The 72,089-nt window shown below is 37.7% G+C and overlaps 1 protein-coding gene across 1 annotated transcript; it reads left to right on the plus strand.

The window, feature by feature from the left end:
* The first annotated feature begins 24,700 nt into the window (after nt 1-24,700).
* LOC132556251 (trichohyalin-like) lies at nt 24,701-42,530 on the plus strand. Its single transcript, XM_060220636.1, has 4 exons — nt 24,701-24,896; nt 39,631-40,756; nt 40,792-41,258; nt 41,491-42,530. The coding sequence occupies exons 1-4, from the start codon at nt 24,701-24,703 to the stop codon at nt 42,528-42,530; spliced, it is 2,829 nt and encodes a 942-aa protein (XP_060076619.1).
* Nucleotides 42,531-72,089: the final 29,559 nt, after the last annotated feature.

Raw genomic sequence — 72,089 nt, forward strand, 5'->3', positions numbered from 1 at the left:
AACTAAGGGTCATGTTAACATGTATTGTAGGTTAAAAAAGGAGAGGTTATGTACAAGCTATGAATAACGATGACATCACTACGATGAGGAGATAACATTTTATCATGATGGTCTAAATTTAGCATAATTCTTTCTACACCAAAGTTGATAATAATTGAAACTATTTGTAAATATATCTGAAGTGTTGTCTATTTTGGAGAATACTTTATTGATAATAATGATAACTATTTTTATGGACTAAGCTATGATGATTAGATCGCATACATACAACACAGTACTAAGAATTATCAAATTAGATAAGAACCACATATACGTTTCCTACGGACATGCTATGTCAGACAGGTATAAATGGCTCTGAATATTTTGATAAATTTTGCAATATTATTGGTTACGCATCGGTTTTTATTTCATTTTGTACTCCATAAATTATCGTATTAAACCAACAATAGTGCAATTATTATTTTATTACATTTAATCTGCATTGTTTAACCAGCCATCTCATATCTAAACAAGCATTACAGAAATCCGGCATATCCCATTGTCACTCGTCTGTCTCCATGTTTACAATCACCAATGATGGGCGTTGAAGCAATACTGTTTTTGATTAGTTGGTTTAAACAATATTTTATTTAGTTAAAAAATAGGAGTGACGTAATTAGAAATTCCCTTTTATTAAAAGTAGAAAAAGGTGGATCAATATGATAGATTACAACATCAAAGAGAATCGTAAAACACGTGGTTGTGTGTCGACACATGAAAATGAGTAATTAAAACAAAAATGTGAAAAAATAAGTCCAATGTGTATATATGTTACAACATACATTGTGTATGTATGTGAGAACGTCCTAACAGACATACATTGATTCCAAATGTTTCAGTAAGTGGTCATGAGCTTTAAATATTAAATATGGTATTTTGAAATACATCAATGGTTTCGAGTTTACTTTTCAATCAACTGCTATTTCTTATCTATATCCATATCTTGTAAACAAGCACTAAAATTATGCTCGTTTCTCAATAAATTATATGGAATATTGGCCTGCCGATGATTCCTAAATGAGATATGTTTGAACTGATTTCTTCAACGGACACGTGCTATCGATAGACGATGAGGTCTCCGATCCCGGGCGCCACTTTGTACACAAACGTATTTACATGACAAGGATAACACAATAGTGATGATATACACGATCCTTGTTGTAAAAATAAAAACAAAAGAAGGAAAAAATGGTCTGATAGATTTCTGTTTCTTTTTAACACGATCGGCGACCCCTATTTTGACGGATGGATAAAGAGTAAGATTCCTCGTGATAACTGACCAGTTTTGTATGTAAGATATCAACAGTGTGGCTTGGAACTAGTTATGTTGTTTGAACCACTGAAAGACCTGCATAAAATTTCGTGAAAAATTCGAGATTAGGATCTATAGGCATATGTAAATACATCGAGATTTTAGTCTTTCCCGCAGACATTTCGGTATTATGTAGTGATACGGCTGTGACCGCCTTATATTCCGAAGGCCCAATAGTCCGAAGGCCTTAAAGTCCGAAGGCCCAATAGTCCGAAGGCCTTAAAGTCCGATTGCACGAGCTTTTACAAACGGAATACATGCAAGACTATCGGTGCATTGGCACTTGTCCTAGATACAAGACAACCGATGTAATCTGTTGTGAAATCCTTGATGTATTTAGACAATTACTAGAAAACTGAGAAACGTTATCAGACAAGATATTAAAATGAAAGTTAAATATTCTTCAATTTTATCTGGTGTGAAGCACGTGCAAATATGGTCCGTTGTATTGCCTGATAACTGCGTCCACATGGGGTCAGACGACTTACAGGATCGGGCGACAATTTACAGGATCGGGCAGAATAGGAAAGGGAAAAAGACAGTTTTAAATTGTTTATTAATTCATTTTGACTGTACGCTACGGCGTATCCTGATGGCTTCCTAAACCAGTTTGTATTCTCTCATCTATCATAATATTTCTCGATGAGATCACTATGATGAAACTTAAAATTTTCAGAACTAACCCGTCGGCCCAAATACACACTCTGCTAGCTAAATACATACTGTGCAGGTATATGTAAAGTCTTTGAGTATTATTCAGTTCCACAGTGTCCTTGAATATATATTTTTGTCCTGGTTCATCTTACTATATTAATTTTGACATCAAGTTATTACCAAGACAGTATGGTAGGACATCATATTCTAAGTAATTGAAAGTTTAAATCTGACAAACCGGTCCTCCGCTGCTTCCATTGTATGATCATGATAGGCAACTAAACTTAAGATCTTTATCTTTTTTCAATGTTTTTTTTCCTGATGCCTCCCTTCAGACTGCCTCACTCTTGGCCTTAAGTGGAGCAATCGCCCTGTGAGGAGGTTTGTGTTCCTCTCGTCGAAATACGACAGTCAATAAAATGACCACACCTCACCTAATTTTCAGCATTATGGAAGTAACGTCTGTCGGTATATTGTTACTTTGTGCTGTTTCCTGCTGAAAGATTTTGGCAATACATTTCAGTGTGATAACACTATAAAGTTAACTTTAGTGCCGCATTATCACAAGGGGGCTTACATGTACATATCGTAACCATCCACGACGCACACATTGACCACATGCACTGATCTCACTCACACTAAGAGGTCGTCCTTAAAAGACAGTAGCTGTTGATAGGACGTAAATCAATATGAACCAAACTAACTGGCCCCCGCTGATAACTAATTTTAGCTGAAATTTTCAGATTAAACAAATGACAATTTAGAATTGGATACACTAGAACTTATCAATGACGTTGACTGCAACATACAGCTGTTTCATCCTTTTAGGATTCATCAGTGATGCTAAGGTCTTAAATAGTAAATGTTTGCTAACGACTGAGGGAACCCAGATTTGTCAACAAAACATGAAAGTTCTGATGACAAAAATATTTAAAAAATCAACTATATTTCATAGTTTCAAAACAACAAATACGTAAGTATATTGTGAAATGTGTAAACCGCGTGGATATAAAGTCCTCCTGTAGCGTGTATCATCTGCAAACTTATGGAAATAGATATATTAAAATGTTAAAGAAAGACACTGTCACTGTAAGAAATTAAAAAGAAACTTACCCCGAAGGAGAGAGGTGAACAACATTATCAGAACATAAACTTCCATCGGTACACACTGACGTGTTTCTGGCTGGGAAAGTGATGTTAGATTTTATCTGAAAAGAACAAATCGGCACGCAAAATACGGGTATGTGACATCTGTCCTATCCACGTGACAGTACAGATCGATGTTGGTGAAAACAGAGGCCCGTGTCACCACACTATGTTAATATCATACAGATAAGTCATCCTTGTCAGCGTTAGTAGCTTGTCACTGCCGTTTCTGAATTTGATTTGATCGAAACCAAACGTCACGTGTATATACCTATAATTGATCCCAAATTAGCTTATCCATCTGTATTCAATATAATGAGCTGATACACATTAGTGTGCTGTGCAATGTGAATCCCAAATAAAATTCCGTATAACCTGGAGATGACACCAGATATATATACTCGTTAACTCACTGCTTCAGACTTCATTTTCTAAACTTACAATCACAAATGTTCCTGAAGATGAATTTTGTTTAAAAATTTTAAATATTCTTTTTTAACTTTAAATGAAAAAAAAAACATTATAACAATAACAGCTGAACTGAAATGCCACATTCCCGCCGCAATATCAACTAAATTATAAAAAGCAAACATTTCCCAGGAATAAGCTTTCAATGCATATTGGTTTTCGGCATATATATTTATGTGGTTCTGATTTCTGTTCTTTCCCATATCAATGAGTTCACAAAAACATTTTACTTCCCTGATTACTATAAAGTAATTTACAGATATGGAACCTTAATCACAATCGGTATTTTGGTGCACATTGACAAAGAAGATAAAAAAATTCTAACATAACACAAAGTCGATGTGTTTTTTATTTTGAAGCATTGATAGGTATTAAAAACATTTGCACAAGTCCAACTAACTCTACCTGAAAGCGTCCCACTACCTCTACCTGAAGCGTCCAACCAACTCTACCTGAAAGCGTCCAACCAACTCTACCTGAAAGCGTCCAACCAACTCTACCTGAAAGCGTCCAACCAACTCTACCTGAAAGAGACCAACTAACTCTACCTGAAAGCGTCCAACCAACTCTACCTGAAAGCGTCCAACCAACTCTACCTGAAAGCGTCCAACCAACTCTACCTGAAAGAGACCAACCAACTCTACCTGAAAGCGTCCAACCAACTCTACCTGAAAGAGACCAACTAACTCTACCTGAAAGCGTCCAACCAACTCTACCTGAAAGCGTCCAACCAACTCTACCTGAAAGAGACCAACTAACTCTACCTGAAAGCGTCCAACCAACTCTACCTGAAAGCGTCCAACCAACTCTACCTGAAAGAGTCCAACCAACTCTACCTGAAAGCGTCCAACCAACTCTACCTGAAAGCGTCCAACCAACTCTACCTGAAAGCGTCCAACCAACTCTACCTGAAAGCGTCCAACCAACTCTACCTGAAAGCGTCCAACCAACTCTACCTGAAAGCCCCCAATATCTTGGTGACGAAACATGAAATGGACAACAGGCATAGCATATAACAGTCCTCTTCGTCAATAACAAACAAATTTACCTATATATCAAGCAAACAGACAGTAAACCATATTTTAATCAGATAACTCTGAGACCTGAAAGCGTCCAATCCAGGAAACTCCAACAAATACCTGAAAGGAGACACAACCATGTGTTAAAGTGTGTCCAACCAACTCTACCTGTAAATATGTTAAGATGATGTCTTAATGTATTCATAATAAGAAACTTTTCATACCAACCAACTCTAAAGCGTCCAACCAACTCTACCTGAAACATATTCCTTTAGAAACTGATCCTCACTCTAAGAAAGCGTCAACTCTGGTGAAAGCGTCCAACCAACTCTACCTGAAAGATGACCTAAAAGACCAACTAACTCTACCTGAAAGCAACCAACTCTACCTGAAAGAAACAACTAACTCTACCTGAAAGCGTCCAACCAACTCTACCTGAAAGACACCAACTAACTCTACCTGAAACGTAAAACAACTTATGAAAGCGTCCAACCAACTTAAAGAGACCAACTAACTCTACCTGAAAGCGTCCAACCAACTCTACCTGAAAGAAACCAACTAACTCTACCTGAAAGCGTCCAACCAACTCTACCTGAAAGAGACCAACTAACTCTACCTGAAAGCGTAAAACCAACTCACCTGAAAGCGTCCAACCAACTCTACCTGAAAGAGACCAACTAACTCTACCTGAAAGCGTCCAACCAACTCTACCTGAAAGAAACCAACTAACTCTACCTGATAGAGACCAACTAACTCTATCAGAAAGATTTCAACTTACTTTACTTGAAAGTCCGTACAGCTGTACTCTGCCCCATGCAATAAGTAATAACATTTGATTTGTCGCCATGTGGTATTTCTGTACTCATTCTATCAATTGTTGAAAGCTTTAACAATATTCTTCAGATTTACATGAAACATTCCCCGCCCGAAGGAACCCCCTCCCACACCCCCCCCCCCCCTCAACTAACATATCTTCAAGAAGTCACGTCAAATTCAGAAGTCCTGTTTAAAATCAATAAAAGGGAATTAAGCATTGTTAGAGTTCGGGTGATTTTGTTGTCAATATTTTGGTGACGAAACATGAAATGGACAACAGGCATAGCATATAACAGTCCTCTTCGTTCAATAACAAACAAATTTACCTATATATCAAGCAAACAGACAGTAAACCATATTTTATATCAGATAACACTGAGACTGAGACAATAGAATCCAGGATATAGTTCGGAACAAATAGATGAAAAAGGAGACACAACCATGTGTTATAGTGTGTGAAACATTATTTGTAAATATGTTAAGATGATGTCTTAATGTATTCATAATAAGACGGCAGTTTTGATATTTTCATACGTTCCAGCCAATCAGAGCCGAGGATTGACTGTGACATATTTCTTTAGAAACTGATCCTCATGCTGAAGATAGGTCTTCGTGGTGATGTTGATTTCATAAGATGACGTAACTAAAACTCTGATTGGCTCATAGCAAATCACAAATGTACGAGTCTTCCTATATTTTGCAGTCGCCCACCAGTCATTCCATATCGAAACACACCACTAAGTGTTAGTCCTAACACAAATTATCGCCTTAATGATGACTTGTCATTTTCTTCATGGCTGAAACTGTGGTGACCCAAAAGTCCATATATTGTTATAATTAATGTCACACTCAGTTGGACATTTACATCAGGCGCGAGACCAAAGTACATATAGAATAACAAACTCTGTATAAAGCATGATAACGATCGATATCGTCATTGTTCGGGAAGTTCCGCTAGCTTTCCGCTTTATGAACCTGATTAATTAATCATCATCGATAGATGAAAAAATGAACATAGATAAATAATAATAAAAACAGCGATAAAACATCAGTTTTGTTTTCTAAGTTCAATTATTAGATTCAGGATTTATCGTACAATCATCCGGGCTTAATGGAATAGTTCTTGATCCCAGTGAATTAATTGACCACATGTTTTATCGTCTCATCAACAGTCAGGGTTATGTTAGTGTGATAGTTCTTGATCCCAGTGAATTAATTGTCCACATGTTTTAACGTCTCATCAACAGTCAGGGTTATGTTAGTGTGATAGTTCTTGATCCCAGTGAATTAATTGTCCACATGTTTTAACGTCTCATCAACAGTCAGGGTTATGTTAATGTGATAGTTCTTGATCCCAGTGAATTAATTGTCCACATGTTTTAACGTCTCATCAACAGTCAGGGTAATGTTAGTGTGATAGTTCTCAAATCACCTCAAATCTTCACGTCATCACCTCAGATCTTCACGTCATCACTTCAGAACTTCACCTCATCATCTCGAATCTTCACCTCATCATCCCAGATCTTCATCTCAGACCTTCACCTCATCACATCAGATCTTTACATCAGATCTTCACCTCATCACCTCAGACCTTCACCTCACCACCTCAGATCTTCCCTACATATCTTCACCTCATCACCTCAGATCTTCACCTCATCACCTCAGATCTTCACTTCAGACCTTCACCTCATCACCTCAGATCTTCACCTCATCACCTCAGATCTTCACTTCAGACCTTCACCTCATCACCTCAGATCTTCACCTCATCACCTCAGATCTTCACCTCATCACCTCAGATCTTCACCTCAGACCTTCACCTCATCACCTCAGATCTTCACCTCATCACCTCAGATCTTCACCTCATCACCTCAGATCTTCACCTCATCACCTCAGACCTTCACCTCATCACCTCAGATCTTCACCTCATCACCTCAGATCTTCACCTCATCACCTCAGCTCTTCACCTCATCATCTTATATCTTCACCTCAGATCTTCACCTCATCACCTGAGATATTCACGTGGTCACCTCAGATCTTCTCTTCATCAACTCAGATCTTCACCTCAAATCTTCAACTCAGATCTTCACCTCAAATCTTAACCTCATATCTTCACCTCATCACCTCAGATCTTCACCTCAGATCTACACCTCATCACCTCAGATCTTCACCTCATCACCTCAGATCTTCACCTCATCACCTCAGATCTACACCTCAGATCTACACCTCATCACCTCAGATCTACACCTCAGATCTACACCTCATCACCTCAGATCTACACCTCAAATCTTAACCTCATATCTTCACCTCATCACCTCAGATCTACACCTCAGATCTACACCTCATCACCTCAGATCTACACCTCAGATCTACACCTCATCACCTCAGATCTTCACCTCATTACCTCAGATCTTCACCTCATCACCTCATCACCTCAGATCTTCACCTCAGATCTACACCTCATCACCTCAGATCTACACCTCACCACCTCAGATCTTCACCTCAGAATTTTCACACTGGTATTAAGTAAGTAGTATAGTCTTTATTACTCAAGCCTCTCTGACTTATTAACATGTGTCTCTCAGGCTGTGTATTTGTGTAAAAGACATACACCTGAATAGCACCATTTAATTAAAATTTAAAGATGTTATTAGAGAGCAAATTAATGACTTTAACCTCATCAAACACCTTCGTCCTTCTAGGATTAGTTTGTGATGCGAAGGGCCTAAAGCTTAACCTAGGAGACGACTGAGAGAAAAAACCCAACAGCTTTAATCATTCTCGTCCCTAATGTTACTCTAGTTTTTCTGTCAGCTCTGACAATTTTAACTCATTTGAGAACGTGACATTACTTACTTGGATTTACCAAGATTTACATGGTGTCGTCCATAAAGCAGAAGACGCTTATTCTCCCGGAACATCTGGTATCATTCTCTTTCCTTTGTTCATATTTTGCTATAGTTTTATTGAAATTGAGTTGGATTATGATTATCTAAAAATTGGTAATTTCTTGTTATTTTATGGTACAATATTTATGATATTTTTTACTGGAATTATTTCCCTATTTGCTAATAAATTGGGCTTCCGCACGAGACAATGATTTTTATACGCCCATCAGACATTTTACGGGACATTATGATTTGGCGTTGTCGTCCGTCGTAAACTTTTATTTGTCCAGAGACCCCCTCCCACTTTAGAGTACCGATCTTTATCAAACTTGGCAAATATAACCACCATGACATTTTCTTATGGTTTTCAAAAATAACGCGCTGATTAAACTGTATTTTGAAAAACTGCGGCCTCTTGATCATCTGTCTCAGATTTCAAACAGTTTTATTCAAACTTGGCAGGCGTTTATTTACTGTCTGTGATGTATCGGTATGGGGCGGGTTGTTACGTTGTTACGCCCCGCGGTACTCTGGTTTCTGGTTTCTTGTTTACTTACTGTCTGTGATGTATCGGTATGGTGCGGGTTGTTACGCCCCGCGGTACTGTGGTTTCTGGTTTCTTGTTTACTTACTGTCTGTGATGTATCGGTATGGGGCGGGTTGTTACGTTGTTACGCCCCGCGGTACTCTGGTTTCTGGTTTGCTTACTGTCTGTGATGTATCGGTATGGGGCGGGTTGTTACGTTGTTACGCCCCGCGGTACTCTGGTTTCTGGTTTCTTGTTTACTTACTGTCTGTGATGTATCGGTATGGGGCGGGTTGTTACGTTGTTACGCCCCGCGGTACTCTGGTTTCTGGTTTCTGGTTTACTTACTGTCTGTGATGTATCGGTATGGTGCGGGTTGTTACGTTGTTACGCCCCGCGGTACTCTGGTTTCTGGTTTCTTGTTTACTTACTGTCTGTGATGTATCGGTATGGGGCGGGTTGTTACGTTGTTACGCCCCGCGGTACTCTGGTTTCTGGTTTCTTGTTTACTTACTGTCTGTGATGTATCGGTATGGTGCGGGTTGTTACGTTGTTACGCCCCGCGGTACTCTGGTTTCTGGTTTCTGGTTTACTTACTGTCTGTGATGTATCGGTATGGTGCGGGTTGTTACGTTGTTACGCCCCGCGGTACTCTGGTTTCTGGTTTCTTGTTTACTTACTGTCTGTGATGTATCGGTATGGGGCGGGTTGTTACGTTGTTACGCCCCGCGGTACTCTGGTTTCTGGTTTGCTAACTGTCTGTGATGTATCGGTATGGTGCGGGTTGTTACGTTGTTACGCCCCGCGGTACTCTGGTTTCTGGTTTCTGGTTTACTTACTGTCTGTGATGTATCGGTATGGGGCGGGTTGTTACGTTGTTACGCCCCGCGGTACTCTGGTTTCTGGTTTGCTAACTGTCTGTGATGTATCGGTATGGTGCGGGTTGTTACGTTGTTACGCCCCGCGGTACTCTGGTTTCTGGTTTCTTGTTTACTTACTGTCTGTGATGTATCGGTATGGGGCGGGTTGTTACCTTGTTACGCCCCGCGGTACTCTGGTTTCTGGTTTGCTTACTGTCTGTGATGTATCGGTATGTGGCGGGTTGTTACCTTGTTACGCCCCGCGGTACTCTGGTTTCTGGTTTGCTTACTGTCTGTGATGTATCGGTATGTGGCGGGTTGTTACGTTGTTACGCCCCGCGGTACTCTGGTTTCTGGTTTCTGGTTTACTTACTGTCTGTGATGTATCGGTATGGGGCGGGTTGTTACGTTGTTACGCCCCGCGGTACTCTGGTTTCTGGTTTGCTAACTGTCTGTGATGTATCGGTATGGTGCGGGTTGTTACGTTGTTACGCCCCGCGGTACTCTGGTTTCTGGTTTCTTGTTTACTTACTGTCTGTGATGTATCGGTATGGTGCGGGTTGTTACGTTGTTACGCCCCGCGGTACTCTGGTTTCTGGTTTACTTACTGTCTGTGATGTATCGGTATGTGGCGGGTTGTTACCTTGTTTCGCCCCGCGGTACTCTGGTTTCTTGTTTACTTACTGTCCGTGATGTATCGGTATGGGACGGGTGGTTACGTTGTTACGCCCCGCGGTACTCTGGTTTCTGGTTTACTTACTGTCTGTGATGTATCGGTATGGGGCGGGTTGTTACCTTGTTTCGTCCCGCGGTACTCTGGTTTCTTGTTTACTTACTGTCCGTGATGTATCGGTATGGGACGGGTTGTTACCTTGTAACGCCCCGCGGTACTCTGGTTTCTTGTTTACTTAGTGTCTATGATGTATCGGTATGGGGCGGGTTGTTACGTTGTTACGCCCCGCGGTACTCTGGTTTCTTGTTTACTTACTGTCTGTGATGTATCGGTATGGGGCGGGTTGTTACGTTGTTACGCCCCGCGGTACTGTGGTTTCTGGTTTCTTGTTTACTTACTGTCTGTGATGTATCGGTATGGGGCGGGTTGTTACGTTGTTACGCCCCGCGGTACTCTGGTTTCTGGTTTACTTACTGTCTGTGATGTATCGGTATGGGGCGGGTTGTTACGTTGTTACGCCCCGCGGTACTCTGGTTTCTGGTTTACTTACTGTCTGTGATGTATCGGTATGGGGCGGGTTGTTACGTTGTTACGCCCCGCGGTACTCTGGTTTCTTGTTTACTTACTGTCTGTGATGTATCGGTATGTGGCGGGTTGTTACGTTGTTACGCCCCGCGGTACTCTGGTTTCTGGTTTCTGGTTTACTTACTGTCTGTGATGTATCGGTATGGTGCGGGTTGTTACGTTGTTACGCCCCGCGGTACTCTGGTTTCTGGTTTCTTGTTTACTTACTGTCTGTGATGTATCGGTATGGGGCGGGTTGTTACGTTGTTACGCCCCGCGGTACTCTGGTTTCTTGTTTCTGGTTTACTTACTGTCTGTGATGTATCGGTATGGGGCGGGTTGTTACGTTGTTACGCCCCGCGGTACTCTGGTTTCTGGTTTCTGGTTTACTTACTGTCTGTGATGTATCGGTATGGGGCGGGTTGTTACGTTGTTACGCCCCGCGGTACTCTGGTTTCTGGTTTCTTGTTTACTTACTGTCTGTGATGTATCGGTATGGGGCGGGTTGTTACGTTGTTACGCCCCGCGGTACTCTGGTTTCTTGTTTCTGGTTTACTTACTGTCTGTGATGTATCGGTATGGGGCGGGTTGTTACGTTGTTACGCCCCGCGGTACTCTGGTTTCTGGTTTCTGGTTTACTTACTGTCTGTGATGTATCGGTATGGGGCGGGTTGTTACGTTGTTACGCCCCGCGGTACTCTGGTTTCTGGTTTCTGGTTTACTTACTGTCTGTGATGTATCGGTATGGTGCGGGTTGTTACCTTGTTACGCCCCGCGGTACTCTGGTTTCTGGTTTCTGGTTTACTTACTGTCTGTGATGTATCGGTATGGGGCGGGTTGTTACCTTGCTACGCCCCGCGGTACTCTGGTTTCTGGTTTCTGGTTTACTTACTGTCTGTGATGTATCGGTATGGGGCGGGTTGTTACGTTGTTACGCCCCGCGGTACTCTGGTTTCTGGTTTCTGGTTTACTTACTGTCTGTGATGTATCGGTATGGTGCGGGTTGTTACCTTGTTACGCCCCGCGGTACTCTGGTTTCTGGTTTCTGGTTTACTTACTGTCTGTGATGTATCGGTATGGGGCGGGTTGTTACGTTGTTACGCCCCGCGGTACTCTGGTTTCTGGTTTCTGGTTTACTTACTGTCTGTGATGTATCGGTATGGGGCGGGTTGTTACCTTGTTACGCCCCGCGGTGCTCTGGTTTCTGGTTTCTTGTTTACTTACCGTCTGTGATGTATCGGTATGGGGCGGGTTGTTACATTGTTACGCCCCGCGGTACTGTGGTTTCTGGTTTCTTGTTTACTTACTGTCTGTGATGTATCGGTATGGGGCGGGTTGTTACCTTGTTACGCCCCGCGGTACTGTGGTTTCTGGTTTCTTGTTTACTTACTGTCTGTGATGTATCGGTATGGGGCGGGTTGTTACCTTGTTACGCCCCGCGGTACTGTGGTTTCTGGTTTCTTGTTTACTTACTGTCTGTGATGTATCGGTATGGGGCGGGTTGTTACGTTGTTACGCCCCGCGGTACTCTGGTTTCTGGTTTACTTACTGTCTGTGATGTATCGACTTTCGATTTGCCATCATTATCATTTGACTTGATCTAAATTTTCTTTGATTTAAGCTTATACTCGACTTTCTTTGTTTATCTTGTCTGATTATCAATGTATTTTTTCGGGTTCCTCAATGTTTATCTTCCTTTCGTTCATTGTTTGCCTTGTTTTAATGAATTTGAGTTACAATTCTGATGACATACCTGTGTTTATTTATTTATTTATTTATTTATTTATTTATTTATTTATTTATTTATGACATTGATTTTGACCGATTAGGATTGACGGCAGTCGGCCCCTATAATGTAGATTTCAGTGCTGACGAATTTTACAAGGATGAAACAGCTGTTTTTATCAAACAAGAAAATATCAACGTGTCAACACTACCATAATCGAACTTCAATCAAACTAAAACTGAAAAAGAAAAGAAAAACATCCTAATCCTAAAGAAAAAGAAAAAAATGTTTCAAATATGGGCCGACTATTCTTATATCGTATATAAGTACAATGGGTGTATGTGTATCTTAATGTTTTACACACTAGGCTAGTGATCATTGAGTCATGAGTTCGATTCCTGTCACGGACGCAATTTTGTACAGAGTACTTCTTTTTGTTCCAGCCGTCTCAACTTTCAATGTGTTTTGTATAGGCTGTTAGTGCCGAACAGAAGCCAATTGTATGGTTCCCGGGGAGTTGAAAGATTATGGCATGTAATAATTTATGATCACTTTTGAGACAAACTATATTTTTTTTTATTAAGTCGAACAAGGAAATGATTATATTTCCTTACCTTTGACAAAACTTTCTCAATTATTCATTACTCAAGTCTACCTTTTATGCTAATAGAACACCTCTCTGGCATGTATAACGATACAGACGTTAGTATGAATGTTGAAAGTCTCCCAGAAATATCAATAATTAATAATCATAAGAGTGCAACCGTAGTGACGTTGATAATTAAGGGTAGTTTGATCAATACAGAAATAAAAGCGTGCAGAGAGTTTATTCATCAAGACACTCAGCTGGTTAATTAATTTCAGAATAATAAGTACACGTCTTGTATATCAAGTTATCTCCCAATAATCAATAAACATCGATCGCATTCTCATTGGAAATAACTTAGGGGGACGAATTTACATTCACAATGCTCTCTAACCGCTTCGAAATGAAACGTCTGATATTCTATAAGCATCTGGATATGGAAATGTCTTAGCTGTTTATGTTGTTCGCTTTTCTACTTCGGGATAAATTTATCACTTAACTAAGATTATTCAGTTAAGCATTAAACTGCTTTCAGTTAGCACCTTTGGGCAATAATTGTCAATTGTCAATATTGAATTTCATTTTTACTTTTTCTCATTTTACTGGAATTATAGTACCTCTCGTAACTACGAAAATTTTCGCGCAGCTGATGTGTTTGGTTAATCAGCTGAGACCATGAAAGGAGAACCTCACGGTTTATGCAAGATGAATAGGTTGAGTGCTTGGGTTTTTTTTTTTTTTTACCAACATGGGCCTACTGCAGTTTCCAGTCTCGGTATTGACAATTTTTTCGATAAATTCGGATTTTCCGAAATTGCCAGATAGGTTTCAAAACTACCTAAAACTTGTAAGCCAGCTTTTGACAATGCTACTAGTGTTATCCCGTTTGATACCCCGACTACGTCACATTACACTGAGAACAGACCCTCGTTACACTACCACAATGCCTAGCGTTAAGCAGAACGTTTTTACGGCTCATTTCGTCCTCACAACAGTCGGGATAAAAGGCAGAAACGTATAGTAAATTAGTCAGGAAAGAATTAATTTCAAGTGTTTCAGTTACACAATGATCAAGTTTCTTCTCGTCAACTGAAGACTGGGAAGAAAACGTCCGATTCGGTAGGAAATCACGGACGAAGGAAGGGAGTTTTTCCAAATTTTGTCCAGAAGTATTTATGGGAGAAGGGGAACAATGATTGTGTAAAAAGATAGTCTCAGGTTCCTGGGGACTTTAGGATGGGATCCAAAATGGGTATATTTAGAAGATTCTTAAAAGTCCTTCTTCTGTAGAAATATAAGGATATTGTCTAAATTTGGTCCGAAGTATCCTTGGTTGAAGTGGATTCAAAACGGTGTCTGACCCACTGGCGAATTCCCCAAAGCCCAATGGGGAGAAACTGAGCTTACTCTGTAAAACTATGTAGGAATAACAACACTTTTTCCGAGTTCTGTCTGGGGCATCCTTGGGTGAAGAGGAATTACTTTTATTCAAACAGTGAATCCCCGCTTCCTGAGGCAAAAGTTTGGTGTCCAATAGAGTGAATTGTTTTGGGAAAGCAGATGTTTCTTTGCTGAATATTTTCTCTTTAGGCGCATTCGATCTGATGGCAAGGGCTTATTATTATCCAGCATAGAACTTTTTATTTTTAAATTTTTTTTATTCAGTTTTATCATCACACACACATAACAATACATTGTACATCATAATCTTCAAACTACAGTTTTGTTGACCTTATGTTCTTCACATACAAAGATAACTAATTTTTCACCACACACATACCAACAGACAACCCAAGTGCACACTGGTATTGAATATACCACAGATATGATACTAACCACACATACAGCAATATGCTTTCATGTACATACACACTTGTAGTCGACAAATGTCACACATACAACACAAACCACCACTAGTACTGATTAAAACAATAATGTATGTACTTGGTATGAGACCATGCATCCTCTGAACAGTATTGGGTTATTAATAAAACATATATATATAGATCTATAGGAGAATAGTGAATGTACATGTATAACGTACATCTTACATACCTATTGTGTCAAAAATCTATCACCTTGCACTCATACTTCAGTCATAATCAGAAGACATACATACCTTTTACATGTATACTTACTTACAGAAATAGTTTACAAACCTTTTCAATCAACTGTGTTGTGACTTATGAGAGAGATAGGGAGAGGGAGAGAGAGAGAGAAAGGGGAGGGGTGAGGAAAGATTAGCGAGATTGCAATAAATCTTTGTACGTTATAATAATATTTGATTGTGTTTACTAAGGCGTTAATATTAAGGGATATATATATATATATAATGCTTAATAACAATTAGTATTTCATTATCAATTTCATTATTCAATTTTTGTGTTAAGAAATCAAATAAGTAGGATTCTTTATTGAAGTTAAATGGGATAATAAGTGCATCTAATGGAACTTCCAAGCTACTAAGAAGATTTTAATCTCATTGCATTCCCATAAAATATGAGTTATAGTTTCAATCTCAGAGTTGCAAAGAATACATAGCGGCGATATAGCTAATCGAGTTTTAAAAAGAAAAGAATTAGTCGTAAGAATGTGGTGATTGATTCTAAACTGGAATCATTGGAACTTTGTATTTGTTGTTATCAGAAAGGGTAACTTAAAAATTTGGTGTCATGTAGAATCATCAAAATCAAAGACTTCATTCCATTTTTTCTGACCTGAAGGAATAACCTTGCTCTTTATTCAAATGCTATAGAAATATTTTGAATCATTGAGCTGTTTAAAGAAAGCTTCCAAGTTCAGGGGGATAAAAGGATATTCTAATTTTATTTTAGGAAACTCTGGCTCAGGGTTAAAATGCTTCACAGCCTTTAGAACACTATGATACTGAAGGAAACTAGTTTGTATATGGTATGTATGAGTGAATTCCTGAAAAGTATAGAATGTTCCAGAATTAATATCTTTTATCAGATCATTCACAACAACGACGCCCTTTCTAAACCAGTCTTTAATAAAGATTGATTTCTTGTCAACAGTTATTTGATTGTTGAACCATATTGAGGTTTTCAGGAAAACTTCATTTTTGTCTATTCTTAAGTTATTAGCATAGTGTAGTTTGTATATGCTTTAAAAGCATCAGACCAGAACATATTTTTACATTTATTTTGACAGCGTTGTATATAATCAGTACCACAATTGGCCATAAGGTCTAAGTTAACATATGTTTAAAGAATTACTTGCCACTTCGAAGTTGATTGAAAAAGTCTTCTGACCCACCCCAGCTTCAGAGAATCTATAAAAGCTCTAACATTCACCATTTGAACCACCATCAATGTAATCCTGGGTAACAACGTCTCTTCTTACTTTATCTGTTTTACTGTTCCAAAGAAATTCATATAGCAGTGAGTTTAATTTAGAGAGAAACTCGTCATCAGGGTTTGGCAATGAGATAAATAGATGGTTAAATTGTGAAACTAAAAGTGATTTAATTACATTTGATTTACCAATTGGGGTTAATAATCGTCTTTTCCAGGAATTAATTAGTGATTTAAGTTTTATAAGTTTTTTGTCAAAGTCAAGTTTAGGTATCCGATGTAAGTTAGAATGAAATTCAATTCCAAGAAGAGTGAAGTGATCCCTACCCCATTGTAAATTAAGTTCAGGAAGGAATTGGTCAAGTGTTTTCCCCTATATAACGTCCTGCTAAAAAGCCTGTTTGATCATTGTCAGTTATTTCGTTTAAAACATTTTTTATTCTGTGTGCGACGGTGCCAGAAGCAATTTTATATACAACGTTAAGTAATGAAATGGGTCTCCAATTTTTTATAAAATGTCTGGGTTTATTTCCCTTTGGTATACATGAAATAATGCCACGCCTTTGAGAAATAGATAGAAAATCATTTTGATATCCTAGACTAATAGATCTGACAACGAAGTTCCCTACATGTTTGTTCTACTGTTTATATTTGTAATGTCAACTCTTCGCAGAGAAACGTGGAATGCTTGAAGAATAATATACAATACTACTTACCTTTGCCAAAGGATGAAAGGTCTTGGCGTGGTGTTCCTCTGTGAGACTTGGTTATTGCCAGAGCACAATACGTACCTGAATAGTGTAGATAAATCATTCCTTTCATACTCTCGTGTGGACAAACGGATTCCCATAGACGTTTCGTGTAGGGCTAGCTCCCGTGTCTACGGGGGAACAGCGTTTATTTGGAGGCGTGATCTTGATGTTGCAACCCTTACGGAGGAAGGGAACGATCGAGTATTGGTGATACGTCTTCGCGTAATTAACCAACCAGACATTTATCTCGTTGGGGTATTAATGCCATCTACAAATGTTAGTCTCGACCAATACCGAAGTACTCTAGAAATAATAGATTCTATCTACGATAAGTATGAAGAGGAGGGGACGGTCGTTATGGGAGATATGAACGGGACGATATCACGTCACTATGGTGAAAAAACGGCACTCATGCGAAATTACGGTGCATTTTACTTGTAAAACTCTTATCAGAAAGACAGCTCATATCAATCATCAGGCAATCCTGGTCCAAGGGACCAAATTTTACTTTTTTCAATAGTAACCTGAAATCGCTCATCGATCACGTCTTTGTGCCGTATCATAAAGTCGATCTCGTGAAAACCTGTTCTGTTATTAACGAAGAAATGAATAATATGTCCGACCACTTTCCGGTGCGATTTGAATACCAATGTCGTTCCCTTACCTCGTGTGAGCATGGAACTCCTTTTGTGACCTTTAATTGAAAAAAGGCTACTGACAAACAGCTTGGAAACTATCAAGATGATGTGGAACGGAATCTCAAGAATTCAAAATTAGATCCAGTAAATTGTAATTTAGATGAGCTAAACGTCTGTTTGGAAACATGCGCTGATATTCTTATCTGTACTGCTAAGACAAATATATCAACTAAATCATTCAGAGGCTATCTAAAACCATACTGGAACTACGGTAATCTTAAACAATTGCACTCCACAATGAGGCAGTATCGAAACATATGGCTAGTTCATGGAAAACCACACGATTGAAGAGTGGAGTCGTTCAAAAATTATGAATTTTCAAAATGCAATTTTAGACACGAGCAACGACGCGCCCGAAGAGCGTACGAACAAACGCAGTTCGTTAACTTCAGGAAAAATGCTAGTGTTGATATCGGTACCTTCTATAGATTTGTCCGTAAAGGTCGTTCTAACAAGCAAACCTGTCACGAATTAAAGGTTGACGGCAAAGTTATCAGAAATTCGAAAGAAATTCACCGTGTATGGTTTAATAATTACTCTACACTGGCGAAACCGAACAATAACAGCGCATTTGATGTCGACTTTAAAGCTCACATCGAGACACAATTGGAAACTATTTCTGAATCAGTAGATGATAACGAATGTGATATATTAAGAGAAGAGATCACAAAGGAGGAAGTGAAACGCACTATCGCAGGCATGAAACCTGGAAAGTCTCCTGGCCATGATAGTATCGTTAAGGAGCATTGTAAATATGCAGGTGAGACACTTGTTAAATTTCTTACTAAAGTGTTCAACACTATTGTTGTGATTGAGAAATATCCCGTGAATTTCAAGAAAGCAAGTGTGATTAGCTTATTTAAAGGCGACAAGAAAAATAAAATGGACATCAACAACTATCGTGACGTCACACTTACATCTGTACTACAAAACAAAAACTAGAAAAAGTTCTGTATGTCAGAATATCGCAACAATCAAATGATATCGGCTTTCCTTCTCCACTACAACAAGGCTTCAGATCGGAGTGTGGTAACATTACGGCTGGATTTATAATAAAAGAAAGCATACTTCATTATAAAGACCGGGGGTCGACGGTTCTGGTTGCGTTCCTAGACAATCAGAAGGCATTCAACTCGGTCTGGATAGACGGTTTGTTTTACAAACTATCCAAACTAGGATTTAACGGCAAGATATGGCGACTTCTCCGCGACTCATTTACTTCAGTAACTTCGCGTGTGCTTTTCAGAGGATGCCTATCGGAACCCTATGACGTCCTGCAAGGCGTCGGTCAAGGCCGAGTGTTGTCTGCGTGGCTATTTTTATTAATGATTAACGACCTTGCGATAGAACTTGACCTTGGTATGAACGGACTCTGCATAAATGATATCCACATACCAGGATTATTCCTTGCTGACGATACTCTCGTTGCTGCAGCTTGTGGTACTCATCTACAACGTAGTTTAGATATAGTATACAACTATTCACTAAAATGACATATGTAGTACAACAGTGATAAAAGTGAGGTTGTTGTTTTCCGTAAACAAACAAAAGACGACATTAGAGGGTATGGCAATCAACATTCATTATTGGGCCAGATCAAATACAGTATAAAGACAGCGTTGTCTACGCAGGTCTGCTTATGACGTCATCTCTAACAAGCGACGAATGTATGGTACAACAGATGGGAAAAGTTAAAAGGACGTTTAATTCCATTATAGGTCTGGGCATACATAATATCGGAATGTTCCCGGCGCTTAGTGTGACTATCTGGAAAAATATCTTACTTCCGTCACTAACATATGGTTGCGAACTGTGGAACAACGTCTACCGGGCAGTAACATGGGCTGACATAGAAATACTACAGCGAAAAGTCTCTAGACGATGCCAAGGTTTTGAATATGATTCACCTTCGTGCGTGACCATTCAATCGTTTGGGTTTATGGGAAAACCAAGCATTTGTTGACAAATATATGTTACTGTTTTGGAATCGGCTAAGTAGAGGGAATCCAAAATTCCTGTGGAAGAAGATTGTTAACGCGCGTGTGTGCGATTTCGTCGTTGGTGAATCTGCGACGACATACTTTGTTCCCGACATCGTCAGATTACACAAAAAGTACATTTTTTTTCTTTTCGATGACTATTTCTCAAATGGGGACGCGGCCAGGCAAAATAGTTGGTAAAATTTTGTCACAAATGTTATCCACTTCTGCCAGGATGAACAATGGCGAGCTGAGCTGAGGGAGCGAGAAGAGCTGTGCGTTTACTCGGGATATTAAAAAAACTCTTATTTTACATCCATTGTGGCAAGTTGGTGAAAAATATCCATCGTACATTTGGAAGTTGGCAGAAATGATCAAATTATCATTTTTTTTAACTTCCAACTCCACAATATTTGTTACATCTTGCTCTTCCATAGCCTGAATGTCTTTCCAAAGGATGTCCTCTCTGATATTTTGTTGTTTTTTCTTGTGTGATGAGTAGGATATAGTTTTACCTCTTATATTCATTAATAAAGTTTCAAGAAATAATTGATCATCTATTGTAAACAAAATGTCATCATCTGAAATACTACTTAAATTGTTAATATTATAAACTGGGAGACAATATTGGGCCTTTGTCTCAAATATACAAGCTTTCACAATATTTACGTATTCAAGATCTTGTAGAAGACTATCATTAAATTTTCAAACGCCCTTACCAGCTATAAATTCATTGAGTTTTAAGGATATTGTTGAAAAAGAATGATCAGATTCTATATCTAATTTGTTAGTACTGGATATAAGATTCTCCGAGAGAAGAAAGAAGTCTAGTCGAGCTCGCGTAAGTGGGTTGCTTTTCCTCGATGTATATCTCCTAAAATCTTCATGCTGCTCTCTATAAATATCCACCAAGCCAAAATTATCAATGATTTCCTCAACCTTATATCTGGCTATAGGACTATTAAGATTCCTATAATTTTTATCATAATCAGATTTAGGATTCAGGACCAAGTTAAAATCAACACAAATAATGACATATTTATTTGCAAATTCTTCAACAGTTTCAGTAAGAATATTGTAAAACTCGGGGTCATCATTATTCCGGTCATATAAATTGTTGAGAGTGATTCTAAAAGATTCTATCTCCATATCTAAAAAATTCCCAGTATTATCTTTCTTCTCTTTATGTACCTTAAATTCAAAATTATTTTAAAAAGAACGGCCACCCCTCTCGCTTTAGATTTAAAAGAATTAAAGTAACATTGAAAACCCCATTCACTTCTTATTATATTTTCCAGTTCTAGAGTAAAATGTGTCTTGTAAACAAAAAATACTACTGTTTGTAGATCTCAGATAAGAGAAAACATCCTTGCGTTTATTCTAATCCCCAAGACCTTAACTATTTGCCGATATGAATTCTATTTCAGCTATAGGTTGATCCATCCCGGAGGCGTAGTTAAAACGTAATCAATCCTTATTTGGACTTTTCGTTTTGTGTTGACATTTTCCTAAAATCGTTTTGGCTTACTCTTTATATTTTTCGCACTATCCTTCCTGTATTCCGAAGTACTTTCCTCAGCATATTTTTTTCCCTTTACTATTCAATCTTTGTATTTGGCTTCCGAACGATCGTCCATATAATTATGACAAGCCAATTGTTAATGATCGATTTTCGTCCACGCAACGTCTATTAAACGCATGCTGTACCTTTCAACTTCAATGCCTATTTATTCCAATTAATATTTATTCACACTTGGCTGAAAAATGCCTTTTACATATCAACCGCATCACCTGCCTGTACCATGTTCCAATTGACTTTCCCCATCTCTTTCATCGTTCTATCGTAGTATCGCTTGATCGTGCGCGGTACTTGATAAATATTATTTGCTGTATACATATCACATAACAATACTTGTTTGTGTCTACCAGGTTCCATATCCTCGATCCCCTTTCATTATATTGAAGAAGTTCCGTGTTATGTCAAAAAGATTGTAAAAGACACTTGAATAACAACTTTTTAATACAATAATTATTATGACATTCTGGAAAGGTTCTTCAACCTATATCAGATAATTAGGATCGTTAACCGGAGAAACACACAAAGATGAAAAAATTAACAAAAACATCAAACAAACTAAAAGATAGACGGCAGTTTTGGTATTTTCATACGTTCCAGCCAATCAGAGCCGAGGATTGACTGTGACATATTCCTTTAGAAACTGATCCTCATGCTGAAGATAGGTCTTCGTGGTGATGTTGATTTCATAAGATGACGTAACTAAAGCATCGATTGCTCATGACATGTTTCAGGTAACGACCTCCTGTGCGCCAACCAGTCATTCCATATCGAAACACACCACATAGTGTTAGTCCTAGTTTTTTCGGAATCCTTTCCATATGTTTCTTTGCGACATCGTCTGATGTAGAATTTTGTTTTGTTTCATTTCCAAACGCCGATAACGACTGTGTCGGAATAAAATATTCCAACTGTGTCAAAGTAATGTTTTCACATTCTGTTTTCAAAATATCGATAAAATCGTCCCTAAAAATGTCTGCAAGGGGTATCTCAACTGATCGTTCCCCTTGCTGTACGAGATCAGTCACAATATAAAAATAACACATAATCCGACATGCTTAAGCCGGAAGAATTTTCATAAAAATAAAAAATACTGCCCTTTTTCAGCCTCTTTCAATCAACGCATTGTCTTACCTCGGTTAACCAATCATGTGCAAGTATACCCTTAATTGGACCATAATTGAACCGCCTTGTACCTTTCAGTCAGCATAGATATGCAGCGCCTCCATCTTGGGAAGGTATTATCGCTAGCACCAAACCATAGCTACACATTGGGCCTCATGCTAGAAATCCCACTAAAAAGTGTAGCTCGGTCACTAGCCCACGTATCAACACAAATAATATTTCATTTTAAAGCTGAGAAAAAAAGTTCTATGTTGTAGTCATCTCAAAGTGGAGTTATCGGGAATCAAAATTAAAGAAAAAGTAACGGAAATATTTAAAATGTAATTATTATTAAAATATATATATTCTCCTCATTTATTTTGCATAGGATAATTTTAACAATAAACTGACATATAATAACCCCCTTGCTTGAAGTACAAGCTACTTTATCTTAAGTACCATGTTGCACCAGTCAAGTGTAAAGTATACACTCCCTACATATGCAGCACTGATACCATAAACCAGTCAACAAATCATGTCTTCTGTCTACATGTTCTGTATTCATCACTAATAAGCCCAAGATAACTATATATTGTACAAGTTATAGGCTAGTTGCTTACTTCGTGACCAAAATGAAACTACTGTCAAACACAAAACGTAAATGTAATTAATCACACCACTTTGCGAACATGTCAGCGCACAACAGCATGTTACAGTGAAATATAAAAAATACTACTCCTTACATCAGCTGAATTACCATCTCTTAGTATAGCTGCTCAAATACTTAGTGATAGTACTTCAAAAAACCCCTTTCATCATTACTGGAAACACTGCCTGTTACAATGACATCTACTACTCAACACTATACATATGTTTACAAGTCAAAATGAATAGGCCCTATCATACAAAAGTAAATCGGATAAGGCACACATTCTGTAGAACATCAATTTGTACATGGTAGTAACTTGACAGCTTGTACAATACCTTCCCAAGATGGCGGACTGCTAGACACGTCACAGGCGCCGTCGCGCGGCATCTAAGATTATATATCTATGTGGCTGTATCCCGATTTGCCCACTTTTTAAAATAACATGGAGAGAAGAATGTTGTGATAAGGATTATAGTCTATTTCATATTAATTTACCTGTGTTTACCTGTGTTTTACCTGTATTTTACCTTGTGCCATCTAGCCTATTAAATGACAGCTATTTTATTGAGTTTTTAAAAATATACAAAATAAAATTAATCTATAAATTTCAATTTATTTTAATTTATTATCATTTACTAGAGGAGGTAAAAATTCACTAAAATATTACATTATATCAGAATTAAAGTTTTACATTTTTGATAAATTTGTCTGACTTGAATATATATGAAGTATATATTAACGGCCCCATATTAAGTAAATTGATAATGATGATGAAATATTTTAGGAAATTAATCATTATGTATGATTAAAAAAAATATCCATTGGTATTAATAGTATTTATTTTTTATTATGCCTATACAAATTATCTGACTTCTAAATGTAAGTATACTTATATTATTTAATTACCCAAGCCATCGACCTCAAATACAAACAATTATAAGATGATCTCAGAAGTGGTGATGATAGTGCTGTTACCAGATAGTGAACAATGTTCCATGTACGCGCATAATCATTATGATAATGCAAGCTGATGATGAGCAGGTATCCCAGGCCACAAGGATTATTTTTATGTGGGGGAAATCAGACTTCATCATTATCAAACTGTGAAGGAAGCCACTGAAGAGAACCAGGACTGACTTCAACCTCCCTCTACGTCCTACATTAGCCTTTGTTGACTTCGAGACAGCAGCTCACAACGCCCTACGCCAAGTGTTCCCAGGTGTGACCATCAAAGGATGTTTTTTCCACGTTACCCAGTGCATTTGGAGGAAAGCCCAGCAAACTGGACTTCAGCAACTTTTCAGAGAGAACGACGTCATCAAAAGACTAGTTCGCCTGGCTGCCTTTGGTACCAATGGAAAGAGTTGAGGATGTTTGGTTCAACGCGCTGGAGGAACTGGAAGATGTTGACTTACTCTTGGACACTACGCCCTTTACATACTATGTCGTTACACAGTGGATTGAGGGAGACCGCCGTATCTGGAACCACTTCACCAAAGAGGGACCTCGCACCACCAACCATCTAGAAGCCTGGCATGCTGAAGAAGAAGGTACACCACTCACACCCCAACATTAACACCATCAAAGTGTTCCGGGAGATTCAAGTCGCCAACGAAATCAACAGGATGCAGCGTGATGCAGGAGAAGCAACAAGACCACGTGCGAAGAGATGTCGAAGCATCGACACCAGACTGGCCCACCTTAAGGAGCGATTCCAGACTCAGAGGATCAACATCATGGAGTACGCCGACGCAGCATCACATCTTCTTCACCTGGGATGAATTATCTGGACTGATAATAATAAGCAATGTGCTGGACTGTCAAACATCCTTTAGAATACTATGTTTTATTTTATTTATATGTTTGTAAAATGTAGTGACAACCTTTCTACTTTTTATATGTTTAATTGTATATATATGTATAAGAAATGATAAATTTTCTGCTTTGGTTAAATTTGATTTATATGCATGTAATGTGTAATGATGAACTTTCTGAGTTGCGGAGAAAACAAAGAATGTGATTGGAAAAAAATAATAATGTTAAAATCTTGGTTGTAAGGTGTCATAATTTTCATATAATTTTAAAAGAATATTTTGGTTATTGGTATATTCTTAACCGTGTCGCTTTTCTAATGATTTCCTAGTACAGTCAGGCAATGCAGGTCACGGTAACCTTGGTAATCTTCTACTGGTTGTGTTATAAGATGAAGGTGACCGTGTAGTCATCAAAACGCCACACTCTAATCTTCTACTGGTTGTGTTATAAGATGAAGGTGACTGTGTAGTCATCGAAACGTCACACTCTAACCTTCTACTGGTTGTGTTATAAGATGAAGGTGACTGTGCAGTCATCAAAACGTCACACTCTAATCTTCTACTGGTTGTGTTATAAGATGAAGGTGACCGTGCAGTCATCAAAACGTCACACTCTAATCTTCTACTGGTTGTGTTATAAGATGTAGGTGACCGTGTAGTCATCGGTTCAGGTTCTTTATCACTTTAAACCAATTGGTTCATCAGTAAACGAACAAACTATATACAACAAAAATTCACACACACACATACACACACCACCACCACACACACACATACACACACCACCACCACACACACACATACACACACCACCACCACACACACACATACACACACCACCACCACACACACACATACACACACCACCACACACACACACACATACACACACCACCATCACCACACACCACCACCACACACACACACACCACCACCACACACACCACCACACACACCACCACCACACACATACACACACCACCACCACACACACACATACACACACCACACACACGCCACCACCAACACCACACACACCACCCCCACCACACACACCACCACCACACACACACACCACCACCACACACACACATACACACACCACCACCACACACACACATACACACACCACCACCACACACACACATACACACACCACCACCACACACACACATACACACACCACCACCACACACACATACACACACCACCACCACACACACACATACACACACCACCACCACACACACACATACACACACCACCACCACACACACACATACACACACCACCACCACACACACACATACACACACCACCACCACACACACACATACACACACCACCACCACACACACACATACACACACCACCACCACACACACACCATATCACACCCTCCCTTACCCACAAACCTTCATTTACCCATAACACACAGATACCACTCTCTGTTTCATAATAATTAAAGTGCAGGGAGACATATTATTCACACTTGGAGCTCACGCTTTTTGTTACATAATGCAATAGACTTAGCTAAATTTGATAGATCCTTCTTGTTATTTGTACTCAATAATTGAATAAATCTACACATACTTGGTCTATTAAAATAATATGTTTTGATAAAATGATTTCTCAGATCTTCATTCACAAATTATTATAAAATGATATCCGTCTTCAACATCACCACTATTGCATAATGTACATTTCCTTTGATTACGATCAACATTACTAACCTCAATGTTCAACTTATGCGAAGACATATGAATTTTAGATATTTCTTTCAAATAATTACAACCGATTGGTTTGGTCAAATAATTCTGTAAACAAAATCTATCACATATATATTTATACAAAGTACATTTTGTAGAAGTCTCAATCTTTTCTTCACATTCTTGCTGAAACGTATCGTACATTCTACACTAAATAACATCTATATCCCTACCTACCGGATTACCATTGTGCAACATATACCCTAATCCCATCTGAAATAATTAATTCCTTATAAAATCAAACCACCCATGCCTTTGTGGGGAAGACATTTTGTCATGTCTTTGTGGCGGTTTTCTTGTTAACCCCACATTGGCTTTTGATTATAACTACTGAAAAAAACATAATATTTTGGTCATTTTACGGTTTTTGTAACTGTAAGATATGTTTTTAATTTCATAAATAAATACAAAGTCATCCTCTCTGTAAGGGTGGCCTTTTTCATTCATACTCATTGTTGTGTTGTTTCTTGTCGTAGTGTGCAGATACATAAATACAATTATCAGAGTTTCTTATTTTAAACAACACTTAAACATTCTTAAATTTCTAACATAACTCAAAGGTAGTCTACCCAGCTCGTAATAAACCATAAAATTTGGTGTGCTTCTTTTTACACCTAACAATTTTTTACAAAAATTTAAATGTAAATATTCAATGTCCGGTGCTTTATGTAATCCCAGACTTCACATCCATAAGTTAAAATACTAGCTACATATGTATCAAAAACATGAAGTTGTGTCTCTATATTAAAATAATTTTTCTTACAAACATTTGATACTGCAGCAAGCGCTTTCTTACCCTGTTCCGCAATTTTTTCTTCCGTTTTTCTGAATTTTCCATTGAAATTTAATAAGACACCTAAATATTTAAATTCATCCACATTTTCTAGTGCACATCCATTATAAAACCATTTGTCTTCTTTTCTTCATTTTCCACCGTTTCTAAAAACTAAAAACATTTTTTGTAGCCCTTCTGCAGTCTCAGCTAAAAGCACCATATCATCTGCGTACATCAGTAACAAAAGACTAATAGTTTGTAGTTCAATCGCAGGACAATCATTAGTTAGAAAACTCATCTTGCAGTCATTAATATACATAGAAAACATTATCGGGGATAAACTCTCCCCTTGAAACAATCCATTCTTACAATCGATGAAATCTGATATATTATTATTATTATATTTCACACAGCATTTAACATCATTATAACGTGAACGTATTATAGCTAACATTTTGCCTTCTACACCCTCTTTAATAAGTTTAACAATATAACCTTTTCTTATTTTTCAGCGTTTTGCTTATTAAAGTCTGTAGCACAAATATAGCATCAACCGTTGACATATTTTTCTTAAATCCAAACTGAGCATCGCTCAGTTTTGAATACACCGTGTCTAAAACAATCAACCTATTATTCAAAATTGATGTAAAAAGTTTACCTAAACAACTTATTAAAGTTATACCTCTATAGCTATTAGTATTGTTCCTATCACCTTTCTTAAAAACAGGTATTATATTACCTATTGACCAAGACTTCGGATAGTTTCCAGATTGAAAAACATTATTAAACAATTTAACGAGACAGGGCAAAAGCACATCTTTACCCTTAATAAAATATTCGTTAACTAACAAATCATGACCACACGCTTAAGCAGTGTTCAACTTACCAATAGCAATAATAACTTTCTCTCTAGTAATATCACAATCTCATTCTTGAAACATAGTATCAGGAATATTTTCATCATAATTGTCCGTAACCATTCCGTTACTTCTTAATTCAGTGGAAGATAATTCATAGATATAATAATACTGTACGGTCCTCAGATAATTTCACAAAGATTTTAAATTTTTTTTTTAAATTCTTAAAACACTAAGCGGCAGCCCTACAAACACTACTAATGTAGAGAAATTCAAATATTGTTCTGTTTGTATCACGTTCTGTATCGCTTCTAATCCAACCCTGTCCATCAATTACGACTGTGTGGGTGTTTATGGGAGATATGTGTAACGGTCCTTGTAATTACGAGGGTTATGGTAAAATAATTCAAATGAATAAACCTTTTATTTCCCCAAGTATTGATTTTGTATAACAAAGGGTTGTAATCAAGATTATCGATGCCCACTCGACCTGATTTCAACGAGAGTTATCTCGCTTTAACCATCTCTTGACTGAAAGACACTTTTTTTTTTACCTACAAAGTCGTAAAGTAGACACAGCAACTTACAATATATCAACGTCACATGTCGTAAAAGCTACTGATACTGAAAATGTCTTCCAAAATTAACCGGAAGTGGAAGAGAAGAAAGTAACAGTTATCATATGGAATGAAAAACATGCGTCACACCCTCAATTCAACTCAATTACACTGATTTCAACCTTAATGGGGTTGCTAAAATGAATGACGATGTCGATATATTTTTTAGCCCAAACCTATGGTGTAACCACGGACTTATATACACGTATATAAGTCCGTGGTGTAACCAATGTGGAAAGATAATGGGCTTCGGGGATTCTTTACAAATATGTCAATGACAATCTGAGAAAGGTAAAACGAAAAATCATTATGTTTTAAGACATAACTTTCTATTAGAAAATAATGGCTTACACCGACATCACAAAACATCTGTAACCTTGGTCTGTCGGGCCTTTAACATCCGTTTTATCAGTATGTTTTCGAGACCGGATGTCGGTGACAATTGGTACTTTCCATTTTTAGTTCGTTTGACAGAACGATAACACACCAAATTGAGAAGTTTAAGAATTTAGATACTTTATTTTATCGACAGCAATAAAAACGGCGTATATATAAACAATATTGTAACAGCACTCAACAAGGCCAAACCTATTATAAAGTCATGTATAAGAATTTTTTTTCATAGAATTTAAATATATTTTTTTGTTCCCCAAAAAAGAACATTAGGTATCAGAAATAGCAGATCACAGAAAGAAAGTCTTCCGAAAGGATCTTGCAACCGGAAGTTTGTTCGGAAATCGATGTGTATTCATTGTGTTAACATGATGGCACTCTCGCAAAACCGATATATCTCAGACCGTTTGGTTCGATATAAGTCGGGGCTTTCCTCTTTTATGTTGTATGTTGTAAGAATTTGTCATATTGATTACGAATAACCCAGGGAAAGTTCTTTAAACAACCATAGTCACCTTAGTTTTATATAAGCTGTCGAATATGACAAAAATAAATTCATTTAAATATATTATAATTTTGCAGGACTTTCCATTTTATTTTTTAATTTTTTTTTCATAATTTGCTCTAGATTTATTGAATTTGAGTTTGATTATAGTGAAGTTGACATGTTGCTGTTTTCTTGTTTTTTTTTCTTCTTTTCTTTTTTGTTTTTAACATATCACGCAAATGTTATAAATGTATAACATTAACCGCCATCTTATGTTAATAATTCTAACCTACTTTGAATGATTTCAATTGCATTAAAGTCAGATCTACCCAAACATGTTTGTTCTGTATTCTGTAGTAGTCGTGACCCCCTACACAGAGGATATTGCGAGACGCTGGCGCCATGACATTCAGTTTTGGAGTAGCACTTTTTGTACCACCAGCCCGTAGGGTCAGCCAGATATAATATATACTTATCGAACTGTCATTGAAAACCCAATATTTCTAACAAAATTTCAATTATTGCCAATGAGAATTAAACAAATGATTCCTAAAAATGTAATTATTCAATGTAAACCCATGATTTTTTAAAGAATATTTGATTCTAGCGTGTCTAGGTCTGGAGGCGAATCACAATGATACAGCATTAACAATATCAATTTATTTATAGCATGACAACCGACATTGGTCGCAATTGTATATTCAACGCGAACAATGAACATTGAAGCTGTAAACAGGAATATTGAATATCTATATCGACACATCAAATATTTAAAAGGTTGTGCTCAAACTGCATTGATATCTTGTGTTACATGGCAGAGTTTAAGTTATCATATCAAAATGAAAATAGACATTTAAAAAAAGTGACATGAGGCACGGCAAACATGTCAAGTTGTACCGCCTGTCGTTATGCTAATATTGGTTCCACGGAAACAATGACTGATACTGTTTAATAGGGACTAGAGATATTTGTTTTTGTCATTCGAATACCCTTTATGTTGTACGAAATGGAGATTGGAAAATGTTTTACTTACTCTTTCTCTTCTAAACCTGAAGGACGAATTCATTTATACTACATAGGAGTGAGCATGATCTTAAGCTGGGCACATATACTTTGAACTTAAATGCGACCACCTGATTGATGAAAAAAAAATCTTTAGATTTCGATAAAAATTTGCATTTAAGTGTATGATACAATCAACACAACTGAATAGAGGAGAGTTTGTTTAATGGTTTTTTTACAAATATCAAGTACAATAAATACCATTGCCGGAATCAGATTTTTTCTGTTTTAGTTTCTCCATGAAAACGTGAAAATGAAATTATACTTTTTTTTTCTCATATATTATATAAAAAATTAGCAGAGATTTAAACGTGGAATTCTTTTACTGATCAAAACAATATTGATGATTGTATGACCAAATCAGTTGTCTTTTACCAGTTTATGAACTGCCAATGACGTAGAATTATGAAAAAAATCCGTTTGTAACAAAATAAAACATCAGAAAGAATTATGAGTAAAATATCGATCCGCTTGGTGTTGGCATCTAAACAAGGTCACGCTTCACGCTTCACGCTTCACTAATGCACTGATTTAACTCTCGTTTATAACTACACAATTAACCGAGATGACACAATACATTGTATAAAAAGATTCATTGATTGATAAAGTGGTAACAAAATACATTGATATCACTCCGTCCTACCCTATTTACCTCTCCATCCAATCGACCAATGTATTAAACTGCACCAATTAAATGTTTCGTCATTCTAGGACCAGTCGTTAATGCAGAGGGCCTGAATTATGAAAGCGAAAGATGAAAATCGAAACGATTGAAAAAATATGAAAAATCAGACTGGGAGTTATATATATCTCTGATTACTTTAGAATACATATTACGTGTATATTCTGACCCAGAATAAGTATCAGGTTAATTGAATGTCATACAGACGTTAGAGCGCAGGTCACGTTCATATATAGCACGTGAACATATTGTCAGATATGAACAATAACGTATAATTTTCTATTGGTTCATTCTAGAATACTATGACATTCGTCTCTACCCCGAATCACATTTTTTTTCAAAGATCTGATGATAAAGGTATTTCCAGTCAGCTGTCCTGCACGAAGGGCGTAAGGATTAAATTTGTTGTCCTCATTGCATGATCGTAAAATACAAACAACGCTGGAATTCACAATTTTCTTTCTAAACAACTTTTTATCCCGATGTTATCCCTGTATCTGACATTCAGTAATAACCAGGTTGTCCTGCTGTTGGTATGGGTATAATTGGCAGTATATTCCAGTGTGATAGCACTAAAATGATTGGTATGATTTGTACTTATTAACCCAATGCAGGACACCTAAAGACGATTAAAATCCAGATATATGTCTTTTATCCGATATATGTAGAGAATACATAGACAGTGTCTTAAAATATACGCTGTATTTTGAGGGTGAAGAAAGCCATGATGAGGGAGCAATGCTAATGGATATAAAATGTGGAAACCCCGCGCTTGCAGATGACTTAGTGCTGCTCACTATTTCCCCGTCGTCTCTTCAAAAAATGCTGGACATCTGTACCGGATATGCAAAGTCTATGCACTTCCGGTACAATACAGAAAAGAGCACCGTAATTTTATTTGGGACAAGACGAAATGAAAACGTTAAAACAACATGGACACTTATGGACAATAATTTAAATACATCAAAATCGTGTAAACATGTTGGTATCCTTTTATCAGAAGATTTGAAGTGCTCCGGAGCGATACAGAACGCATGCGCAAAGGGCAGGAATTCATTTAATCTGATCACCAAATTGGGATCCGATTGCCGGAGAACGAATCCGTTAACCACTATAAATTTGTACAAGAAGGTGGTTCTTCCAAGCGTGTTGTATGGATCAGAGTTTTGGTGTAATCCTACCAAAAAGGATTTATAGCAATTCCACGTATTTCAACATTAGATAGAGAACCCAGTGCCTTCCAATATATACCCGATCAGACATAACAGAGTCTCTACGAGGTCTCATAAGAACAGAAACTGTAATAGAACAGCGGAAACTAAGTTTTCTGTGCTCCCTCATTAGCCTACCTTCATATATGTTATCTAAAGACATTTTAATTTGAAGACTGTACCAGTTTCGCGATTACAACGGTGAAAGACAGACGGGATTTATTCCGGACGTACATAAACTTTTACTAAAATATGAATTAAATAGCGATTTAGATATATATTTGGACACTGTCACATTCCCGTTGAAAACGAGGTGGAAAAAGAACGTAAAAACTGACACACTTCATTCAGTAAATGAACAACTTGAAAGTCGAATGCAGAAAGATATTGATTTCCATCGATTTAAGGAAATACGTGAACATTATGAACTACGGGTCATGTGGACAATTCCAGTAAAACCTCCACGTGATAGTTTCGCGGTACGATACACGAACTAAGTCTTGACGACTATTCCAAGGTGGATTGAAGGTCAATGTCAGCAATGTGGATCCTTATACATTGACTTGATACTACACATAGTGACGACCTGTGACGTCACACAATTTCTCAGAATTGATTATATGATATCGATCATAGAAAATTACGGCAAGGAGCTAACTGATCACTTGAACACTTTACCCCACTAAGAATTTTTCAGGCGACTTTTAGGTAAAGATTTCAAGACTTACGCACCTGTTATAGACATTAAAGGATTTTATCCGGACAGTGCTAAATATATCTCAAATGCCTCCAAACTGTACTTCGACAATAAAAATCTTACGCACACAGCATAAATGTATGCACAATTGATAACTGAGTGTTATATATAAGGACTGTTGGTGATACTTACGAAGTTGTAATAAACACCATAATTGTAACATATAATTAAATATATAACTTTGTAAAGTTTTTTTTGTATCTCTTAATAAGAGGAATAAAAGAATTGAATTGAATCTGAACCGTGACCGTTTTTATCATACGATTCTATTGGTCTACATCTGAACCGTGACCGTTTTTATCATACGATTCTATTAGTCTACATCTGAACCGTGACCGTTTTTATCATACGATTCTATTGGTCTACATCTGAACCGTGACCGTTTTTATCATACGATTCTATTGGTCTACATCTGAACCGTGACCGTTTTTATCATACGATTCTATTAGTCTACATCTGAACCGTGGCCGTTTTTATCATACGATTCTATGAACCGTGACCGTTTTTATCATACGATTCTATTGGTCTACATCTGAACGGTGACCGTTTTTATCATACGATTCTATTGGTCTACATCTGAACCGTGACCGTTTTTATCATACGATTCTATTGGTCTACATCTGAACCGTGACCGTTTTTATCATACGATCCTATTGGTCTACATCTGAACCGTGACCGTTTTTATCATACGATTCTATTGGTCTACATCTGAACCGTGACCGTTTTTATCATACGATTCTATTGGTCTACATCTGAACCGTGACCGTTTTTATCATACGATTCTATTGGTCTACATCTGAACCGTGACCGTTTTTATCATACGATTCTATTGGTCTACATCTGAACCGTGACCGTTTTTATCATACGATTCTATTGGTCTACATCTGAACCGTGACCGTTTTTATCATACGATTCTATTGGTCTACATCTGAACCGTGACCGTTTTTAACATACGATTCTATTGGTCTACATCTGAACCGTGACCGTTTTTATCATACGATTCTATTGGTCTACATCTGAACCGTGACCGTTTTTATCATACGATTCTATTGGTCTACATCTGAACCGTGACCGTTTTTATCATACGATTCTATTGGTCTACATCTGAACCGTGACCGTTTTTATCATACGATTATATTGGTCTACATCTGAACCGTGACCGTTTTTATCATACGATTCTATTGGTCTACATCTGAACCGTGACCGTTTTTATCATACGATTCTATTGGTCTACATCTGAACCGTGACCGTTTTTATCATACGATTCTATTGGTCTACATCTGAACCGTGACCGTTTTTATCATACGATTCTATTGGTCTACATCTGAACCGTGACCGTTTTTAACATACGATTCTATTGGTGTAAATCTGAACCGTGACCGTTTTTAACATACGATTCTATTGGTCTACATCTGAACCGTGACCGTTTTTATCATACGATTCTATTGGTCTACATCTGAACCGTGACCGTTTTTATCATACGATTCTATTGGTCTACATCTGAACCGTGACCGTTTTTATCATACAATTCTATTGTTCTACATCTGAACGGTGACCGTTTTTATCATACAATTCTATTGGTCTACATCTGAACCGTGACCGTTTTTATCATACGATTCTATTGGTCTACATCTGAACCGTGACCGTTTTTATCATACGATTCTATTGGTCTACATCTGAACCGTACATCTGAACCGTGACCGTTTTTATCATACGATTCTATTGGTCTACATCTGAACCGTGACCGTTTTTATCATACGATTCTATTGGTCTACATCTGAACCGTGACCGTTTTTATCATACGATTCTATTGGTCTACATCTGAACCGTGACCGTTTTTATCATACGATTCTATTGTTCTACATCTGAACCGTGACCGTTTTTATCATACGATTCTATTGGTGTAAATCTGAACGGTGACCGTTTTTATCATACGATTCTATTGGTGTAAATCTGAACGGTGACCGTTTTTATCATACTATTCTATTGGTCTACATCTGAACCTTAACCGTTTTTATCATACGATTCTATTGGTCTACATCTGAACGGTGACCGTTTTTATCATACGATTCTATTGGTCTACATCTGAACCGTGACCGTTTTTATCATACGATTCTATTGGTCTACATCTGAACCGTGACCGTTTTTATCATACGATTCTATTGGTCTATATAAGATAAGATGTGTAACAGGAAAATGATAATGTTCTTCTATCTGGGTTCGAACCGCCGACCTCCAGGTCTCTAGTCGGACTTTCTACCACCGTGCTAAAGATAAATTGACTCTAGAGCGAAGCTTTAGGTCGACAAAGGTCCTATATAGAATTAAAAGCTGTTATAGTCAAATGGATGGAGTAACAAGCAAGCCTCATATTTTCATCGGTGGCTAGAGTAGATCTTGATAATATGGATATCGATATTACAGATTAAACAAGTAAAGGGAGGTAACTCGAACTTGATAACACAATTTACAGATACCACTATAATATATGAACACACACACAAACAGGTTAATCCTACATACAGTCAAATGTTATTTATCAAATGACGCATATGGAATGTGTTGATTAATTAATTAGTGTAAAATACGAAACAGACTTAAGTTCGTGATGTGCAAATTATGAGCAGAACATAACTTTGTAAAACAACTCATAGGTATACTTGGTATTGCATAACCTGTTGTGTGCAGCAAAAGGAAAACGTGGCTTAAATACAGGAAGATGTAAGAAAGTGGAAATAAATGGTTAAACCATGTTCAACTGGATCCACACATAATCAAGTATATACAAAACTGCTAAATTTAATCTCTATTATAAAGGTTACAGCCTATATCTTTTATAAGTCTGTTTTTGATATTAGTCTCTATAGTGACTTTCTGGAATACGTACATGTATGAATTAAAATACTTGGATTTTCCAACTGAAGGATGAATATCCTGATGTTTGTTTATCATTTTATCACAGAAAAGTGTAAATAATAAAGTTATGGTTACTGGCATAATTACTAAGAGAACGAGAAAGATCAACACTCGCATCATTATAAAGGGGACATCTAGCAAAAATGGCGTATTGTTTCAAACTCAGAAGAGCGACCACATCCTGGACAATCAGTAGATGCAAATTACTGAAAAAGTTTCTTTATTGATAACGAATGTTAGCCCTTCTTTCACTCTCAGTTTTGAAAAGTTTATTTTTATCTGATGATGATGGCTATTATAATCACCCAACGTCCATGGTCCGTCCGTCTGTCCGTAAACAATTTTTGTTATTGCTATTTCTTGAGAAGTACTGGATGGATGTTTCTCAAATTTCATATGTAGGTTCTCCTGGTCCCTAATACGGTTTATTTGTATCAGACCACGTGATTCCAAATCTGGCAAAACATTCCTAAACCCTCGATCAACAACGACGTTGGCATCTTTTTCATAGCCAGTAGAGACTATTCATGATGGCTTTTGTAATCTTTGCATCATTATCGCTTCCAGAAAAAGGTCCTATTGTGTCCAGAATGTAACCACTAGGCAGGGATTTGCTCATGAACTTCTAATAGTTCCGCTCCTTCTGGCGACAGTAGGAGATTCTCTGGAGTTTGTGATCAGAATTCTTAGGAATAACGATAAATGTACCGTAAAGTATGACAGTCGCCCGCTGGCTAAGAAATGCTTCTGAGAACACACTGGAGGCTCCATATTATTTTTCCTGGTAAGATGTGCACGTCCAAAGTTGAAAGGAACAATGGTTATTTCTGATGTTTTTACTATGGAATGTTTTTGATATACTGAACTTTGACATGCTAAATACACTGTTACCATGACATCCGTCTTCATTTTTACCCACAACAAGAGTAGTGCACCCACGTGGTTTGAGTGTAAATACCAGTGCCAATAGAGGATGAACAATAAGAAAGACTTTTTAGAAACTGTGTTCTTGTCCAACCAGTCCAAGTTTTACAATCTGTATCATCAGAGAGGAGAAACGCAGAGTAAAAGAAGACTCCTGCTTTGATAGCCTATGTGATATCTCCAAAAGATCATTTTCTTTGATCTGGAAGGTAGCTGCGAAGTCAACATTTCTCTTTCACCACTGCAGATTTTAACGTTAGGGTGTTACGCTCTTGGGCAATATGGTCGAGTTTAGATTGAAACTGCTCATACATAGTGTGCATTTGCGTCGGAAGGCTATCCATAATATAGATCCTTTATGGAAAATGGTTGGATATTTCACCATATTTGATCATCAACACCAAAATGTTGACCTTCAGGTTGTGACTTTCTTTTCTGATAATTCTTAAAACACTTAGCACACTTACCAATCTCTTGATTTTCAGTAAAATTATTGCCATCTGCTTTCAAAATAATCAAAAAACCAATTGTGCTGAGAAAGTCTGATATTTTTAGCAGTTTTCTTGGATTTAATGTCTCATAAAGACGACTTTACAACCCTTACCTACATATCTACGTCCCATTGTGAGAACTGTACCGTATTAGGTATTTAAAATCACCGTCTTAGTAGACAATGTAGAACGTAATGTCGAAAGAATAATGGATGATATTGGGATGTATAATATATTGTTGGAAGATTGTATGGTAACTATTGGTCATGTAAAATATTGTATTTAACGTCCTAATTATAATAGACAGATATAGTCAAGGACATGTCGGCATGATTTGTATGTGTGCTAGGGCTTGTTATATATTAGGAAAGGCACATGTATACATGAAGATTTGGAGTGTAACAGGGTAGTCTCCTATGCCCACTATCATTCAACAAGTAATTGGAATGATACACATCAAAGCCAAAAATGGGGGTATCTATCTTTAGTCAGGGTTAGGGTAAGAGAGAAAGCTAACTATAAGCTAAATTAGTTTAAATGGACGGAAGAGCAACCAAGTGTCTTCCGGGAATGAAGGAATGAATAAAGGAAAGAAACTAAAGCTTCCAACACTGGCATTCAGGAGGATAAGGGGAGATATGATAGAGCTGTATGAAATAACAAGTCAAATTTATGATAATGAATGTTTTAATGCTATTACATTACGGAGAGATGCCTCGGATCGCCATAGTCACAGAGGTCATTCAAAGAAAATATTTCCTAAACGATCCAACTTTGCTAAGAAAAAAATTTTCAAACAGAACAGTAAAAAATTGGAATGAACTACCAGAAAACGTTGTATCTGCCAAGGGCGGGGCAAGCCTAGCAGAAATGTGTAAGCCCAAGCGAGGGGTCTGAATTTCATGATTTCAAAGATGTTTTGAATCGTTTTCTGAGACACTTTTTTATTTCTTTAACAACAAACTTCAACCCCTGATATTTATTTTCAACCTTAGTTTTGTAATTTTGTCCGACATACTCTATGCACGGATTTTTTTATGTGTAAGCCCGGGCTTTATCTTTCTATGGAAACAACGCCCCTGTCTGCTGGGAATGTTAATTTATTGAACAACAGACTAGATGATCACTGGGAAAACCAAGAACTTTTCTTTAATTATAAAGCAACAATCCAGAATTAGATACCGGTACCGGATACATGTATGTATTATGTATTCATACTGTATTGTAATGAGTCTGGTAAAGAGGACTATGACAAGTACTGAACCAGAAATAAACTTATCTTATTAATAAGGAAGACATTCAATATTCATCACAGGATACCCTAAAAGGCAATAATGTCGGAGGTATACTTACTGTTCCAGTATTTTGGTATGTAGTTCATGGTTTGTACTTTCCTATTTTGTTAAAATAATCATTTTTATCTTTTTGTGACAATCGGCGTTCATAGTTTAGTAATATAGTTATGTAATTAGTTAACTAGGCAAGTCAAAATTGATTAATTTGGATTAAATGTAATTTAATTTTAACAGAAGTGGTCCGCGTTCAGAAGTGGTCCGCGTTCAGAAGAGGTCCGAGAACAGAAAAGGTCCGAGAACAGAAGTGGTCCGCGTTCAGAAGAGGTCCGCGTACAGAAGTGGTCCGAGAAAAGAAGAGGTCCGAGAACAGAAGAGGTCCGAGAACAGAAAAGGTCTGTGAACAGAAGAGGTCCGCGAACAGAAGAGCGGTCCGAAAACAGAAGAGGTCCGAGAACAGAAGAGGTCCGAGAACAGAAGTGGTCCGAGAACAGAAGAGGTCCGCGAACAGAAGAGCGGTCCGAAAACAGAAGAGGTCCGAGAACAGAAGAGGTCCGCGAACAGAAGAGCGGTCCGAAAACAGAAGAGGTCCGAGAACAGAAGAGGTCCGCGAACAGAAGAGCGGTCCGAAAACAGAAGAGCGGTCCGAAAACAGAAGAGGTCCGAGAACAGAAGAGGTCCGAGAACAGAAGTGGTCCGAGAACAGAAGAGCGGTCCGAGAACAAAGGCGGTACGAGAACAGAAGAGGTCCGAGAACAGAAGAGGTCCGAGAGCGGAAGAGGTCCGAGAACAGAAGAGGTCCGAGAACGGAAGAGCGGTCCGCGAACAGAAGAGCGGTCCGAAAACAGAAGAGGTCCGAGAACAGAAGAGGTCCGAGAGCGGAAGAGGACCGAGAACAGAAGAGGTCCGCGAACAGAAGAGCGGTCCGAAAACAGAAGAGCGGTCCGAAAACAGAAGAGGTCCGAGAACAGAAGAGCGGTCCGAAAACAGAAGAGGTCCGAGAACAGAAGTGGTCCGAGAACAGAAGCGCGGTCCGAGAACAAAGGCGGTACGAGAACAGAAGAGGTCCGAGAACAGAAGAGGTCCGAGAGCGGAAGAGGTCCGAGAACAGAAGAGGTCCGAGAACAGAAGAGCGGTCCGCGAACAGAAGAGCGGTCCGCGAACAGAAGAGCGGTCCGAAAACAGAAGAGGTCCGAGAACAGAAGAGGTCCGAGAGCGGAAGAGGTCCGAGAACAGAAGAGGTCCGCGAACAGAAGAGCGGTCCGAAAACAGAAGAGCGGTCCGAAAACAGAAGAGGTCCGAAAACAGAAGAGGTCCGAGAACAGAAGAGGTCCGAGAACAGAAGTGGTCCGAGAACAGAAGAGCGGTCCGAGAACAAAGGCGGTACGAGAACAGAAGAGGTCGGAGAACAGAAGAGGTCCGAGAGCGGAAGAGGTCCGAGAACAGAAGAGGTCCGAGAACAAAAGAGGTCTGCGAACAGAAGAGCGGTCCGAGAACAAAGGCGGTACGAGAACAGAAGAGGTCCGAGAACAGAAGAGGTCCGAGAACAGAAGAGGTCCAAGAACAGAGGCGGTACGAGAACAGAAGAGGTCCGAGAACAGAAGAGGTCCGAGAACAGAAGAGGTCCGAGAACAGAAGAGGTCCGAGAACAGAAGAGGTCCGAGAACAGAAGAGCGGTCCGAGAACAAAGGCGGTACAAGAACAGAAGAGGTCGGAGAACAGAAGAGGTCCGAGAACAGAAGAGCGGTCCGAGAACAAAGGTGGTACGAGAACAGAAGAGGTCCGAGAACAGAAGAGGTCCGAGAGCGGAAGAGGTCCGAGAACAGAAGAGGTCCGAAAACAGAAGAGGTCCGAAAACAGAGGCGGTACGAGAGCAGAAAAGGTTTGAGAATAGAAAAGGTCTGAGAGCAGATGAGTCCGAGAACAGATGAGGTCCGAAAACAGAAGAGGTCCGAGAACAGAAGAGGTCCGAGAACAGAAGTGGTCGGAGAACGGAGGTGGCACGAGAACAGAGGCGGAACGAGAGCAGAAAAGGTTCGAGAACAGAAAAGGTCTGAGAACAGATGAGGTCCGAGAACAGATGAGGTCCGAGAACAGAGGCGGTACGAGAACAGAAGCGGTCCAAGAACGGAGGTGGCACGAGAACAGAGGCGGAACGAGAACAGGAAAGGTCCGAGAATAGAGGCGGTACGAGAACAGAAGAGGTCCGAAAACAGATGAGGTCCGAGAACACAGGCGGTAGGAGAACAGAAGAGGTCCAAGAACAGAAGCGGTCCAAGAACAGAGGCGGCACGAGAACAAAGGCGGAACGAGAACAGGAAAGGTCCGAGAACAGAGGCGGTACGAGAACAGAAGAGGTCCGAAAACGGAAGTGGTCCGCGTTCAGAAGTGGTCCGAGAACAGAAGAGGTCCGAGAACAGAAGAGGTCCGCGAACAGAAGAGCGGCCCGAGAGAAGAAGAGGTCCGAGAACAGAAGAGGTCCGAGAGGTCCGAGAACAGAAGAGGTCCGAGAACAGAAGAGCGTCCGAAAACAGAAGAGGTCCGAGAACAGAAGAGGTCCGCGAACAGAAGAGCGGTCCGAAAACAGAAGAGCGGTCCGAAAACAGAAGAGGTCCGAAAACAGAAAAGGTCCGAGAACAGAAGAGCGGTCCGAGAACAGAAGAGGTCCGAAAACAGAAGAGGTCCGAGAACAGAAGAGGTCCGAGAGCGGAAGAGGTCCGAGAACAGAAGAGCGGTCCGAAAACAGAAGAGGTCCGAGAACAGAAGAGGTCCGCGAACAGAAGAGCGGTCCGAAAACAGAAGAGCGGTCCGAAAACAGAAGAGGTCCGAAAACAGAAGAGGTCCGAGAACAGAAGAGGTCCGAGAACAGAAGTGGTCCGAGAACAGAAGAGGTCCGAGAACAGAAGAGGTCCGAGAGCGGAAGAGGTCCGAGAACAGAAGAGGTCCGAGAACAGAAGAGCGGTCCCCAACAGAAGAGCGGTCCGAAAACAGAAGAGGTCCGAGAACAGAAGAGGTCCGCGAACAGAAGAGCGGTCCGAAAACAGAAGAGCGGTCCGAAAACAGAAGAGCGGTCCGAAAACAGAAGAGGTCCGAAAACAGAAGAGATCCGAGAACAGAAAAGATCTGAGAGCAGATGAGGTCCGAGAACAGAGGCGGTACGAGAGCGGAGGCGGTACGAGAACAGAAGAGGTCCGAGAACAGAAGAGCGGTCCGAGAGCGGAAGAGGTCCGAGAACAGAAGAGGTCCGAAAACAGAAAAGGTCCGAGAACAGAAGAGCGGTCCGAGAGCGGAAGAGGTCCGAGAACAGAAGAGGTCCGAAAACAGAAAAGGTCTGAAAACAGAAGAGGTCCGAGAACAGAAGAGGTCCGCGAACAGAAGAGGTCCGAGAGAAGAAGTGGTCCGAGAACAGAAGAGGTCCGAGAGCAGAAGAGGTCCGAGAACAGAAGAGGTCCGAGAGCGGAAGAGGTCCGAGAACAGAAGAGGTCCGAAAACAGAAGAGCGGTCCGAGAACAGATGAGGTCCGAGAACAGAAGAGCGGCCCGAGAACAGAGGCGGAACGAGAACAGGAAAGGTCCGAGAACAGAGGCGGTACGAGAACCGATGAGGTCCGAGAACAGAGGCGGTACGAGAACAGAAGAGGTCCGAGAACAGAGGCGGTACGAGAACAGAAGAGGTCCGAGAATAGGAAAGGTCCGAGAACCTAAGAGGTCCGAGAACAGATCCTTGAGATACTCCTGTCTTGATAACCCTAAATTGATAGTGATAATCCTTGGTACTAACGCTTTTTCTTTTGCATACTAATAAAGCAAATTTCATCACTACCATTTACCATGATTTTGGTGTCATCAACAATCGATTGCCTTACTAATATCACAGAAGACGAACCCTACCATCCCTGATCTATAATGCTGACAACTTTGTTATAAATAAACAATAACTGATCAACCATAGAATCGCCTGCAGTACAGTCAGACTGTTGATAAGATATTACAGTAGTTTCAATCTGGTTATCATAAAGATATTTGAATAAAGCTGTTTCAATTATTTTTATAAAACAAGGCCTTATTGAGAAAGTTCTCCACTTTGAAACATCACTAGATAAACTTCCTTGTAAATAGCATTAATGTTGGTTAGTTCCTCACTGTACAGTGTAACCACAGAATATTCATCATATAAAGAGTGTGAGGGGTAATTCAAGAGAAGATCTCTTTTAACAAGGAGTGACACCACCAGGATCTGGGAGTTCATTGATAATACTGAGCTGGTCAGAAACATCTTGTTTAATAACACGGATGTTTGTCAATGAAATGGGAACAGAGTATCATACACTGTGTGGTAGTTTAATGTCAGGTGTGGAGATTTTAGTGAATGTTTATCATTTGTCAATAGGATGGTGAATGATTTGTTTCTAGCGAGGTATTGATGAGGTCCTGTAAGGAAAGTTTGAAATCGACTTTGCTATATTCCATCATTTGTCAGGAGGGACTGTATTATCATTCAGAAAAATTGAAGTCTGCTTTACGGAGCAGTTCAATTAGTTTCATTACTAAAAACACGAAATCTGCACCAATGAAGTATATTATTATCTAACTTTCTATGCTTCAGTTTCTCTGTCTCATTTTGAATCTGATGATGTTTTACATCCAAGCTTTATCAATAGGACATAGTGTTATTATTCTAATCGGAAGATTTTTTTTAAAATTATCCACTAAACAGTCAACTAGAGAAGGATTTAATATGTCTGTTTTAACGTTTAACCAATCAACATGATGAAGAGTTTTTTTTTTTAATTATATTCATACTTTCAAAATAAGTTTCATTATATTTAATATTTTGTATTGTTCACGTGTTTGAATATTAAATAAAATAAATCTCGAACTAACAAATGATCAATACTCCAAACTCAAATCTAATCAAACAAGACAGGGAAGACAAGTACAAGGAGAACAACACCAGGTGTTCCGGAAGAGTAAGCGTCTTCTGCCTCTTCGAAGACACTCGCCATGTAAATATTGATCAAGGTTAACAACAACGAAACAAACACGTGAAAATAACGCCCAGGATTGTAGGCATTTGAACCATAATTATATTCCTAGTAGAGATGAAATCATGACCGTGGAAAATCAGTATGTAACATTACAGGTGCCTTTGTAGTATAAATAAGAGACAAATAGTCACCAAGTCAATATTCTTAACATTCATTAAAATCGTGCAATATTGAAATTTATGACATTTATTTAGTTTTGAAGTTAGTGCATATTTCTGTTTTTACTTTCTCAGTTAATTCATCCTCTTCCAAGGGTTCATGATTAAGGTCCTGTCATTTAATATGAGTGCCTAACCTAGTCCTGATCACACTGTACAAAACTTTATCGTAGTTGTCTCCCTTCGTTCAGTTAAGTGGTTTATGCGTCTAAAAGATTGAACACTATAACTATAAGGGCATTGAAAATTTAACATCTGGGACACGAAACTGACTTATTTTGTTTTAAAAAAAAAAACATATTCAATAAACATTTCGACATAATAACAACATTATTTCAATTTTTTTTTTCTAAAATGAAAATTAATTACCCTATTTTCATCAATTTGTGTTAGTGATTCCCTATGACCAACACGTTTTAATGGTTTTGATTCGCGTGATTGTTAGACCGGGCGAAAAGTGAGACATGAGACAGGTTTTGTAAGATAAACAGTCTGTGTAATGTAGTTAAACAGTCGCCATCTTGGACCACATATGGATTCAGTGTCTTCTAGAAATATTTCAAAATAAATTCAGAATTAGATAGAGTGAAAAATATACCGTCAGTGATGCTAGAAGACGGCCCAAAATGGAACGAGATGAATGTCAAAACTATGGATAGGGATGCGGGATGGATACTATAGCCCAATTATTTTTAAAAAGTCTATTTTCAGTATGGAATAAATTTAAAAGAAAACACGGCATGTAGCTGCCAAGACAACCGCTAGTATACCACTTGTAACTGCAAAGGATTGTACATATATTAGAAAAAAAGTACAATATAGTACCGTTATTCAAAAGTCACAAAAATGTCACACCATTGAATAGCATTTTTAACACAAATTTAGAGTTAGATAAAACAGAGAGAAAAATAACCAAACTGCATCGTCCTTCTAGCTTTCGTCACGGTGGTGATATAGGCCTAAATTAAGAAAAAAAGATCCCGATTTCTCTGACCCTCCTGTAGTGATGTATAACTTTTAAGAAACTTTCTTCTGTTCAAGCCTATGTATTTATTATGTAAAGTAATATATTGTGTATAAAATTCTCATACCGTAATTAAAAATACACCGTTAGTTTGCCTGCTGGTTCCGCTATCTTACACATTGTTCTCATTTGAGAACGTGACATAACCTACTTCGATTGACCAAAGTTTACATTGCGGGTGTCATCGATTAAGAAGAATACGCTCACTCTCCGTTTTTTCATTTCATCATTTCGAATTAATAAGCAGCAAAGCGTGACGTCATGAAGTAAATAATGCATCGTTGTGTAGTATTATTACTGTACTGATCGTAATCTCCCTGTCGTGTAAATTCCCTTCTCTGTATTGTACTATCCCTGCCGTGTAAATTCCCTTTACTGTATTGTACTGTCCCTATCATGTAAATTCCCTTTACTGTATTGTACTATCCCTGCCGTGTAAATTCCCTTCACGGTATTGTACTGTCCATATCGTGTAAATTCCCTTCACTGTATTGTACTGTCCCTGTCGTGTAAATTCCCTTCACGGTATTGTACTGTCCCTGCCGTGTAAATTCCCTTCACGGTATTGTACTGTCCCTGTCGTGTAAATTCCCCCTCACTGTATTGTACTGTTCCTGTCGTGTAAATTCCCCCTCACTGTATTGTACTGTCCCTGTCGTGCAAATTCCCTTTACTGTATTGTACTGTCCCTGCCGTGTAAATTCCCCTCACGGTATTGTACTGTCCCTATCGTGTAAATTCCCTTCACTGTATTGTACTGTCCCTATTGTGTAAATTCCCCCTCACTGTATTGTACTGTCCCTGTCGTGTAAATTCCCTTTACTGTATTGTACTGTCCCTATCGTGTAAATTCCCCCTCACTGTATTGTACTGTTCCTGTAGTGTAAATTCCCTTCACTGTATTGTACTATCCCTGCCGTGTAAATTCCCTTCACGGTATTGTACTGTCCCTATCGTGTAAATTCCCTTCACTGTATTGTACTGTCCCTGTCGTGTAAATTCCCTTCACGGTATTGTACTGTCCCTGCCGTGTAAATTCCCCTCACGGTATTGTACTGTCCCTATCGTGTAAATTCCCTTCACTGTATTGTACTGTCCCTATCGTGTAAATTCCCCCTCACTGTATTGTACTGTCCCTGTCGTGTAAATTCCCTTTACTGTATTGTACTGTCCCTATCGTGTAAATTCCCCCTCACTGTATTGTACTGTTCCTGTAGTGTAAATTCCCTTCACTGTATTGTACTGTCCCTGTCGTGTAATTTCCCTTCACTGTATTGTACTGTCCCTGTCGTGTAAATTCCCCCTCACTGTATTGTACTGTTCCTGTAGTGTAAATTCCCTTCACTGTATTGTACTGTTCCTGTCGTGTAAATTCCCCCTCACTGTATTGTACTGTCCCTGTCGTGTCCCTGCCGTGTAAATTCCCCTCACGGTATTTTACTGTCCCTGCCGTGTAAATTCCCTTTACTGTATTGTACTGTCCCTATCGTGTAAATTCCCCTCACTGTATTGTACTGTCCCTGTCGTGTAAATTCCCCACACTGTATTGTACTGTCCCTATCGTGTAAATTCCATTTACTGTATTGTACTATCCCTGTCGTGTAAATTCCCTTTACTGTATTGTACTGTCCCTATCGTGTAAATTTCCTTCACGGTATTGTACTGTCCCTGTCGTGTACATTCCCCCTCACTGTATTGTACTGTCCCTGTCGTGTAAATTCCCTTCACTGTATTGTACTGTCCCTGTCGTGTAAATTCCCCCTCACTGTATTGTACTGTTCCTGTAGTGTAAATTCCCTTCACTGTATTGTACTGTCCCTGTCGTGTAATTTCCCTTTACTGTATTGTACTGTCCCTGTCGTGTAAATTCCCTTCACTGTATTGTACTGTCCCTGTCGTGTAAATTCCCCCTCACTGTATTGTACTGTCCCTATCGTGTAAATTCCCTTCACTGTATTGTACTGTCCCTATCGTGTAAATTCCCCCTCATTGTATTGTACTGTTCCTGTCGTGTAAATTCCCCTCACTGTATTGTACTGTCCCTGTCGTGTAAATTCCCTTCACTGAATTGTACTGTCCCTGCCGTGTAAATTCCCCTCACGGTATTGTACTGTCCCTGCCGTGTAAATTCCCTTTACTGTATTGTACTGTCCCTATCGTGTAAATTCCCCCTCATTGTATTGTACTGTTCCTGTCGTGTAAATTCCCTTTACTGTATTGTACTGTCCCTGTCGTGTAAATTCCCTTCATTGTATTGTACTGTCCCTGCCGTGTAAATTCCCCTCACGGTATTGTACTGTCCCTGCCGTGTAAATTCCCCTCACGGTATTGTACTGTCCCTATCGTGTAAATTCCCCTCACGGTATTGTACTGTCCCTGTCGTGTAAATTCCCTTCACTGTATTTTCCATAACCACGACAACGTATCAGCGGGTGCTCTATTTTATTTTCTTGATGTCCTTTCTCCGTCTGCTCGGTTAGATCCGATGATCTTGTGTCAATCATCATACGCGTTCCCCTGGGAACACGTCAATGTTTGTCTGCAAAGTCTATTCGTTTGTATGTTCTGTGTGCGAGTCCCTTAATCCCATCTTATCCGGAAGAGATAAGGATTGAGAACTACCACGGTATGAGCAGATTAATTTTTTATCCTCGTTGACAGTCGTTGGTGGATCATCTCCCTTCTTTTCACTCTCCCAATTAGGAAACCACAAAAACTCATTTTGATCCCTCGCTCGTAAAATGCCGGCAGTAGATTCACAGTAAAAAGGAATATTGACTAATTTCTATCTCTGCTCTCGAACAAAACACACGATGTGTGCATAGAATTGATTTTCTTTGCTTTCGCTCCGAAGTTAATTAGCTCTGCTATATCGCGGAGAATTCACTAGCTGTTTATCATTACTATATTTCCTTGAGTTTAACAAGACAATGATAATGTAATAAATTTGGTTTACTAATAAAAGTCCATAGTTGATTGCGGCTGTTGGAACAGTATATCCTAATAAAAACATTTTCCCCTTTCAGTTGAGACAGAAATTAAAAATTTAACATGGTGTATGAGAGACAGAGATAGAGGGAGAGAGAGGGGTAGAGAGAGAGGAGAGAGAGAGAGAGAGAGAGAGAGAGAGAGAGAGAGAGAGAGAGAGAGAGAGAGAGAGAGAGAGAGAGAGAGAGAGAGAGAGAGAGAGAGAGAGAGAGAGAGAGAGAGAGAGAGAGAGAGAGAGGGAGAGAGAGAGAGGAAGAGAGAGGGAGGGGAGGTGAGAGAGAGAGAGAGGGAGAGAGGGAGAGAGAGAGGGAGAGAGAGAGAGAGAGAGGGGGGAGAGAGAGGGGGGAGGGAGGGGGAAAGAGAGGAAGAGAGAGAGAGAGAGAGAGAGAGAGAGAGAGAGAGAGAGAGAGAGAGAGAGAGAGAGAGAGAGAAAGGGGTAGAGAGAGAGAGGGAAAGAGAGAGAGAGAGAGAGAGAAAGAGAGAAAAGGGGAGTAGAGAGAGAGGGGGAAGAGAGAGAGAGGGGGGAGGGGAGGGGAGGGGGAGAGAGAGAGGGGGAAGAGAGAGAGAGGGGGGAGGGGAGGGGGGAGAGAGAGAGGGGGAAGAGAGAGAGAGAGAGAGAGAGGGGGGGGGAGAGAGAGAGAGGGGGGAGGGGAGAGAGAGAGAGGGGGGGGAGAGAGAGACGGGGAGAGAGAGAGAGAGAGAGAGAGAGAGAGAGAGAGAGAGAGAGAGAGAGAGAGAGAGAGGGGGGGGGGGGGGGGGAGAGAGAGGTTTTGAAGTCGATTCTCGTCTCTGCCACCATGTATGCTTTGTTTCAGTAACAAAAGTGATACATTAAGACGCTATTGCACCTTCCCGTCTAAACTTTCACATTTCTCTCCACCACTTTGGATTCTCCTAAGACGCCTCCAAGTCTTTAAAATTTAGGCCCTTAGCATCACTGACGAGTCCTAGAAGGACGACACAGCTGTATGATCCAGTTCATTGCTTGGCTGTACTGTATCTAACTTTATATTTGTAATAAAATATGCTGTTTATTTGTGTGTCTTTTGTACAATCGTTAAGTCAGCATCAGTTAATTAAAAGCGAAGTAAAATTGATTTCTTTTTGATTTCTGGTGACTTTTCTCCTTAAATTCAGGTTCTTCATCTTATCACCCTAAAATACCCAGAGAAAATCTCGAGATTAGCACGTGCCGTTATAATTGGTATTAAAGCTAACTATTGATAAGAGAAACGAGATTACGAAATGAGAAAGAATTCCTTTAAAATATGCATTAACTTTTTAAATATTGAACCTGCAAATAATTATGCCACATTATCGTTCCTTCTGTACGATAAAGAATGAGTCTAAGGCGGAGAGCGTGTTTCCTTTAATTATTCAGCAAGATATTTACCGCGTCTACCTTGGGTTTATATGGTTTTTACCAAATAAATATCAAATGAACTGCCGGTTCTTCCTTAAACCCAGAATAATTCGTACCTTTCCCGACACCTAGAATAACTAGGCAGACGAAATAACGACTTTAAAATTCAAATAATATCCCCGGATTTAGATGTGTATAACACATTAAGTTGCGAGACTGATGTAAAACCGAGATCTCCATTAGGCAGATACATTTGCTTTTTACTAAATGTTTATCGTATATGTTTTCCTCGTTCCTTGGGAAAGTCTTATAGGTTTTATTTACGGAGCATAGCAACATTAAAATGCAGGATCATGGATTACCGTTTCAAATGTAATAAATCGAACCATTGACAGGCACGGTAGTCATTAACTGCGGAACAGTCTAATCCCATAATGCCGTCTTCAAAAGCTAAGATCTTTTCAGTGGCGACAGTTTCGAATTTCCTCTAGAATGAATTGGTAAGGGTGTGTTAACGTGTCGTATAGCGAGAGGTAAACACAAACTTTGGATTTGATTAAGAAATACAAACCATGCAACTGTTTAACTAATAGTGTTGGATTGGAGAGTAAACTCGGGGTCTTTACGGGATTAAATTGACAATGGGGTCACGAGGTTACTACAGAGGAACGAAAGTTGAAGTGGTCTGTCTACACAGCTGCTCAAGCTCAGATGACTTAATTGGAATCTAAATCTAGTCCAAATAATTTCAGGTATCAAGTTAACTTTCGCCTGAGTTAAAAGGCTGTTATCAGTTTGCTGTCCAGTTGTCCACTTTTCTCTCACTTAAAATGACACGTGTTTATTATTTACACGCGTCGTCATTATCACCGAATTTCTAGTTACATCTCATTTAAATGAAATTCGTGCCTCATTTTCTAGACAAATTGTGATGGACCTTTAATATTTTCTAATCTGGTATACAGATATCCGAAGCCATCACAACACTACAGACTATATACTCGTGTGACAACCTTGTTCTCAATTAATGGTTCAATATTTTCAATAACGATTTTTGTTCAATTTTGGGATTTGTGGACTGTCTCAATTGATTTTTGACTAATTTTTTTCATTATTAATTTTGATTTTACATAGAACAAACATTTTTAAATTTAGTTTTTTCGCTCTTAATCTATATATTTTATACTAATGACCAAAAAGGTTGTCAGAAAATACTCATGTCTTCTTATAAAATAATTCAATATAGAAAATACAAATCTTATTGAATTATGGGTCAGTGAAACAAGGAAGAAAATTCTGACATGTTAGCAGAATCTTAATCCAATCATAAATTCAATGAAATGAGATCAAAGCAGGAACAAAGGAAAGATAAACGCAGACTCATGGAAAATTACACAGAGAATAAGACACATTTTTTTTTTTTTTTACCTTTATTTTTATCAATTTTTATTTTCTTCGGTCGCCTCCTAGGTTTCAATAAATAAGGTCCTGATGAGTCCTAGAAATGTGAAACAGTCGTACGATGCCTGTTATTTTCACTCTACTCTGTCTAGTCCCTTTGTTTAGACAGGTACTCGACAGGTATTTTGACAACGAGAACATCAGTTGTTACACTACCGAAATGATAAGCGTAACCGAGGTGTGTCTCAAACACAGGATAGAACCCAAAGCCTTCCTTACAGGGGTGAACGCTCAAGCTAAGACCAAAACTGAGGCAATATGAAGGAAGACTTTCTCAATTCTCTCTCAACTCAAATTAAATATAAAAAATAGGACAAAAAATTAGGAAAAGAAAGATTTACATGGAAATTCCTGAAAAAAAACTATAAGGAAAATAAGACCAGGTGTTCCGGAAGAGTAGGCATCTCTTGGTAATAAATCTATTATATCTAGAGAAAAGAACATGAGAAGAATACACGTGTATGTACGGGACGGCAAGGTGTAACATATCAAATCTGAAAAATCGTGTGTGTTCATATTGACACAACTTATTTTGTATACCAATTTGTGTTATTTCCTTATCATAACTGAGGTTTCAAAATCAACAACATAATTTCGAAATTTGAACGATAAACACCATTTTATGGTACGAATCACGGCTCTGAATTTAAAAAATCCATTAAATTTTATTACAAGGTTAATCATCTAAACATCTGAAATATAATTATTTTGAATCGCTTTAACAATTTATTTTGAACAAATGAAGGCATATAAAAACAACTCTAAATACGATTACATTAGAATACCACATCGTTTATTTTCATCGTGTCCAGGTTTTCACTCGACAAGTTGATAAAACCCGTTACTAGATACATGTGTATTTTCTCTCGTTAAAACTTGAACTACGAGAAGTTATAGAATGAAATGTGTCGAAGCGATATGGACTCGGAGCATCCGACATTTAAATCAGAGAATTACCAAGAAATCATAAAATATTGAGACCATGCAAAAAGTCGCGCGATTTTAATAACTGTCAATGAATCAGATATTCACGCCTCCACAAACGAAAGATTTCCAATGAAACAACACGTCATAAAACATTTTCCCTCAAAATTTCAATGATGCGGGTTACCACAACGACCGTTGTCTGACGTCGGCTTTCATTTACTGGTTCGTGATGAAAAGTTACTGAACATCGTTTGCAGTATAATGACCTCATCCATACATAATTAACACGATACCGATAATACATTCTCTAAGCTGCTTGCTTCATAGACCAAGCGCTGTATTTTACATGGTATCTTTCATAAAGACATCTTGTCGACACATAAATTGTCCATTTCTATCATATTTGATAAAAAGCAAGCAAAAGGTCTTTAAAAAAACAATGAAATTTGAAATTGCTCGATGTGACCCCGTTTGAAGGGCCGTGACTAGGTACATCGTGGTCCTTTAGGGGGTCAGTAATTTACCAAGTATATGTAATAATTCATTTCTTGGTTGCTATATTTGTTATTTTAAACTTTGTTACATGCACTGTTTAGGTAACGTTCAAATATATTTATATATATATCTCTCTTTGTAAATACAGCAACATTAATCACGTGACTTTGACCTCCATGTAAAGTGTTTGACAGTTTTTTTTTCAAATTTTTTTCATAGAATCTGGTACTTGTATGGGAGAAAACACACAGGCTACAATGTATACGTCAATTTTACTTATGTAAGAATTATAATGATGATATTTTCGTGTTACATTTCATTTTCTTTAAGTCTTCTGAAAATCTTATGTTTAAAAGGTTTTTTTTACGAAGTGGCTGCAATAAGGTCAACATCTTCTATAAAAGTTTTACATACTGAGTTAACTCCATCACTACATATGATACGTAAGATTTAATATATATGATAGGGTTGTTCTTCAAGGACACGTTGTGTGATACATAGAACTAAAATACACTGGGATATACGTTAAGGAGACAGAAAAACCTAAGATGTCTGGTACACTTGTGATTACATAATTACTGAGACGACAAACGTAACCGTCAGCAGTCTTATAGAAATATACTTTAAAAAACAAAATTAATGTCACTTGACAAGGTTCACTGGTGAAATCTGATTGTCCTTTAGGTACGAAATAATCCAGAAATTGCCTTTTGTACACATATCAACCTGGCCACGGTTACCCGTAGGCTATTTAGAGGTGACCGGTAACTTGTGAAATTTTTTTTACCACCGAATAAAAAACAAGTGCGTTTAATGCACAATTAACATTTAAAATATATCAATCTCACCGGTCTCGACAAATCTATAAAATGATCAAGAATCGCCTCCATTTTGTTTGATTTGAAGTTTTAACCATTATTATCTGGGGTCTTTAACAGAATAATGTCTTCATTGGTATGTCTACTGTTGGGCGTTAACACCCTGTATCATAGTGTTGGTGGCCTGTTCAGTTCTAATGACAGACACATGATTGATAGACACGTTCTGTTAATAATATCGTTATACATAAACACAGTACGTATATTACACAATCTAGGAAATGTCCGTGACGACGAATTAAACTCGAAAAATGCTGGTAGCGTAATAGTATCTCAGCCATCTGCTTGTCCCTTTTAAGGGGCTGTCGGTGACGACTTTTAAGGGGCTGTCAGTGAAGACGAAAAATGCCGGAATAAAACCCCCAATAATTATATTTAAATTTTGTGTTGAACCATGATCTGGTGCACTCAAACTATGGAAATGGCAAAAACATGCAGGGATTATCCTAAACGTAAACAAGTCTCGCGAACCACGAGAGAGCAACGTGACAATTTTCCATATTTATGAGACCAATTTGTCCGTCACAATGTTTGTTTTGTTGAACACAAAAGGGGAATACAATCCGGGCTCTTGTCTGGTCATTCTCGTCAACTCTCGTTAATTCTCGTGTATTACACGTTGACAAAACGGTTGACATTGACTACAGCATATGAAAACCAATTCTCCATTTTGTCGGATTAATCAAATCTGGTTGTGTTGAAGTGATTTTGTCTGGCAAACTATTACATCCACGTATTCTGTATCTGATTAGGGCGAAGACAAATCTGTTTGAAGAATCTTACAGACAAATAGTTCACAAAAACCCGAAACTTGTGGGATACAATTTGACTGATACTTTCAAAACAGTAATCATAGTCATATTTATTATCTGCATTTTTTCAGTGATGACATATATTACCTATATAATGATGTAGGTTTGTAGGTAAATCTTTCTTTTGTCATATCTCACTCTCGTTTCAGTGAATTGGTGTCAGGTTTTGTTCATTTTCCGGAATTATCACACTTTTTTCTGTCCATATTTTTTTTTCACATCAGTAGTTTTCATTACTATATCAGATAAGTCGATTTTTTAAAAAAAAATTCATTTAATAACACTTTCTAAACATTTTTTTTTCAAAATATTTTCAATATATAGCTACCTCTTCTGTTGTCATTTTGTACAACCAAAATGATTGAAAATATCCCCTGCAAAGTCAAACTAGGATCACGAAGTCCGGTTCATGAGGAAGAAACAATGTTTATATCAACCTGACAAAGACCAGTATTTTCAATTAGATGTATCTCGAACACATTCGAAAAATATATACTGAAATGCATGAAAAATCGTAAAACATAGTAAGGGCTGAATCTAAGTAATCAACCATATTTGTTTGCATTGCGTTGCGCATGCGCAAACGTGTTCTGCAGCAATCAGTATCATTTCTAAAATCAAAGTTCAGCTCGATCTGCATAAAAATTCTGCAAAATAAATGCAAGTTTGTTGAGCAGTGTTCATTTTTTTTTATTTCAAATTGAGAGGTGTGATTGCCATCAAAACATATACCGATATTGTTATATAATTGCCGAATTCATAGGCTCTGATCAACACAAACCACAAATGGCTGCATACACGTGAATTACGATACTGTGTCCATGTAACAAACAACTGCATATCATAAGGGGAGACAACCTTTAATTGGTAGCATTCCATGTAATATTTCTACACAGTTCAAGAGTCCGTAATACACAACTCACTTTGGTAAGCTGACATAGTAACCCTGCCACACATTGTTAAATATTAAACAACTTTACATTGTCCAGTTTGAAGACAAAAATTCGTTGCGATAAAACAGACATGGTAATTTTAAGGACAATATCACTATTCAAATATTCTTATCTTGTAGAAACCATGAATATTGTGTTACGATCTAGATGTGTTTATACAGGGAGAAGTGACATCCAGAGATATCGATTACCTGCTGTACACTGTATATAAGATAGTCATTAGTATTGTTATTGTTGATGTTGTACTGTATATAAGATAGGTATTAGTATTGTTGATGTTGTACTGTATATAAGATAGGTATTAGTATTGTTGTTGTACTGTATATAAGATAGGTATTAGTATTGTTGATGTTGTACTGTATATAAGATAGGTATTAGTATTGTTGTTGTACTGTATATAAGATAGGTATTAGTATTGTTATTGTTGATGTTGTACTGTATATAAGATAGGTATTAGTATTGTTGATGTTGTACTGTATATAAGATAGGTATTAGTATTGTTGATGTTGTACTGTATATAAGATAGGTATTAGTATTGTTGATGTTGTACTGTATATAAGATAGGTATTGTTATTGTTGATGTTGTACTGTATATAAGATAGGTATTAGTATTGTTGATGTTGTACTGTATATAAGATAGATATTAGTATTGTTGATTTGTACTGTATATAAGATAGGTATTAGTATTATTAGTTATTGTTGATGTTGTACTGTATATAAGATAGGTATTAGTATTGATTATTGTTATTGTGATGTTGATGTTGTACTGTATATAAGATAGGTATTGTTATTGTTGATGTTGTACTGTATATAAGATAGGTATTGTTATTGTTGATGTTGTACTGTATATAAGATAGGTATTGTTATTGTTGATGTTGTACTGTATATAAGATAGGTATTGTTATTGTTGATGTTGTACTGTATATAAGATAGGTATTAGTATTGTTGATGTTGTACTGTATATAAGATAGGTATTGTTATTGTTGATGTTGTACTGTATATAAGATAGGTATTAGTATTGTTGATGTTGTACTGTATATAAGATAGGTATTGTTATTGTTGATGTTGTACTGTATATAAGATAGGTATTAGTATTGTTGATGTTGTACTGTATATAAGATAGGTATTGTTATTGTTGATGTTGTACTGTATATAAGATAGGTATTAGTATTGTTATTGTTGATGTTGTACTGTATATAAGATAGGTATTGTTATTGTTGATGTTGTACTGTATATAAGATAGGTATTAGTATTGTTATTGTTGATGTTGTACTGTATATAAGATAGGTATTGTTATTGTTGATGTTGTACTGTATATAAGATAGGTATTAGTATTGTTATTGTTGTTGTTGTACTGTATATAAGATAGGTATTATTATTGTTATTGTTAATGTTTTACTGTATATAAGATAGGTATTGTTATTGTTGATGTTGTACTGTATATAAGATAGGTATTAGTATTGTTGATGTTGTACTGTATATAAGATAGGTATTGTTATTGTTGATGTTGTACTGTATATAAGATAGGTATTAGTATTGTTATTGTTGTTGTTGTACTGTATATAAGATAGGTATTAGTATTGTTGATGTTGTACTGTATATAAGATAGGTATTAGTATTGTTGATGTTGTACTGTATATAAGATAGGTATTGTTATTGTTGATGTTGTACTGTATATAAGATAGGTATTAGTATTGTTGATGTTGTACTGTATATAAGATAGGTATTGTTATTGTTGATGTTGTACTGTATATAAGATAGGTATTGTTATTGTTGATGTTGTACTGTATATAAGATAGGTATTAGTATTGTTGATGTTGTACTGTATATAAGATATATTAGTATTGTTGATTTGTACTGTATATAAGATAGGTATTGTTATTGTTGATGTTGTACTGTATATAAGATAGGTATTAGTATTGTTGATGTTGTACTGTATATAAGATAGGTATTAGTATTGTTGATGTTGTACTGTATATAAGATAGGTATAAGTATTGTTATTGTTGATGTTGTACTGTATATACGATAGGTATTAGTATTGTTGATGTTGTACTGTATATAAGATAGGTATTAGTATTGTTATTGTTGTTGTTGTACTGTATATAAGATAGGTATTAGTATTGTTGATGTTGTATGTATATAAGATAGGTATTAAGTTATTGTTGATGTTGTACTGTATATAAGATAGGTATTGTTATTGTTGATGTTGTACTGTATATAAGATAGGTATTGTTATTGTTGATGTTGTACTGTATATAAGATAGGTATTAGTATTGTTGATGTTGTACTGTATATAAGATAGGTATTAGTATATTGTTGTTGTTGATGTTGTACTGTATATAAGATAGGTATTAGTATTGTTGATGTTGTACTGTATATAAGATAGGTATTAGTATTGTTGATGTTGTACTGTATATAAGATAGGTATATTAGTATTGTTATTGTTGATGTTGTACTGTATATAAGATAGGTATTAGTATTGTTGATGTTGTACTGTATATAAGATAGGTATTGTTATTGTTGATGTTGTACTGTATATAAGATAGGTATTAGTATTGTTATTGTTGTTGTTGTACTGTATATAAGATAGGTATTAGTATTGTTGATGTTGTACTGTATATAAGATAGGTATTAGTATTGTTGATGTTGTACTGTATATAAGATAGGTATTAGTATTGTTGATGTTGTACTGTATATAAGATAGGTATTGTTATTGTTGATGTTGTACTGTATATAAGATAGGTATTGTTATTGTTGATGTTGTACTGTATATAAGATAGGTATTGTTATTGTTGATGTTGTACTGTATATAAGATAGGTATTGTTATTGTTGATGTTGTACTGTATATAAGATAGGTATTAGTATTGTTGATGTTGTACTGTATATAAGATAGGTATTAGTATTGTTATTGTTGATGTTGTACTGTATATAAGATAGGTATTGTTATTGTTGATGTTGTACTGTATATAAGATAGGTATTAGTATTGTTGATGTTGTACTGTATATATGATAGGTATTAGTATTGTTATTGTTGATGTTGTACTGTATATAAGATAGGTATTAGTATTGTTGATGTTGTACTGTATATAAGATAGGTATTAGTATTGTTGATGTTGTACTGTATATAAGATAGGTATTAGTATTGTTGATGTTGTACTGTATATAAGATAGGTATTAGTATTGTTGATGTTGTACTGTATATAAGATAGGTATTAGTATTGTTATTGTTGATGTTGTACTGTATATATAAGATAGGTATTGTCATTGTTGATGTTGTACTGTATATAAGATAGGTATTAGTATTGTTGATGTTGTACTGTATATAAGATAGGTATGTCTTTCGTTTCATTGTTTTTGATAATGTTTTCATTATCATTGTTGCTGTTGAATATAAGAATATCCGACTATCTAAACAATTTGTATTATAATTATATTCATATATATATATATATATAGAGAGAGAGAGAGAGAGAGAGAGAGAGAGAGAGAGAGAGAGAGAGAGAGAGAGAGAGAGAGAGAGAGAGAGAGACGGCGAGAGAGAGAGAGAGAGAGAGAGAGAGAGAGAGAGAGAGAGAGAGAGAGAGAGAGAGAGAGAGAGAGAGAGAGAGAGAGAGAGAGAGAGAGAGAGAGAGAGAGAGAGAGAGAGAGAGAGAGAGAGAGAGAGAGAGAGAGAGAGAGAGAGAGAGAGAGAGAGAGAGAATCAGGTGATAGTAACGGTATGGTACAATATTGGTACTGGATCCTAACAAACAATTGTTCGTTGGATGCATATTACTGGAATAGATATTTGATCAATGAAGTAACAACGACAGTACGGACAAGTGAATTGTCAAATTTTCGAGACAACCTGTCCCTTTATTAAGACGCAAATATTACATAAATTACATCACATATATACAAACAGATACAAAGCCCCAAATCCACATCGAAAGCGGTGATGTAAATTTAGGTGTCTCGAAGGGATTATCGAGATACCGAAATGTACACCACCGATCTCGATTTAGATAAATTAATTTGTATTTGTTTAATGTCCTATGTGTGTGATGTAATTTATGTAAGATTTGTGTCTTGATAATGGGACAGGTTGCCTCGAAAACTTGACAATTTGCTTGTTCGTACTGTCGTTATTACTTCATTGATCATATACATATATTTAAATATAAAAGTTGAATTCTCAGTGTCCGGTGAAATATATTAGAGTAACTTAAAACAACGTATATATATACATAAAACTTACAACCACCCATCAGTTGTATGAATAATACAGAATGGATAATATGTTAATCATTCTGTACCTAACTCTAAATTCGTATCAAAAGTTTTCGTTGTGTGTCATTTTAACATTTTGTTAATACAGCGAACTTATCCCTCCCTGACAACCATAAAAGTAAGATATAAGAATTGTACTTTCTGTATCTATTGTAAACTTAAGAGTGTTTAGATCTTTAATCGTATCTTACTATATAAAATAAATCTCTCTGATCCTTTTCAACTGAGTTCATTTTAATGTCTTCACTTAACGTAAACCTAACAACAATGCGGACTCTTTAGATGAGTATAGTATGACCTGTAGGAGAGTCTTGCTATTGTGTCCAAGTAGTGACATTTCGGTTTGATAACACTATAAATACATTCTTCACTGACCCTATCTTCCTTACGACCCTGTATTCGTAGCTGTATATTTACAGTTTTTAACATTGTTACAGTTAAATGTTCCCAGTCAGATGTGTATCACTAACTCATTAAGTGTCAATGGCGTAGGTATGTTACTGTGAAATTATAAATTTTCGCGGTGATTTTATTTTCGTTTATTTGGTGGGTAATCTTAATCCACGAGTCCACATTACCATTGAAATTAGTATAAGTAGATTTATAGAGCTATCACTATCCACGAAACCAATGTCTGAGTTAACAGTGATTTAAAAACCATTCGTGGTTGTCTCCCTTTATAAGAAGATTCGGGGGTGGGGGTGGGGGGTGGGGGGATTGAAGATGTTCGTAGTTGGTACATGAGCAATTCAGTGATTGATTTTTCGCAATGTAGCTTAGGATGTACTGTATAAGTAAAACTACTTTCAGTTTCGTTTCAGAAACACTAATGCCGTCTCGGTTTCGAGAGCAGTGATAACTGGATTAGTGTGGAAAGCAATAGGACGAGTGAAATCAATACAAACTGAAAGCTTTTAGCTTCGGATAAAGTTTACAGCCATAACTGCTGAAGTATCGGGTGTTCATACTTGACTGACTTCACGTGCTTGTGGACATTTTGTTTATTGTACATAACTGTTATATAAACTGGTGGTGTTATATGTTATATCACCTCGACATCGTCAATACATGTCAGCCGGACGGTAAACCTACAGGTAGGTGCATATTTATCTTATCACATTAAAGCCTTGCTAATGTTGTATCATCACTCATAATTGTACACATAGGAAAAGAACACTCCACTCTATCATATTTCTTCCGTATTAATATTGTATTATCATACATAATTCTGTTCCTATCATCATTTCATCTGTGTTTTATTATCATACAGAATACTTTTCCGTGCTCCACTTATTTCATCATTTTGTCCTGCTTGCTATTTTGGCGGTTTTAAATAAAGTCACAGAAAATTTGTAAATTAAAAATAAAATTGACTTGAAAATATTATTAATCAATTAAATAAATACCGTGAAAATTCCCTTCAAGATAGGTTTTAAGTAAATGAAAATCTGCAACATCGAAAATACCGTTTTTTTAGTATATTATTGTAAAATTGTATGTTCTCATGATTTTTTTTTATGAAATGCTGTTACCGTTTCGCGAGCACTTGATTTTGTAGATAAATATTGCCCAATAAATAGTTTGAACTAATCCTGGCATGGCGTGGAAAAATAAATTCCTTGATTACGATACAAACTTTACCCATGAAATAAACTAAAATGAAACTTCTCGAAAATTAATGATTTTACAAGTATATTTTTGTATATATTCATTAATATTATTATATAATTATTAATTTATTTACATAAAGGTCGCTTATTAATCAAACAATGACGCAAGTACATGAATTACGAAAATGTCCTCGATCACATATATGTTCTCTGTTCAACAGTACAAAAATTTAATTACTATGGTCCTAGAAAAAAATCGTCTTCTGTATAATTATGTTCTACATCAGTGAATATTTCGATCCTTGTCTACAAATTTCAATACGTTTTTTGTTCCCGTTATAACTGATGAAAACCGCATTCATCTATTTTTACCAGTCACATGTTTGGGTATTATAGTCTATAACATTATATGGTTTTGATAAGGGTACCGACCTGCCTTGTTTGTATTGGATTTCTAAAGTTTACATGATTCCTTATAAATAAATTGGCATTACTGACAAAGTAAGATTGCCATTTTAGTACTATTAAATCATTGAGTACTTTATGGCATGTTGATATTTTAATAGGCCCAATGACCATTTGATGAGTACTATGTGTCCAGTTGATAGTTTCAAACCTTCATATTGTTGGGAAATATGACATGACTTTTCTTGGATTTATTCGAATTTACATTTCGAATAATGTGTATAAAACGGGATAAGTCTTTCCCGAGCACGAGGTTGAACGTTTTCGTACGAATCCGTGGAAATATTTCTCTAGTAATATTTTTTCGTATTTTCAGTTCGAATCTCGGTTAAGATTTCACGTAGGTCAGTCACTCCTGAATGCTCAAAAACTTTTAAAACCTGTGATTTGACTTCAGAAACATAACCAATCAGAAATCATTAGAAGTACATAACTAACGTAAATCACTCACATTAACAGTACACAGCGCTATGATATCAACATCCCCAGCGTAAACAAACCGTATATGCATCAGGCGGCATTATAAACACAATGACAGGAAGAGTTAGGTAGCAACTTAAATAGAAATAAATCATCTTTACCAAAGATCAAAACAGGTCGACAGAAAAAAAAAGATAATGTTTATCACACATCTCCATCAGTTTGGTGTCCCTCTTACTCAAAATGGTGATACACTTCCAAGCAATGCAAATATTATGTTAACGTTCGGTTGGTCTGTTGTTGTGTACATTGTTCTCATTTCGGAACGTGACATTTCTTACATAGATTGACAAAATTAACATAGCCAGTGCCCTCGACGAAAATATTACCTTTAATCTTACCCAAGTCCCTTCTACTTGTGCGTCTTCAGGAGTTCCAGTGAAAATCCTCCTTATGTTCATATTTTGCCCCAATTTCAATTAATTTGAATTTGTATTAAGATTCCGATGACAGTGGGTATTTTCTTGTCCATATTGTTCTACAACCCGGCCGATTGAGTCATTAATATATGTCCGTGGGTATAGCGGTCGTTGTTGTTAACACCAATAGGTCAGTTTAACCATTTACTTCTTATGATTTTGTTACAGAGTTGATCAAATAAATATCTACTGTACTTTGCTTAATATTGAGCTTTAATGAAACTGGGGATGTACTGGTTTACCTGTTGTTAGTGTAATGTAACCGGGAAGGGTGTCATGGTACCGTATTTAAGTGATACATTTCAGTGTGATGACACTTTAACCGTCAGTAACTCAGTCACGGACGGACACATTTACAAGATATTTAAAAAAGACACATAAGTGAATAGCACCTTTGAATACAACAGCAGAATTAAAAATACAACAGATTTGAAAGCCAACGATTTTAGATAATCTAGATCAGCTAATCAGGTACTTACATATTTTGTCTGGCAAACAAACTGTTCAGAATTAAATGTTGATGAACTGTTTAAAACAACGATGATCACAATATTCAGAGAAACAGGAATTATACAAAATAGGCTTCAGTGACAAAAAGCACTTTCACTTTGTTTCGAATGTCAGTAGAGAAATTACTAACCTTTCTACACTTGATAAATTTTCCTCGTGCTTCCCAGTTATTGTAGAACGATAAATAGACAGAATCAAGTTGTAGTATAAGGGACTCCTAAATATCAAGGCCTGCTGACAAAACCCACAGCCTTCCCTACGGGGACGAACTGACAACACCCACAGTCTTACCTACAGGGACAAGCTGAAAAAACCCATAGCCTTCCCACAGGGACGAGCTGACAAAATCCACAGTCTTCCTTACAGGGATGAGCTTACAAAACCCACAGCCTTCCCTACAGGGACGAATTGACAAAACTCCACAGCCTTCCCTACAGGGACGAGCTGACAAAACCCACAGCCTTCCCTACAGGGACGAGGTTACAAAACCCACAGCCTTCCCTACAGGGACGAGGTTACAAAACCCACAGCCTTCCCTACAGGGACGAGGTTACAAAACCCACAGCCTTCCCTACAGGGACGAGGTTACAAAACCCCACAGTCTTACCTACAGGGACAAGCTGAAAAAACCCACAGCCTTCCCTACAGTGACAAGGTGACAAAACCCACAGCCTTCCCTACAGGGACGAGCTGACAAAACCCACAGCCTTCCCTACAGGGACGAGGTGACAGAACCAACAGCCCTCCTTACAGGGACGAGTTGACAAAACCCACAGCCTTCCCTACAGGGACGAGGTGACAAAAACCCCACAGCCTTCCCTACAGTGACGAGTTGACAAAACCCACAGCCTTCCCTACAGGGACGAGGTGACAAAACCCCTCAGCCTTCCCTACAGTGACGAGCTGACAAAACCCCACAGCCTTCCCTACAGGGACGAGCTGACAAAACCCACAGTCTTACCTACAGGGATGAGCTGACAAAGCCCACAGCCTTCGCTACAGGGACGAGGTGACAGAACCACCAGCCCTCCTTACAGGGACGAGGTGACAAAAACCCCACAGCCTTCCCTACAGGGACGAGGTGACAAAACCCCACAGCATTCCCTACAGGGACGAGGTGACAAAACACCACAGCCTTCCCTACAGTGACGAGGTGACGAAACCCACAGTCTTCCCTTCAGTGACGAGTTGACAAAACCTACAGCCTTCCCTACAGGGACGAGGTGACAAAACCCCACAGCCTTCCCTACAGTGACGAGCTGACAAAATCCACAGCCTTCCCTACAGGGACGAGCTGACAAAACCCACAGCCTTCCCTACAGGGACGAGGTGACAAAACCCACAGTCTTACCTACAGGGACGGGGTGACAAAACCCACAGCCTTCCCTACAGTGACGAGTTGACAAAACCCACAGCCTTCCCTACAGTGACGAGGTGACAAAATCCCACAGCCTTCCCTACAGGGACGAGCTGACAAAACCCACAGTCTTACCTACAGGGATGAGCTGACAAAGCCCACTGCCTTCGCTACAGGGACGAGGTGACAGAACCAACAGCCCTCCTTACAGGGACGAGTTGACAAAACCCACAGCCTTCCCTTCAGGGACGAACTGACAAAACCCACAGCCTTCCCTACCGCGACGAGGTGACAAAATCCCACAGCCTTCCCTACAGTGACGAGGTGACAAAATCCCACAGCCTTCCCTACAGGGACGAGGTGACAAAAACCCACAGCCTTCCCTACAGGGACGAACTGACAAAACCCACAGTCTTACCTACAGGGACGAGGTGACAAAACCCCACAGCCTTCCCTACAGTGACGAGTTGACAAAACCCACAGCCTTCCCTACAGTGACGAGTTGACAAAATCCCACAGCCTTCCCTACAGTGACGAGTTGACAAAGCCCACAGCCTTCCCTACAGGGACGAGGTGACAAAACCCACAGCCTTCCCTTCAGGGACGAGGTGACAAAACCCCCACAGCCTTCCCTACAGTGACGAGGTGACAAAACCCACAGCCTTCCCTTCTGGGACGAGGTGACAAAACCCCACAGCCTTCCCTACAGGGACGAGGTGACAAAACCCCACAGCCTTCCCTACAGTGACGAGTTGACAAAACCCACAGCCTTTCCTACAGGGACGAGGTGACAAAACCCCACAGCCTTCCCTACAGGGACGAGGTGACAAAACCCCACAGCCTTCCCTACAGTGACGAGTTGACAAAACCCACAGCCTTCCCTACAGGGACGAGGTGACAAAACCCCACAGCCTTCCCTACAGGGACGAGGTGACAAAACCCCACAGCCTTCCCTACAGTGACGAGGTGACAAAACCCCACAGCCTTCCCTACAGTGACGAGTTGACAAAACCCACAGCCTTCCCTACAGTGACAAGGTGACAAAACCCACAGCCTTCCCTACAGGGACGAGGTGACAAAACCCCACAGCCTTCCCTACAGTGACGAGGTGACAAAACCCCACAGCCTTCCCTACAGGGACGAGCTGACAAAACCCACAGCCTTCCCTACAGGGACGAGGTGACAAAACCCCACAGCCTTCCCTACAGTGACGAGGTGACAAAACCCCACAGCCTTCCCTACAGGGACGAGCTAACAAAACCCCACAGCCTTCCCTTCAGGGACGAACACTCAAGTTGGTAGTAGTGAGTGCTAGTTGGTTCGCTATCATTGTAATGTGACTGGGTGGATTACCATGTAGTCGTGTTCATGTTAATCCATTTCAGTGTGATGACACTATAAAAGTGTCATGGAATGGTCCTGTCGTCCGTAGATGACCCTGAATGTTGTGGGGACGTTAACTCCCTTACAAATGTACTAAATAAAATCATACTTAGGAATTAAATTGTTTTCCGTTTTATTTTTAAACACATTGACATTGCAAGATCTAGAAATCCAAACAACCCAGACATTTTGTAAATTTGAAGTATTGGAGATTGAAAATTTTACTTAGGCAAGGAAATCTTTCTACCTCGAACATACATACTGCTGTAGAGCTCTGTGTAAATACATAAACTGGGCGATGACTAGCTACTTTAAGAGACAGCTTGCTTTAGAATTTAATCAAAGTCACTGAAGCGCTGCATTATCATTAAAACTCTTGAAGCGTGTTGCCTCATACTAAATATTTCCATCAAAATCAATTTTATCACAAGGATATAGCGATTTATATCTGAAGTCAACAGTTGGTCGACCCTACAAGATTTGGTACACATATACATATAACGTTTTATGTCTGTGCTGACTGAGTAGTAACGATACATAACTGTACTTCTACATAAGTAACACGCGTCAGACTTTATACTGTAAAGTTGTATACCAGAGTCTCACACGCAGGCCAATATGACTATACTGCAAACATGTACACATAATTAAAGACTCCGACTCCATGACAATCGATATTGGTGGGATGTTAAACAATAAACCAAACTCAATCCAGGTAATTAAATTTTATGTTCTGACTTGGGATGGTTAATATGTCCGTACGTTCTCAGTCATATTTTGAATATCCGAGTGATTGATGACTCGCGAACGTTAACACAGAGTTTTAGAAAAAAAACTCTATAGTTATGGTGCCAATCTGTTCTATTTCAAAAAATGAAATTTTCTGTTTAAATAATCTCAATATTTTCATTTAGTTTCATTGTTACGCGGCTCCCACTTTGGTAACGTTAAAATGGTTTATAAATTTTCAATTTTTCATTCAACTTGGTACAAAATAGGAGTGGGGGTGGGGGGGGGGTGAATTTTAAAACAGTGATATCGATGGTCCGCATGAATGAATAAATTTATTAAACATGATAAATGACTGTTCCAATACCGGGCACATTATGTCCATAATGTATTAATTATCCAGAATTCTATTCTCATAATCTGATATGTTTCCACTTTACTGACAGATGGAGTTCTAACTCTATGTCACGGTCATTTATAGTCATTAAAGTTTAAATCACCAACCGTGAATTACTGTAAAAAACGTGTGTCATCTGCTTGTGACAACACCTGTCGAATAAAACATTGAGAGATAGGAGCCATGATCAGGAGGTGAACAAATTGGATTGGTTTGATGTGAGAAAAAGAGGTCATGGAGTGCACCAATCTTATAACTTTATATACAACAATGACTATGGCAGACGGCTTTATTGTAGAGGTACCTCTATGCAGCCTCCTCTAGTAGAAAATCTTTTCCATCAAAAGGTAGTCCAGCTTGTTATTTATTTACTTCAGAGTTGTAAAAAGACTTCAGTAGAATCCTGTAGTTTATGGTTGTATATTAACTTAAGAAAATGAAAGGGAGAATTTTCCCTCTTTGTAGTACGTTAACATCCTGTTCTTCTAGTATACACTATGTGTACAGACGCCTCATATAACCTTGATTTAAAGCATACCCAATTCAATATTACACAATGATGTTTCATATCTGGGATGGGAAAACAAACTTCGAAATTGCTTTATTTTTTTCCCCAAATTAAATGTTGACGGAGTTTTTTTTTTAAATTTGATTGCGGTGGGAAAAATAGAAGAAATATTAATTAAACAACAAATAAGAGGAGTTAATTCACTGAGAAATGTTCTTCTGTCTTTTAGATAAACTATATGATACATGCTGTTAATTTGAAGTAAATATCTCAAGTCGACGACAGACATATTGTAAATACTCGGTAAGATGGAATGTTAACAATATTGTTGTTCTCATCGAGAGAAGAGTGACGACTCCTCGTTAAGTCACTTTTCATCTTTTTTCCCCAGCAAAACGTAATTGATAATAAAACTAGTGAGTTTGGTTTGATTATAATTGTTTAACGTCACATCAACAGCTGGTGTCATATAAGGACGCCCTCTCGATGCATGCAAGGTGAGTGTATGGCTTGTGTGCTTGAGGTTTCTAGTGGTTGCAATATGTTAGTGGTTTATGTAAGCTCCTTGTTATAATGTAGAACTGAAACCGACTTTTTACTGCTACCTCGCTGAAGTATACTGTCGAATCCCTCTAGCAACACACCCTACCCGACCACACAGAAAATGGGTGCGCCATTCGTTACTCTACCACGGTATGGTTTGGAGTAGAGTTAAACATTTGTATGTAGTTTGGGTTAAACAAATACGTCATCAGTTTGTGTGACTTAAGCTATCCATATTGTGAGTGTGATTAACAATACTAAGATATACGGACTACGTCATTAGTTTGTGTGACTTGAGCTATCGATATTGTGAGAATGATAAACAACACTAAGATATACGGACTACGTCATCAGTTTGTGTGACTAAAGCTTCCATACTATCAAGGACACACGTTATATTCAATAACAAAGAACGCATTGATCACAATGATCAGACGAAACGGCAATTGTAGCGATGAGTGACTCAAAAACCCATTAAGTATATTTCAACAGGTTTACAGCCCTGGTCACGGTGATAAGTTAAAAATTTATCGTAGCTCTCAGGGGTCGTTATCTTTACATACACTAAAATGTCAGAGCCCCGGGGGTCGTAACTTATACCGTAACATAAATTCGTCGGTTTTATGTCCAATAAACTCACACTTGGTAGGTACTCAAACTCTCGGCTACCAGTAATGATAGTGTAACACTGACAATCTCACTTTAAACTCGATGAAAGTCAGTTCTTGACGTGTGCAAAACCTTCAGAGTTCAGATGAATTAAGTATATAATGTTATTTTGTTGTATTTTATGTTTGAAACAGAAAAAAAACCAAACAAACAAAGCACAAAAACGAAAATAAAATGGGATGTCTGAGCCACAAAGCTTTTATCTAAGTAATAATTTAAGTCGTCGTTTTGGGGGAAGATCCGATAGGTAGCGTTCAACCTGATCACCTTGTTCCATTGTATGCTGAAAAAAATGTTCATTTTCGCGAGATTTTAATTTCGTTGGTTCCTAGAGTACTCTTAATCTACAAATTATCAAAATTTTACGTGAATTTGAAATCCATGCGGATAATCAATCTCCAAAATAAAGTAACTAAGAAATTGAATTCTTTAGGAGACTACGAAATTTGAGTACCGCGAAAATATCTGATTTTACAAAATAACATCCTAACCTAAATACTTAATGAAGTATATTTGAGGTTACCTGATATCTAATTCCTATATTTACAACCTAATAAACGGAAACAGGATATTTTCAATACGCTGAAATAGGATTTAGAATTCTCCGTAAACGTATCGACCTCAAAAAACTGTCTAGTGCTATTTATATTACACAACTTAAATTTCAGTTTTAGTAGACTTTACCGTCCCTGGAAAAGATTGCTAAGGTATTGTCAACTTATGATATAATAATGTATTGTTTATTTGTCATTAAAATCCAATTTTAAAAAAATTGACATTCCCGGAATAAAAGTGACCACCGTCATGTATAAAATATAGGATAATGAGTTTACAAGGTGTGAGAGAAATAGCGCAATTCAAAAGTGTAAACTATGGTAAAGTTAACAGACCATGATAAATTTGGCATTTACATACAAAACAATCCCGGCATGTTTATATTTGAGATTTACAAACAACGACCCTGTGTCCTCCTCACACTGTGCTGGTAATTAGAAATCCTTCTCGGGGTAATACTGTAGGGAGATTGTCAAGATAATTATACAGTAAATCTAATATTATTATGAAATAGTACCAAGAGTTCCCGGGGATAAACCAGAATCTATTATCTGCACCAATAACGTTATACAAGGGGACATTTATAAATTTTCTGAGTTATTCAGTTACTTGTGAATATTTTCATTTACGATGTAAAGAATATTTAATGAGATTGAATAACTAAACTTTCGCTCCTGGTGTCGATATTTGCACATTTAAAACGACGAAATATCTTGTCGAAATTACTACTGACGACAAAATCTCTTGTAGAAATTACTACTGACGACAAAATCTCTTGTAGAAATTACTACTGACGACAAAATCTCTTGTAGAAATTACTACTGACGACAAAATCTCTTGTCGAAATTACTACTTTACTATTACTAATTACTGCCCATATTTAGATATGTCTTTGTTTATGCGTTTCCTATCGATCCTGTGGATTGATTGATTGATTGATTGTCTGATTGATTGATTGATTGATTGATTGATTGATTGATTGATTGATTGATTGATTGATTGATCATATGTTTATGATGACGACAGACATATTCAGATTACCATACGCCGTGTTAACCCAGATGATACATGCTAAAGGAATAGTCAATGTTTGACTCTAAAGGATTATCTTAACACGTTCCTTGCACAATATGTTTGTCTGATATAATCCCGAACCTTTTTTAATGATTTTGTAATACTTGAAATGAACTTTGTTTCTCGGTAATCTGAACGGATTGTGAATAACCCAACGATAAATTAGGTTTTAAATTGTCCTGTCCAAGCTGTCGGTACGCATAAATGATTTATAAACTACAACTTCTCGTTTTTCAGATCTCACACAATAGCCTCCTTACTCGAGACTATGGCGAGTTAATGGGGCGATACCTGTTTCGGTCCGTTCTCGTCATAATTTTACACCGATGTCATCAAAAAAGGATCTGTTTTAAAAAAAATCGGTTTGGGAGGCAAATTTGAAATATATCTATAAAAACTTGAACCATTATACACTCATATACAGACAATCACTTCCATAACGACACAGAAAAAACATAAAGATATCATTTTATCTTAGATAAAGGGAATAAAATCTGTTTTGTATTAATGGGTTGGGTTATAGCCTATTTGTTATATATATATGTTTTATGAACATTTGATAAATGTTTGAAATTGTCGTTTTCAGTAGACCTACGTGCTCGCAGTGCTATCGTATTTCAGCGGGCGAAACGCGAAAAATCCCAAACTCTAATTTATTAAAAAATGAAAAAGAAGAAAAAAAAAACATAGTCTTATTTCGTGACAGATTCATGTCCTAATAATATGAGGCGAGATGAACAAACTTAAAGACTGACAATAGAGGAAAAGTGTTTGATAAAGAGGTAAAATGGTCCTATTTACTCCTGTCAAGTTGAAATGTGATTGGGTGAGAAAATATGTCCTTGTCTGCTTAAAGGCGGAAAGTAAAGCCGAATCTCGTGGTGATTAAATGGATTCTGAAAAATGATTATGTATAGTAATCCGGGAATCATCAGTGTTTTTCTGTATAAACTGTTTATAGGTCACTGTTGGTCAGCTGATCATAAGTTTCTGTATAAACTGTTTATAGGTCACTGTTGGTCAGCTGATCATAAGTTTCTGTATAAACTGTTTATAGGTCACTGTTGGTCAGCTGATTTTAAGTTTCTATATAAACTGTTTATAGGTCACTGTTGGTCAGCTGATCATAAGTTTCTGTATAAACTGTTTATAGGTCACTGTTGGTCAGCTGATTTTAAGTTTCTGTATAAACTGTTTATAGGTCACTGTTGGTCAGCTGAATTTAAGTTTCTGTATAAACTGTTTATAGGTCACTGTTGGTCAGCTGATTTTAAGTTTCTGTATAAACTGTTTATAGGTCACTGTTGGTCAGCTGATTTTAAGTTTCTGTATAAACTGTTTATAGGTCACTGTTGGTCAGCTGATCATAAGTTTCTGTACAAACTGTTTATAGGTCACTGTTGGTTAGCTGATCATAAGTTTCTGTATAAACTGTTTATAGGTCACTGTTGGTCAGCCGATTTTAAGTTTCTATATAAACTGTTTATAGGTCACTGTTGGTCAGCCGATTTTAAGTTTCTATATAAACTGTTTATAGGTCACTGTTGGTCAGCTGATTTTAAGTTTCTATATAAACTGTTTATAGGTCACTGTTGGTCAGCTGATCATAAGTTTCTGTAT

This window comes from Ylistrum balloti, unplaced genomic scaffold (genome assembly GCF_031769215.1).
Source record: "Ylistrum balloti isolate Yb309-2 unplaced genomic scaffold, AGI_CSIRO_Ybal_v1 Utg370556, whole genome shotgun sequence".
Lineage (NCBI taxonomy): Eukaryota > Metazoa > Mollusca > Bivalvia > Pectinida > Pectinidae > Ylistrum > Ylistrum balloti.

Bases quoted from the DNA above. Each gene is read 5' to 3' on its own strand.
- LOC132556251 (XM_060220636.1), top strand. From the start codon at position 24,701: ATGGAAAGAGTTGAGGATGTTTGGTTCAACGCGCTGGAGGAACTGGAA. The intron at 40,757-40,791 runs GCGGTCCGAGAA...CGAGAACAGAAG, and splicing joins AGTGGTCCGAGAACAGAAGA to AGGTCGGAGAACAGAAGAGG. The intron at 41,259-41,490 runs GTACGAGAGCAG...GTCCGAGAACAG, and splicing joins GAGGTCCGAAAACAGAGGCG to AGGCGGTACGAGAACAGAAG.